The sequence below is a fragment of the Podarcis vaucheri genome (genome assembly GCF_965113315.1).
Source record: "Podarcis vaucheri genome assembly, chromosome: 12".
Lineage (NCBI taxonomy): Eukaryota > Metazoa > Chordata > Lepidosauria > Squamata > Lacertidae > Podarcis > Podarcis vaucheri.
In genome coordinates, this window is record NC_138750.1 from 28781636 (window position 1) to 28853724 (window position 72089).

General features: G+C 41.8%; 1 protein-coding gene and 1 long non-coding RNA gene across 14 annotated transcripts; one reads left to right on the forward strand and one right to left on the reverse strand.

The window, feature by feature from the left end:
- Positions 1–947: 947 nt before the first annotated feature.
- Positions 948–34237, reverse strand: PALS2 (protein associated with LIN7 2, MAGUK p55 family member). 12 transcript variants are annotated; one of them, XM_082193464.1, is made up of 13 exons: positions 34055–34209; positions 31574–31647; positions 16992–17092; positions 15257–15409; positions 14620–14772; positions 13804–14031; positions 11708–11839; positions 7500–7599; positions 5469–5537; positions 4458–4619; positions 3656–3858; positions 3046–3174; positions 948–1618 (listed from the first exon to the last, which is right to left on the reverse strand). In XM_082193464.1, the coding sequence occupies exons 3-13, from the start codon at positions 17088–17090 to the stop codon at positions 1442–1444; spliced, it is 1605 nt and encodes a 534-aa protein (XP_082049590.1). In that variant the 5' UTR covers positions 17091–17092; positions 31574–31647; positions 34055–34209; the 3' UTR covers positions 948–1441. The 12 variants fall into 12 exon arrangements, with proteins under 12 accessions (XP_082049590.1, XP_082049589.1, XP_082049593.1 ...); XM_082193463.1 differs by having other exon boundaries at positions 16992–17095; XM_082193467.1 differs by having other exon boundaries at positions 16974–17092; positions 34055–34208.
- A 188-nt stretch (positions 34238–34425) lies between these two features.
- LOC309515593 lies at positions 34426–37331 on the forward strand. Of its 2 annotated transcripts, none has more exons than XR_014212544.1 (2): positions 34426–34729; positions 36979–37331. It is a non-coding gene; the product is annotated as an uncharacterized lncRNA (long non-coding RNA). The 2 variants fall into 2 exon arrangements; XR_014212545.1 differs by lacking the exon at positions 34426–34729 and adding an exon at positions 35464–35558.
- Positions 37332–72089: the final 34758 nt, after the last annotated feature.

Sequence of the window (72089 nt, forward strand, 5' to 3'; positions counted from 1 at the left end):
CAAGCTTCTCCTTTGTTGGCATCCTATGTATGGAACTTTGGTGTTGAAAATAAAATCTGAAGCCAAGTGCCTGCCTTCACATGGAAAAAATAAATGAAATGGCAGATGACAACCAATTCAGGCACCTAGCATGTTAGTGATGAATGGGCGTATTTACAACAGCAAGCATAATATAAACTATGGTCACTAGACTAGTCTGTCTAAGTGACAATCTGCATTTATATTCATTAAACAGAATATACATCAGCAAAAGTATTTAAGTGAATATGAACCTAAGTTAGTAGATGAATTAATTTTGCCGAAAGAGAAGAGTTACTATGAACACTGGAAGAAAAAGAAACATGATTGTAAAACATAAATAAACCCACTTATAAATAACATTGATTTTTAGGAACTGACAATAATTTTAGGTTCACAAGCTATTTGGTGAATAACACAAGGTAACATGTAGCTCAGAAGTCCCATCACGTCATATTTCATAACACACATAATCACTCATAATATTCTGGCGTAAAATAAAAGCGCGTCACAGAACAATATAGAAATACAGAGCAAAGTCATTGTAAAGGAGCAGGTTCTGTTATTTTAAAGCAATGGTTTTTCACAAGTGAGAACAAACATCCTACATGCTGAGCCTCACTGCAAGGTTCTGTGTTGTAAGGCTCTCTTAGGCTATTTCACCATGATCCCAAACACAATGAATCACATTACATAACTCAGACAGTAATACTTGTTTCTAATGGGTAGAAATGTTGGCTCATCAGAGCAGCCTCCTAGGGAAAGTTTAAGGTATTGCTTTTACTTTCAGTAAAAAGATATACAGGGAAGTCTACAGTACATCTGCCTAAGACAAGACAACTGCAAAACATGTCTATAAACATTAAGCAAAAAGGTGTCAGTAACATGGCTCAGTGCTGGTTGCTTAAGTATTGAAAATTCTGATCACGTCAAGGAGAGATACATGTTTATTAGGATAAGGATTAGTGTCTTCTTCTAAATAAGAAAAAACCAGCCAGATAAAACACTTGATTTAAACAGAGTTTTACAAAAAAACAACAACATTTTTTCAAGTATTTTTCTCCTTATCACAGTGAAAATGTAAGACCAGATGTAGAAGTGAATGTTCCTTAGATGAGTAAAAGGCAAAGTAGTAAATCAAAACATTTATAAAAATGCTTCAACGCATTTCCTTCATGTGGTATGAATAGAAAGATTTGTAAAAAGTTAGAAAAATTAAAATAAATTACATATTAAGTACACTTTCCCTTCAATATATTGTATAAAAACTTGGAATAGCATACCATTATCTAAATATACACAGAATACAAATGCATCAGGTGCTGTTAGTGACTGGCACCTCTGTACAATGTGTTATCGGTATAATGTTTATGATGTGCAGAAAGCCTAGTTTGGTGCTTACACCAGTCTTCAAAAAGAACTGTCAGTATACCCAGCTAATTGGAACCCACTGTGGTTCCGTCCTCAGCTTCTCTGTAGCGGTTTGCAACTTTTCAAAGGCTTTGTCTAGATTGTCATTCACAATGATCAGATCAAAATAGTGGCTGTAAGCTCTCTGAATCCGTGCACTCTCATCAACTGTTTTCTTCAAATCAGTGTCCTGTTTGAAGATTGAAACAAATAAAAACATGATCTGAAAAGCAAACTATAAATTCTGCTTTTGTTTTACTTCAGTTAAGGTTTTAAAACTGGCAGCCAGATTTTAAACATAATTTATTCAGAAGACATTCTTGAGGATCTCAGTGGGAACTGCTTCCTAGCAAAACGTGGTAGAGCCAGGCTTAGAAATGCAATGATATCCTAAAGAGTACAAGTTTTATTCAATGCATGGAAATACTCTATTTGTTATATAAGGTCTAAAATCCTCGATGCCCATAATGACATATAAACACTCTAGAATAATATTAGCACATTAGTAAATTGACAATAGCTCTGCATCAGCCAACTCTGAAAATATTTTTTTCCAAGTAGCACTATTGTCTCCAGATCAGATTACAGCAATACAATGTACGTGAATTTGAAAAAGCCCTAGAAAACTTTAGTAATACAGTGAAGCAGCTGCATCCATACCAACATATCTCACCACTAACCCGAACCCTACAAATGATGCCAGTTTGTTGCCAAAGACATTTCAAAGAGCTAGTGATTATACATAAAGCTCTAAAAAGCCTGGGACCTGACTACCTGAAGGACAGCATTTTGCTAGGACCACGTTTTGCTAGGAAGCAGTTCTACCACACAAATCTGCTCAAATTCTGGGATCATCATCTAAGGCCCTCCTCTATCTGAAGTTATATATGAGTGGTGACTTGGGAGATGCCTCACCTGAGAAATACGCTTCCCAGGGAGACTTTACTCTTTAAGTTCTTTTTATGTAATTTCATCACCAGGGAAATGCCTTTTAATTTGCCTAGCTGTTTTTAACATGTAAAGCAAGTCATCCTGCTTATGGTTTTACTCACACTGGTGAATTTATTGGTTGCTTTCATTGTTCCTCCTGATGTTTCATTATGCAGCTTCTATATACTTTCTGCTTTCATTGTTTTAATGCATTCTACCCCAAGTAATTTTACTGAGGGATGGCAGGAAAAAAACCAGGTGCCATGCTATGATAAGTAGATAATATAATGCATCTTTAAGATCACAACCTTTCACAGAAACAAGGTGTATAGCCATCTTTCAGTTAAACAGCCACATTTCTTGGAAATGCCGCATTAACTTTACTTGCTGCATCATATCCACACACCCCAATCCTCATGCATTGGGAGGTAAAAAAAAAACCTATTATGAACATCACTTAGGAAAGCCATCTGCCTACCTAGACCTTCTGTAAGGCAGCAGTTATCAAGGGGAAGGAAAAGTACCACCTGCAGCAATGTATGGAAGAGTTCATGGTGTAAAAACCCAGGAAAGGTAAGAAACTTAGAGATTGAAGGTGGCCACCAAGTACACAAGGCACAGAAATGCTAGTGTTGATGCAATGAAGTTTGTTCATATATACATTTTTAAAAGTTAGATTTGCCTTACTGTAAGAAGTTTGGTTGTAATCCCCGCATCTACCACGGCTTTGTGCATGGCACGCAATGTCTCAAGTTCTGGAGCAGCAATGAACACTACGTAGGGCATAAACTCTGAAGTCCGTAATATTTTAAGTGCCTAGAGAAAGAGAGCATCACACAACATTCTGAGATTAATTAGAAAGAAGCATTATTGCAAACAACTTCATACACTAAAAGCAGGAAACTTTAAGAGGATGGCAGTGTGCAAAATATATAATCTCCACCTCCCCCATTTAAAATATTTAAAATATTAAAATTCAGCCCTGGACGATTCAAATAAATTAGCAAATAGTGAGAAGAAATTATGTAACGTCATAACTAAGTGTTACTTGCTTCTCTAATGATGACCAAAGGCTGCAGTCCTGGAGTAAAGTATCTTCAGCTGCACTTTTAATGAGAAGGGTTCTGCTATGCTTTGGCACCTGCAAATCATGTTCTCTTCACTGCTTAGTTAATGGGATTATAGTCACTATATGTAATGCAGAAGCTCTCTTAAGGTTAAAATTGCCTTCATATGGTCAGCTATACAATCTTTCCTTTCGATGCTTCTATTTGAATATAGTATTACTCCAGCATACCTGTGGATTTACATCCAAGATGCACGTCCTTCCAGTCTGAACCACTTCAAGGATAGAATCTATTTTGGTGCCATAAAGGTTTCCTTCATATTCTCCATGTTCCAAGTATCTTCCAGCTTTAACATCTGCCTCCATTTCAACTCGGGACACAAACCTGTAGGCTTGACCATCTTTTTCATCATCCCTTGGCTTTCGTGATGTAACTAGATAAGTTTGACAAATGCACAACACATCAAAAGTTAGATTGACATTGCCACTTGTGTATTCATGCAATTGGATCTTACAGGGCTCAGATCCAAAACGGGTCCCACATGAGCAGAATGGCATTTCAATCCAAGGGTGGGGTCCCAATTTTTACCAATTTGTATTCTCAAATGTTGGCACCAAAAACCTGAGAAGTTCCTGAACAGGAACATCAAATGTCACTCTTAAAATATAAACAAAATTGTCAAGGTATTTTTAAACCGGAACTGCAGACATTTTTACATAACATACAGCCCAATGTTGAATCAGAAATAAATCCAAGCTCCATGCAGCTTATTCTCCCCAAGCGAGTGTGTTTTGGTATGCAGTTTGCTGGCACTCAATTGCTGCTAGTCAGACAAAGCTACACCACCACCCCAAAAGCACTGTAAAAATGTTTACTTACAAAATATGAGCCAAATTTATTTCTAGTGTTTTAATCTGCAGTTACTCTAGCTTTCTTCTTGCATCACAATATATAATACCAGCCTGAATCTAACATCATCAGAGAGAAAGAAGGGAAAGATCAGAATCAAGGGTGACAGTACATACAACTTACATGGCACTGTGGTTCCAAACTTTGTGGGATTTAGTACAATAAACCTGTTTTTCAAACTTCTTCGGCCCACTCCCTGGGCTCCTATTAACACCAATGTCTTTCTTTGAAACGGAGGCATTTTGGCTACTTCCTCATATATCTGAATTTCATGGCGGTCAAATTCTGGACATATTTAACATAATAAAAACAAGACAGTGGAGCATTATACAGTTTCAACACTGTTCAGTGCTCTTTCTATACCTTAGGATACAGACAATTTCCTCCAGAACTTTCGCAAGGATGCTAACATCCTTGCTGGGCTTTTGGCGGTATACGGATGTTCTCTACATGCACATACTGAATCATAACATCCATGCATTGTGAAAGGGGTTCACTCCTTCACACAAATTGGGAATAATAATGACCCCATGGTTCCCAATAGAATGGAGGAACCTATGCACACGGGACTCCTTGCTCACTAGTGCTGAATACAGACACAGAGCAGAGCCAGTGGGTATACTCCCACTCCCTACATTTATTGCATATACATGGAGCTGCTTGCACACCACAACACTAAACAATATGGGGGAAACACTTTGGAGTTTATTATTTTTACTATGGGTTCTGCATTTACTTTGTTATGTCCTGTATTTTAATACTACATAGAAGCCACTGGGAAGACAGCTATCATAAAAAGCAACATATAAATATTGTAAATTTCAAGAATATAAAATATTCCAAATATGATTTGGAAAACATTACGTTAGATTGCAAGAATATACAAATGGAAATAGAGAAAAGCTAAATTTCACCAGGAGCCATTTTCTGGAGTGGTATGGATAAGAACAGGTGCTCAATATAGAAGTATCATAACAGGAGAAAATGAAGATAAAAGTGCTTTTTCAAATTAATATTCTCCTTGTGTTGAAAATTATAAATTAAGAAACAAAATACAAGTCAAGCACAATTCAAAATGTTCCTGCTGGGTTTGTTCTCTTGTGATGCAGTATTTAATGCTAAAAGTTCATATACCTGCATTTCTAGTTGTGAGATACATCATCTTTTTCTTCTTTTTACTACTTATTGTTCCACAAAAAGGACCTGAAAAATAAATGGGGAAAAGTAAAAATATACTCCATGGCAACTCAGGATAAACCTTCATCAAAGCTAGGAAAGATTGGAATGATCTTTTACAAGCAAAGGCTATGCTACCCTTGAGTAAACTGGGTTTATGCAAATACCTGTGTTTATAAAGTCAGTTTGCTTTCTACCGTATTTTTCGCACTATAGGACGCACTTTTTCCCCTCCAAAAATGAAGGGGAAATGTGTGTGCGTCCTATGGTGCGAATGCAGGCTTTTGCTGAAGCCTGGAGAGCGAGAGGGGTCCGTGCGCACCGACCCCTCTCGCTCTCCAGGCTTCAGGAAGCTATCCCAAGTCTTGCAAGCCCGGCGGGATGTCCCGCGGGCTCGCAAGGCTTGCGGGCAGCAGCCTGCACCCAAAAGCTGGGGACAGCGGGGAGGCGCAGAGCCGCCACCCCGCTATTCCCCGACCTGATCTGGAGGCTGGCGGGGGGAGAAGCAAGCCTGCTTCTCCCCCCCACCATCCCCACAACCTCCAGATCAGGTCGGGGAAAAGTGGGATGGCGGCGCTCCGCCATCCCGCTATTCCCCGACCTGATCTGGAGGCTGGGGGAGGGAGAAGCAAGCCTGCTTCTCCCCCCCACCATCCCCACAACCTCCAGATCAGGTCGGGGAAAAGCGGGATGGCGGCGCTCCGCCATCCCGCTATTCCCCGACCTGATCTGGAGGCTGGGGGAGGGAGAAGCAAGCCTGCTTCTCCCCCCCACCATCCCCACAACCTCCAGATCAGGTCGGGGAAAAGCGGGATGGCGGCGCTCCGCCATCCCGCTATTCCCCGACCTGATCTGGAGGCTGGGGGAGGGAGAAGCAAGCCTGCTTCTCCCCCCCACCATCCCCACAACCTCCAGATCAGGTCGGGGAAAAGCGGGATGGCGGCGCTCCGCCATCCCGCTATTCCCCGACCTGATCTGGAGGCTGGGGGAGGGAGAAGCAAGCCTGCTTCTCCCCCCCACCATCCCCACAATCTCCAGATCAGGTCGGGGAAAAGCGGGATGGCGGCGCTCCGCCATCCCGCTATTCCCCGACCTGATTTGGAGGCTGGGGGGGGGAGCCTCCAGGCTTCAGGAGAGCCCCACCGCCAGCCCCACAAGCTCGGGGGACAGCGGGAGAGGCACAGCGCGCCCTTCCCGCTGTCCCCCGACTTGTCTAGAAGGCTGGCGGGGGGAGAAGCCTGCTCCTCCCCGTCGCCAGCCCCGCAAACTCGGGGGACAGCGGGAGAGGCGCAGCGCGCCTTTGCCGCTGTCCCCCGACTTGTCTAGAAGACTGGCGGGGGGAGAAGCCTGCTCCTCCCCATCGCCAGCCCCGCAAACTCGGGGGACAGCGGGAGAGGCGCAGCGCGCCTTTGCCGCTGTCCCCCGACTTGTCTAGAAGACTGGTGGGGGGAGAAGCCTGCTCCTCCCCATCGCCAGCCCCGCAAACTCGGGGGACAGCGGGAGAGGCGCAGCGCGCCATCCCGCTGTCTCCCGACATGGTTTGGAGGCTGGCGGAAGGCTTCCTCCTCCCCCAGCCCCGCAAGTTCCCAGAGCGATGCCAAAGCTGCACGCAGCTTCGGCATGGCTCTGGGTCCCGTTCTGGGGGAGGGGGAAGCTCGGGCTTCCCCGCCCCAGCCCCGCGCCTGGCGGGGGGGGGATAAATTTTTTTTGCCTTTATTTCCCCCCCCCCCAAATCTTGGTGCGTCCTATGGACCGGTGCGTCCAATAGTCCGAAAAATACGGTACTTAATATTGCCTGTGTACCAGCAGGTGGCAGAAAGGCCTCAAATTTGCAAGGGAGTGAATATTTTAATTCTTGCTTTTTATTTTATCTCGGGTCAAATAATTTGTAATTGTCAAAATCACTGATGCACTTCCATTATTCATACCTTCTTGATCTTGCAGATTCAGAAGTGATGCAAAGAACTACACACAATTCAGGCTCCTTACCTGAATTGTCCCAATCCCGTCGAACAAATGCTTTCCTCTTTTCTTCCAAGAACTGGCTAGGAATAAGTCCTGCACTTCCTCCTTCTTTGACATGGCTAGCCTGGAATCAAATTAAACATGTTTTGGCACCAACCCATAGTAAAACAACAACTACTACTACTACTACTACTACTACTACTACTAATGTAACAAAGATATTATTTAATATGCTGCAGTTTAGCTACATCAACATGTTTGGATTTAAAGCAATACCACATACTGCTACTAGGTAATAACTAGAACATTTAGTTCAATGTGGGTGTCAGAATAGATGAGTCTTCTGAAACAGTGATTTGAATTTTCTCCCCCACACTCCACCCAAAAAACCCAACTACAACTTACTCTTCATTGAACATCCCCAGAGTGTAGTTTTGCTGGTTTATTACCAGTTAAACGTTTAAGCATTTGTTTCATAGTCTTATTTCTAGTATGAAATGTTGACTCAAGTGGTTCATAAACAATCTCAAACATTTTATAGCCAGATTTAGACTGAGGTCTACATGAATCTTCCAATTTCTTCAGAAATCTCCCAAGAACTTCATTTGTTGTTATTTTGCAAACTAAAATGTCATCCCAACACAAGGAAGAGCTTTGCAGAATCAGATCAAAGATCCATCTATTACAGCATCCTGCTTTTTGCTGTGACCCAGGAGATGCATTTGAAAGCCCACAAGCAAGAAATGAAAGCCATAGCCTTCTGCTGTCAAAATCAGCTGCTGTGGCATATTGTCTCTGATCCTGTAAATTGCATCATGCCCAGTACTCCATACTAGACTTATCCTCCATGAATTTGTCTATTCTCTAATAAACTAGAGACCATCTATCTAGAGGTCATCTCCAGAACTTGTGACAGCAAATTTCACAAATTAACTGAGCACTGTATGGAGTCCTTCCTTTTTTCTTGTCTCTCCTTTATCTCTTTTCAATCAGCTTCATTAAATTACTTCAGAGTACAAGTATCACGGGAGAGGGAGAGAATCCTTTGACCATTTTTTCCACCTTAGACATAATGTTCCTTTGTTCATCTCCCCCCTCCCCTTACTCACCCTTTTTCTAAACTAAAAAGCCTTTTCTTGCAAGTTGTAGCCTTTTCTTGCAAGTTACAGCCAATCCCTGTTCATTTTGACTAGCTTTTTCTACACCTTTTCCAGCTGTGGGGTATCCTTTTCTGAGGTGCAGCATCCAGAGCTGCACAAAATATTCCAAGTACAGATGGACCAACAGAGCACATCATCAATTTGTATAAAGGCACTACAATGCTGGAGGTTTTATTTTGGACCTCTTTCCTAATCATTCGTAGCATGGAATTCACTTTTTTCACAGCTGCTGCACACCACAGCTTCTTTAGGAGCTATCCACCATAACAAAAATGTCTTTCCCGATTAGCCACCACTAGTTCAGACCCTGATGTGAAGGAATGATTTTCTGCCTCGTGTGCATCGCAGGAGAGACAACACAAAAGCCTGCAGGATCTGATAGCATTACCCACAAGGAATCAGACAGTAATGGCCAGAGCCCCCTTCTACAGCCCCTTTGTGAACCACTGCAAAACCCTCTTAATGCCTATATCATAAAGCCTATACAGAAAGAAACCGTGGTCAAGTTTATCAAAAGCCACTGAGAGGTCTAGAATGGTTTGCTCGCCTTCTGTTTTTCTCCCAGCTAGGAAGGACAAAGCAGTCTCAATAGCCTGCCCATACTTCAAAAGCCAGACCTGAACCCTGACTGAAGAAGATCTAGAAACTCTGCCTGATCCATGTGCCTGGAGTTCTATAGCAACTTTGTGCTTGTATATTCGGCCCGGAACAGGAGTATCAGCAACAAAGCAATAATTAAGAACTTCTGGGCCCAGAGTAGGCTTATTCAGAAGTAGTCACGCCACTGTCACTTTTAAAAGTGGGCCACTTTGACTATCAAGCAGATGTTTAACACCTTCCTGGACACAGCTGATGAATCCCTTGCTGTTTGTAATGAATCAAGATGGGCAAGGGTTGAAAAGACACAAAGTGGGCTGTACTTGTCCAAGCAGCTAGTCCATATTCCTCAACCTCAAAAACTGAATCCAACTGAATCAAGACCACAGGATCAAGTAATGTTCTAATCACTTCATAGACTGACATGATTTGAATTGTTGCATCTGATAGACAGCAGACACAAGTGCCCTTATCATTGGAGTGCTTTGCATACAAGTCCCACTGGATTCCTTATCATCACCATATGGGCCAAATTGCAGACCTTGAACCACACAGAAAAGTTCCATTGGAAAACACCCTGAAGATAAAACATTGTTGAAAAAAGAACTGCTTCTTTACTGACATTCCAGCCATGGGTTAGGGTTTAATCTATAATGAGCTCCAACCAGTGATCAGATTCACTGGAAGTCTTCCACCCCCTCCACAAGTCTTCATAATTGCTTCACTGTCGTCAGCTCCCCTGAATACTAAGGAACTGAAGTAATTCTTAGTAGAAAAATGGAACAACTGTGCCAACTGCCTAATAACTCCACAGAGTGGCCAAGGTATTGACAGAAGAACTAAACATGCCAACCAGAAAATCCCAATGTTCTTTGGAATGCTGTAACTTCCAATGGCATGTGTTTCCCATTCATCTAGTGTGGAGAGTTCCATTTAAAGCTCTTCATTCTGCTTTTTTAAATATAATGCTAAGTAATTTTGTGTCATTTCTCACTTCACTGCCCACCCTTAGCTTGAGATCACTTACCAGCAACTTAAGAAGCATCAGTTCCAACAATGATCCCTGGAGAATCCTTCTTATTATCTCTCTATGGTAAACATTCAATTTATTTCTACTCTTCGCTTTCTGTGTTTAACCAGTTATGAATCTCTTATTCCATGAGTGCTAAAGTTTACTCAGGAGACACTGTTGAAGACTAAATCAAAGGCCTTTTGGAAATCCATGTACAGCACTGTCTACGTGATCACCCCTATCCACATGCTTGACACTTAGAACTATAAAAGTTTAGTGAATGACTCCCTTTGCAGAACCCATGCAGATTCATCTTTATAGTTCTTCTATATGCTTGACAAAATCATATTTAATAAAGCTTTCTACCAATTTATTTGGAACAGAAAGCAACACAAACCACAACTATTTCCTCTAATTTCAGTAGAATGTGTTCTTAGAAAGATAAACAAGCTTGACTTTTGTAACCCAACCATAAGTGTTGAAGATAGCAGGTGTCGTTCTTTCTCCTTATACTTATTCCTAATACTGGTGTATAAACGTAAATCCAGTTCAAATTCAAAAACTTGCATATGTTGCCAACAGCCCGTAAATAATGTAAGAAAATGCAAACCAATCTAATCCAATCAACTTGAATAAAATCACAATATTCACATGAAATTCATATTCTGGCAAGGGGTGAGAGAGTGAGGAAAAATGGAGCAAAAACAGAGCAAAGCTGCTTATAGTACTAAGCTATATGGAAATAAGGCAAATAATTCCATAGGAAGTGTTTCTTCCACCTCCATTTCTCTTGAAATATCTGTGTTGATCTCCACTTACACAGCAGGATCCCCAGTCAAGCTCTGGAAAGAAAACTAGAAAAAAACCTAGAATGCAGTGGACAGAATGCTAGGATGAACCACAACTTCTAGAGCATGGCCAGCCGTGAGCCTAGTGAAATAAGATGCTTTGAATCATAGAGCCAAGGTAATATCAAAGTTCTATCACATCCTTTTTTGCTCAGTAAATACACAAAATCTGCCAACCTTGCTAGCCTAAAGTTATATAAGAAACCTACCACCTCACACATTGTTCCTCACTAGGTTTTCTATAAAACATTCATGCTATATTCCGATTGAATCAAGCAGCCTCAGGTAACCTGGCTCCCTAGTAATCAGCAGTGGACCAATTTAAAACATTCCTGTCTCTCTCTCATTCCATTATTTTTCTTGATATAAAAATTCATTGCAACCATTTGGAATGAACTAATTCTGACCACGAGGGGATGTACATTAAAAATAGCTGCCTACAATTGAAGTTTGAAAGCAATCCCTTATGACACTGAATCATAGGCAGATCAGTCTGTCTATGTGCATTTGAATAGGAAGACTTTGCACAACGATAAAATATGCAACAAATAAATGAATAAAGCTGAGGAAATGACAAGTCTAGAGAAGATTGAATTAAACTTATTGTCTTCTAACCTGCCACCAGTTTGGGTCTTCACGATTCACAATTTGAAGAATTTCTCCTTTAGAAAACTTGAGCCCTGCTTCTTTGCATGGAATCAGGTTGTCGTTATATGGATTATAATCGAAGTGACACTTAACAAATACCTGTAACAAATAATGAAAGGGCTTAGCAAGTTCACATGATGCTTACTGCTTAACTCCAGACAATGCACATTTTTAAGAAGACAATTAAGTTTCTAGCAAGTATAAAAGCAGTTAGCCCAAATGGGCACAAATTACTGACACTGGTCTGCTTTTCACATCACACTTGCCCCGACCATGGCTAATCATGGCTTAGCCCAAATGAGTAAGCGTGTGGGCTCCCAGAGAGCAGAACACAACCAGCTTGGTCCTCCCTGGTTGTTTTGTTGTTGTGCTTTACTAAGCCATTGTTTTGCTGAACTTGTTGTCTGAACCCAAACTTACGCTTTAGCTCACTCCAAGCAAATCACAAGCTGTACACCATAGGGTAAACAGTGGTTAAAGATTGTGGCTTGTCTAGAGAGAGCTGACGCACAAGCCTGGGCTCAAACACACTAAGCCAAACCATGAACTTGTTTTAGCAAAGCACATTAATGAAACTGGAGCAGCACAGCAGCTACAATTTCCCCTCTGAGTGCCCACACATTCACTCATGCACATTTGACTTGTGTGATGTATGAATGAGGGCATTAAACTTAGTGGCTGCATAAACTATGTTTTAAAGTGTTTAAAATATTTCCCAAACATTAGCTAAGAATAATCATAGGAGGTGAGAGCAATGCTTAATTTTTAATTAAGAAGGGTGCAAGACTGAAACTTGTGTGGCAATCCCTGCTATCTACCATGAAAAGAAACCTGCTCCTTAGTTCCAAGTGCAGAAAGACTGCAGTTGACCAATGGAATGAGGGAATGTACTCTTTACATGCTCAGCTAATATGGCTTCCTTGCTTCTCCTACTACAACCACCTCAGTTATCAATGGAATAGTAAGCCTTAAGAGACTTATTTTTGAACGCATTTAAAGTTTAAATTTATGTGGTGTGCCTTATTCCAGTTTTTCTGCAGGTCAGCAGAGCATATATGGGTGGTTCTATACTTTATGCCGCATATTGCATTATTTATTTTTTTATAAAATGCAAACTGCCAAGAGCCTTTTTAGAGAAAATACTAGGGAAAAATCAAAACCAAAATGTAAACACTAGTCAGATACACATTACTGAAGAATTGAGAACACTTTGAATGTCTACCAACAACTTACATTTGATGACCAAACTAATACTTTCCAAACATTTCATCAGTATAGTTTGTTCTGTGCTTTTCAAAGAAAAATATCCCTTTTGACAGAACAAATTGATCCAGCAAATCCTTCTTCTGTAAAGATGGGCTCACTTCTTATGCAATGAGGTTTTCTTTTCTACTCTGCATATTTGAGAACTGGATCAGAGCCCAGCCAGCCAAATGTAGCTTCACAACATGTTAGTACTGTGTAGACTTAATTTTTCATAAACTTTTTAAATATAGAAAGTTGTAATCTTGAGCAAAAACAAAATGCTAACTTAAGAATTTATAAAAGAAGACTAAATGTAGCTCATTTTTTGTTTTAACTATAAACTGTATATAGTTTAAGCATATGTTGGACACAAAGGTATCAAAGTAAATGATATACTTTTTCTCATTTAAGAGGAATTCACAAAAACTTAACTCCTTCAGGAAAGTAATATAAAGCCCTTTTGTAGACAGTAAAGAGCAGCTTCAGAGGTGATCTCCTGCTCTGTTAATACACTGACAACGTATGTATTCTAAGTGAAAGAAAACCTTGTGCAATTATGTTAGATTATAATCTAACAAGAGAGTCATATTAATCCTGCATAGTATACACCCTACATAAGGATTTTATATTCCATCAAGTGGCCATTGGTGAGCCACTGACTGTAGACAACTGATTACTATAGTTATGAGAATACACACACACAAAAATATAAAGAAAAAATAAAACATATAACCCCTGCAATAGTTGATTTAATTAACATTAGAGTAAAGGAAAGGAAACAAATGAAGTCCCTTCAAGTGAAACATAGTACTACTCACCTGTTGGGGAATAATATTATCTCTGTAGCTAGGAAGAATCTTCAGAGTGACACTTCCACTAATACTTTTCAGAAGTTCTTGCAACTCTTTTGGATTGTTTCCAACTTCATGACCATTAACCTCTTTAATAATATCACCCACATGCAGAAGACCTTGTCGATCTATCATTCCTCCATGAAGGATTCTTGCAATTACCAGATCGTTATTCTCCACCCTAAATGTCACACCCTAAATGAACAGTGGGAGGGCATCAGAGTTTATCTCTGCAACATATATCCACATTTTAAAACTAGACTCTTAATACTGTGACTGTGTATCACATGAGAGTTGTTAAAACTTTTATGTTCCTGAAATCCAAAAAATGAAAAGTACTTCAAATAAGGAACTGACTAACAAAAATCTATTTGTCAGGCTTTCAGCTGACAGGAATGATTCCAGACAATTCTGAGTTCATTAAGATTTATTCCACGGTGTAGGTAGCAAGAATGTATGCTACCCAGTTAACATATATAAAATCAAGCTTGTAGTTACCAAGGCCCCTGAGGAGTTTCTGGTAAATGGCATTATTTTACCCAACATAGGTAAAGGTTTCAACAGCTCTTGAAAACTCTGAACTACTCAGATGCACTTAGGAAGTTTTCTCTTCCCTACTTCTGTTCCACCTTAGGCTATAGCTTCAGTTGAGAATGGATTTATCTTCTTACAACATAGGTTAAGAGAAGCAAGAAAGTCAATACACACAGACATGTCGAATATCCCTCCCCTCTGTATGTAGGGAAGGTGGGAAAACGGAATGTTCTTTCACAATTTACTTACCAGCGGCTCCCCTGCTCTTTTGTGAATGCCAAGTATACGGATGGCATCCACGGGCACTATCTGATTATTCACTGAAGAATTATTGATTTCTGGGCTAGAGGGAGGAGATTCATAACACTTTGATGCCACAATATCATGGGCTTCCAAGAGTGACTGCAAAAAACAAAACATACATACATACATATGTAATGGAGTGTAGCAGTGCAATTACTAAAGTTACAATTGTTTCTATCTAAGTGATAATTGCCCCAACAGTCAGAAAAGGAGAAATGTAATAACTCCTCAACATTTCTGTGAACAAGTGGACACTGCAAAAATTCATAAGCTCAATTTGCATGTCAAAAGAGCAAGACAGTAAGCTTCTAGTTAATCCTTTTTTACTAGTTTTCATTTTAAGGTAATTCTTCCTATGCATGTTCTGCAGTTTAGAAAGTGGTGCTTAAATCTCATTTAAACTAGAGCAACAAATTGTTTAAGATTAACAGAGGTTTCTTCCATTTCAGCAGGACACAAAACATAACTAACTCTCTGGATAAAGGACACAGTGTTTTATCTTTAATTAGATGAAAATTGATTTTCATACATTATAGTAAGTGAACAAAAGTATTTTTTATTGTTAAGAATGAAGTAATCTTACCAAAAAGTGTGGCTCCTTCAGTATACCAACCAACTCTGCAATGTTTTCATCTTTGTTTATTAATGGACTGATGTCTTCAAGAATCTCATTTACCAATTCCAGATTGTTGTCACTGACAGCCTCAAGCTTAGAATCTTCCAGTCGTTCATGAGCCTGTGAAGATTGGAAAACAGACCTTAGATTGACTGGAAAATTTTTGATTAACAACTCTGCTTCTCCAACTGCATTGCCTCTGGTTGCTTGTTCAGATAGTCTAGCATACAACTCTATCTTCTGAATAGTTATTTGGTTCCCCTACCTCTAGCAATACAAGCAAGATACTATGGCTAGCATACAGCTCTGTGGGAGCAATAAAATGTATCAGCCACAGAAACAAGGTTAGCAGGTTTTTTCCTCACCTTGGCAACTGTTATGGTGACTAGTGTTTACTTAATTCTGTGCACCATCACCATACATGCGAAACTGATTTCTTAAAGCATAAATAGACCAACAAAGTTGGCAGCTGTAGGTGATATATGGTTAGTGAAAGCACCTTTTACCCAGAATTATAGAGCTGGGACCCTGAGGATCATCTAGACCAACCCTCTGCAACGCAGGAGTATGCAGCTGTCTTATCTGGGGATCGAACCTGAGATCTTGGTGTTATCAGCACCATGCTCTACCCAACTGAGCTATCATAAATCCTCATTGGGAAGGGCTTTCTCTGGCCTTCCTGAATTGTGATGCTGCTATCTTGTATACTGTTTTGCTCACTGATCTATTTATGACACTTTATTACTTTAGTCTGCTCTTCATTGCTATGAGTGCCTTTGAGCTAAAAAACCAGCATACAAATAAATTGTAATCACAATCCTTGAGATCTTGATTCAAGGAAAGTGTTGCTAGCAAAGTGTAATCTGGATATCCAGATTTCCAGCATATACATATTTTATCTTTAAAAGTCTGTTAACAGTGCATTGAAGAATTCTGATATGGAAACTTTAAACTCATATATTTAGTTTCTCTCTTTAAGCAGCCATCAGATTCTCTACTCGATTCATTTTTTTTAATTTTTTTTTGGCACAAGTATAGATGTATCCTCAACCATTGTAAGTTTTAGAAAAACAGATCAGCGTTCCTTTACTGAAATTATGTATACAATTTTGTGATCCTAACTGTTTATAATATGGGAAACTGCCTTAAGTAATAGTTGCCAGTGAACTCAGTCACCCAAAACATATCTAGAGTGTCTGTGGGAAGAGTAGAACACCGGGTTGAAAGGAGCAGATAAAATCCCCCCAAAATGCTCAGGCCTTTCAAAAGGCTTATAATTATAGTTCATTTCATTTCTATATCACTTTGTATTATTAAGGAAAAATAATCTGAAATCGGTTTTCAACACATTAAAACATTAAATACTACAATCCAGTACTAAAACATTACAATCCCCTTTCTATGCTGGATGACATCACTTTGTACACAGGGACTTGAAGCATATTCAGCTGTGAGTGTGAGGCAAGTTCTTCACACTCATTCACACTCATTGCCCTGCAGAATCTTGCTAGTCCTTACCAAGAGGGTTATAGACACAGAAATCTAGACCCCACTGCACACATGATAAAGTCCAGCAACTCTCCATAAACTGAGCTCTTTCCAGCCCCACCTTCATGCTAAATTCTGAAGTTAATATTAATATATATATTAAATATATATTTATATATTTATACAACACTGTCACCTTAGCAAGCGATCTTACAATAGGGTTCTCCATAATTCCTTTCAAGAAAATAAGGTCTATTTCTTCAGCTCCTGCTGATGGAGGCAAGTCCGTAAGGTTGTCCAAAACTTGCTGCATTGCTGCTGAAAACAAAGATGAAAAGGGAGAAGTTCAGCAAGAGATCATTTTTTAAAAAGTTAGGCTTAATCAAATAAATTTAGCATGACGATTTTTCCTTTTAAACTGTCATTAAACTATTTAAGGCCCAAGCACAGTTTTCACATCATCTGATTATTTTTTAAAGAAGCATTTCAACAGTTTACATATAAGTGTGTAAAAAACTAAGTCATCATTAGTGCTTATGGCACAGTTCAAACCCAGTTACTGTGTATGTTGTTGTAAGTGGACCGATCTGTATGCTTAGAACAGAGATATAAAAGACATGGTCAGTAGTGCTGAACCTAAATGGATGTAATTACTGGCCCACAATTGTATTTGAAGACACAAGTATACACTCACAGTTGCATTAAATTTTAGCTGATCAAAATCCCACCACCATTAACCTTAAGTGCATAATATTGAGAAAAGGAGGTATGGCGGTATTCAGAAATAAGCTGAGAAGAAAAAGCAGCTACCCCTTTCAAAACCACAAAAACACAAGCAACTAGTCTGTTAAGAACACAAATCTCATTTGAGAAAATTCCAATAGATTCTGCACTGTTGTAATCCAGTTGCCTTTATTGTATAAGATGAACAGAAGACACTCTTAATAGCCCCTTCTTCAAAAAACTATTTTTCTAGCCAGTTGTACTAAGTACAATTTTTCAGCCATATAGTACCATTCTCAAAGTGAAATGGAGTTGGATTTAAGGAATAGCTGCTATACCCACACTTTCTAATAAATGCATCCCATTTCTTCCTAGCAAACAAGTTCTCACTGAAAGCATGTGTAGGAGGCTAATGACAGTCACATTATGCTTTCAGAAATTTTGACAGCAACGGGGATTTTTTTCTTTAGTGGATAAACCAGGGTTGTTGCCAATCACTCTTAAGGTTTCTGAAACATAATGCAGTTGTGCTAGTTAACATAAAGATTAGGGGGAGCAACGCAGGCATAGCAGAAAATTCAAGTTAATAATCCAGGCTGTTCTGGAACTTGAAGAAACAGATACTAACACCTAGCCATCTAAAATATTTTTCCAGTTCTGCCTAAAGAAACCAAGACAACCAGTGTAAGCTGCCACCTTGTTTAAACTCAAAGATCTTGAAAGATGCACAGAAATTTTTCTCACATCTAATATGTCTGTGTACACCCAAAGGTTTTCAACATGCTTGAGACAAATGTATAAGCTACATAGTGTTCAGTTTCAGTCTCTACATCTCAGAAAAAGGTATTATACATCTGGAAAAGGACAACCAAATGATCCACTTCCCTATGATGAAAGGTTACACTATCGGGAGCTTTTTAGTTTAGAAAACAAGAAAAAGGAAGGGGGAAGGACGTGACAGACGTTTGTAAAATTATGCATGGTGTGAACAAAAACAAACATACTAGAACAGGGGCCATCCAGTGAAGCTGAATATTGCAAGGACAGTTCAGGACAGACAAAAGAAAGTACTTCTTCACTGGGCACACAGCTAAAATGTCTCTTAATGGCTATATTTCACCAAGTACCTGAAGTTGCCATTGTCTTAGGGAGTCATGTGGTAGGGACAAATGATGTTTGTATAATACCTACTACTGGAACCAATTTGTATAATAATTGAGAATATACTGGGGGGGGGGGGCTAAAAATTCTACTTCACTAAACCCAAGGCTCACATCCTAATCAATATATATAGTAGCTCTTGAAAATTTATATTGTGCCAATTGTACAAAACACAATCAGTCTTGCTGTTGTAATTTATTTGATATGGGCCATTTCAGGTACACATCTTGCAACATGAGCCCACATTACAACTGTTAATTGTTATAAAAGCAAATGAATTATTATTTGAAAATGAATAATATGCTCTTTCATAAAATGTAACAAGGCTGCTTACAACATAATAGTAGCAATAAAATCAGTCTTTAATTATGTTTAATAGATACCTATAGACTGAATAAAGCATCAGTAGATACTGGTTGGTTTAAAGAAAAACTCATATTGTGAAAGCCTATCTAAACAGTTCGGTTTTTAGAAGATGTCTCAAAGTGGGCTGGGACAACTTCCTTCTAATAAATTTGGAAGCATGTGCATGACACCACCTCTCTATTCCAATTATTTAATCCAAACAACCCTGTAAGGTAGAAGCTATTCTGAGAAATGAGACTGGCCCAAGATGACCCAATTAATTCCATGGCTAGAACATAACCTATTACAGTGTGACTGGCAGTGAATCACCACGGCTTCTTTTCCCAACATCCCATCCGATCCCATCTCAGGGACAGATCCACAAATTCTGCACATTCATACCACTACCACCAGGCTTGCTCATATCTTGCCTCATATCCTCGCCACTCCACTGGAAGTCTGAGGAGCAACAGCTTCTCATTTCAGCTCTGTCCAGTTGCTATAGCTGGAACAAGGAAAGACACCATGGTATCTCTAGAGTTATTTTGACTTTCTCTGCTGTGTGTAGATTGGCTGGCTCTTCAAAACTCATTTGCTCAACAGACATTTGTCCTTTATTTTAACACACTGTCATTTGGATTATATAAAAGAATAATTTAGTGTGTGGATAGGTCTGCAATTTTAATGAATGTTGATTCCATTTATTCAAAATCCAGAGATAGATGGCAACCAGCCCAATCCATTATGTTCATGTCCACCATTCTAAAAAACAACTTCATATTAGACTTCTATCAACAGTTGTTCATATAAAGCTCCACATACAGGCAATTAAGACTATCTCAACCATTTTCAAGCAGTGGCAGTGTATCCAACAATACTATCAGTCTTGTATAAATTATATTACTCTATACTATTAAAATGCAGTGGCTGACATTTATCTTTGTGAGGAAGCACAGACTTCCTCAGCAGGATATAAATGATCCTAACAGGTTAGGTTAATGTCCGTCCAGCCCAGAATGTAATATTCAACTGTGGTGGCCAGTATACTAATTTCTTTCTAAGGACATGTATTACAAGAAAAGTTATATGGAACCGTAATTCCCTCTAAGCTTAAGGAAGACAATGTTTTAATGGCATCATACAAATGAGCTTCATCATACTGGTTAATAGCTATAAGTCAGGACTACCAGTTTAGATATGTCTAATCTTTTTCTGAACCCAGTCATGCTATTGGCCATGATAATATCCTTCAGCAATTAATCAATAGCTCCTTACTACCATGCATGAAGGCCTTTTCTTTAAAGTAAACATACAAATTATACAATTCTCTTGAAACAAGTTATCTTTAAAGAAACCAAATACTTATCATCATGAATTATGCCCATCATATTCCACATGAACACCAATTCACATTTATCAAGGTTATAAACCCTAAGCCTTTACATGTGATTGCATGTGATATCATAACGTCTAATCTGAAAGCTACACACGTCTTAGGAAAACGGCCCTGGTCTATCTATCTCAATACTGACTGGCAGCAGCTCGCCAGGATTTCAGAGAGGAGTCTTTCCCATTCCTACCTGGATATGCCAGGAATTGAACCTGGAATTTACAGCATTCAAAGCAGACGTGGTACCACTGAGGTATGGCCCTTCCCCACATATTTTAGAGGCACAGCAAAACATAGGATATTTCAAACATTCTTCATCTTAAGGTACAATGTAAAAGGTTGAAGGCAACTGTTTCTCATTTCAGGGTCTCTCTCTCTCTCTCTCTCTCTCTCTCTCTCTCTCTCACACACACACACACACACACACACACACTCTATTACTCTACAATTTTGAAGGAAATGATACATTTTTTCCATCAAGAGTAGCTTCAGTTCAATGCTTCCAGCAGAAGCCGTGTAAAGAACGGTGGATATATGAAAGTCTTAAATATTGTTTCTTACGCATTAATACAAGTATGGCCAATGCCATTCGTTTAAAAAATGCTTTCCAAAATTAGGCCACTCCTTTGCTTATTCCAAGCTCACATAGTTACCTATTCATAATCCACAGCAGCTATGGAGTGTCAAAATTCCCAATGCAATCCCAGGCATGCTTACTCCAAAATCCCGCTGAGTATAATGAGACTTGCTTCTAAGTAAGTGCACTTAGGAATGAAGCTTTAAACAGATTACATCTTTCTATTTTCCCACCCTAGCTACAAAACTATGTTCTATATAGATTAGGACTCCATGATATTTAGAATATGCTTGCCATTAGTAATCTGCCCGTACTATTTATCATGTATGTAGTTCTCCCAACAGTTGTTATCACAGCCACAATTCTACATCAACTGTGACATTTATGGCTTTTGTAGGCTACTGGAGAAAACTGAACATCTGAAGGACAGAAAACAATCTTATAATTCAATACAAGCAGTGACTCCCATCAGAAAGTGACACAGATGCGGTAACATTATTTGTTATCTGCTAGATTTCCAATTGGGTCCCTAACTGGGTTACAACAGCTCCTATCATACAAATACAAGCCTTCAGTTTGAAAATGTCACAAATGTTAGAATGGTCTTCCAGGCTTGTTCCCACCCACCACGCTGTTTCACAGCAGTTCACACATTAGTGTGGCATGCAAACATGTTAATGTGCCACATCAGGTTTGACAGGCAGAAAAGTGGGCAAATAAGTTGACTGAGCATATGTATACACAGAATAAATCCACATCTGGAGAGTAGGGCACATCTGACTTGTTCCTGGCACCCTACCATGAACATAGAGCACATGCTGCGCCAGAGTGCAAGCTGACCCTTGATCTGCATGCAAGAGTCACAGTTTATTGATCATTCAAAACCAGGGCTTCGGTCTAAGTGGAATCAACTCAAGTATTATAGTTTGATTCAGTTAAGGAAGAACACAGGAAGTTGCCTTATACCAAGTTGCCACGCGCCAATCTATTTCAGTGTTTGCACTGACTGGCATCAGCTCTCCAGGGTTTCAGACTTTGCTTTCCTATAGGTCAGCCTTTTCCAGCCCTCTCTATAGTACATGAGTGCTATTGCATTCATTTTCTGTTTGTGGGCTTCCCATAGGCATTTGGTTGGCCACTGTGGGAACAGAATACTGGACCTTTGGTCTGACCCAGCAGGTCTCTTTATGTTCTTAGCCTTGAGATGCCAGGTTGCACCTAGGACCTTTTCATGCCAAGAATGTGTTCTACGACTCAGCTATATTGATTCTCCTAAGGCAGGGATTACCAACATAGTGCCTGCAGGGTCCTCTCCCCACATTATAAGCTTGAAAGCAGCATCCTATTGTAGCCAACATAGATTATGTGTTACCCACAACTATTTCTCTATTTTGCAATTGTACCCAAGAGGACTGGGTGAGTTAAGGTTTAGTTCCCTATATTTCAGATAATGTTACATCGTGGTTAGAGCCTCTAGTAATTTTGAGGAATATATAGCAGCTATGTGGAGATCCTAGGGATGAATATATGGATACAAACAACCACCACAGGGGTCTTTTTTCCATGAAAGATGCAAAGCTGATACTAGCTGATGCCTTTTGGGGGTTACAAAAATGTTAAGTGATTGCCTCAAGTGTTTTAGATGACTCCTGTGAACATTTAATGAGTCTTCTGGCACCTTCAAGAGCAACAGATTTGTGGTAACATAAGGTTTCATGGATTAGAGCCGACTCTGTCAGATGCATGCCATGAAGTGTTCTCAGGACGCACATGTATGTGCACACATGGGTACAAAGGGGTGTGTGTGCAAAGAGTAGAGCTAAAAGGACCTGTCATGCAAGAAAAATCATTGTCGGAGACAGAAATGATCAGCTTATAGAGAATGCAAACTGGGGCCCTCCCCAAGCAAACTGCTTACTGTCTAGGGAACCCCTTATCCATGCTATCATTATGAAAGGCTCTGGAATGAAGTGTGTATGTCCAACTAAGTGTGTGCGTTCCTTATTAAGTGTGCGTATTCCTTATTTGACACATTCACAAGCTGAGCAATTGCTAAAAATCCATGACATTTTAAAGTTTTCTGAATTGTCCTCCGAGGAAAAATTTAAGCCTTGCTTTCAGTGTTTAAATGGCCGTTTTTACAATTTAACTTTCAGCATCTGCTTTGCCATCACCTACTGCTGTAGTTTTTCTTTCCTCCTGCTTCTAAGACTATTGATTTAATGCATGCTCCAATAATACATTAAAGTGTTAAAAACTGCCTGAAGCTGTAAAAGTTTTTCTATGGCTTATGAAATGGAAGGGGCATGATCACAGCAATAGGAGTAATCAAAGGGCCATAGGCGATTACTATCGCTATATAGCTGCATGTATAAGATGAAATGACCGCAGAAGTAGGCTGCACTGCTACTAGAACTCTACCTTTAGTCATTTGAAGCCAAATCTACTGAAAGTTGCTAAAAAGATATCAAAGCTGTACCACTATCCCAAAAGAAATCTAACAGGGCAACAAGTTCAGTAAGTTCTAAATAATTCAATAAACATAACTAGAAAAATATTAGTTTGCACTCTGGTTGCATGTGTGCCTTATTAGCAACTGATATGGAGCGCACAATTACAGTGACAGGAGAGGAAATAAAGCTGCATCTGGGCTTCTTGAGTGATTTTACTCTCATGATAAAGAGCCTAAATAACAAAGATTGAGAATCCCAAGGCTACATCATATAAAGAAGCTTATTATGGATGGAAAACAAGGAGAAGGAAGAGAACACACAATGACAATGGAAGCCATGTCCTGTTTCTGACTTTAATTATGCTGGTTGGGTTGGTGGAGTCACTGATTATGCAGTAAGATTCAGACCTATTGAAAATCCATGCTGATAAACAGAGAGAAGATCTGAGCTGCAAAAAGCCTATAGTTACAGCGGAAAATAAAGGAAATGAAATATTACAATGCCTGAAAAGGAGCATCAGCCTCAAGAGTTTCAATTCTAGTAATAAGAGCACTGACAGATTGACACTTGACTGATTCCTCCCAGAAGCTTTACAAACCATGATGCAGTTCACACAGAAGTCTCTCTTCCCTAAAGCAAACATAAGACTCAGTGGTAGCCAAGATGCAGGGACATTGTGACCTGTGCCACTAATATCCCAGTTAGGCAGTCCAGAAAGATAAGATACTGATAGGTTAAAAAAGAAAAAAGAAAATAGGGTCATGTTCCTCCTGCTCATCTCCTAGCACTGATAATCTGCAAGGGCAACTAAGGCAATTTCAGTTTCAAAGTAAGTGCAAAAAACAGATTTCAAGATCTAAATGAGTTTCCTCACAAAACCTGGAGTGGGGTTTTCACCACTTAAAATACACTCTTCCAATGCTAAATCTAAAACACTGAACAACAAAGCTTCCTATTAGGGCAGAGGAAATGCGTCATCTAATACTAAGAATCACCCTTGTTCAATTCACCTGATCCAAGACCCACATGCCAAATTGGTTCTTGCTGAAAACACCAACAATGTTCTATAATCCATTTGAACATTATCCAGAAGACTGTAAACCCTTTGTTAGGAATGATAGTTAATCTTTTGCCAAAAATTATGCAGCTCATCAAGAATAAATCAAGGTATATAAAAGATTGCATCAATGTATTCAAGTCTAATTTCAGCACCCTGTCAAAAAACCTTTGAACACTGTATTGTTTTTAATTGATACTTTCTAACCACACTTATTATAGTTGCATAGTCAGAAGACTGTACAAGAAGACAAATTTATTCTAATCTTAGGTACAAAAGTACCTATGCAGGAAACAATTCTGTGTGTATATATATATTAATATATATTAATGGCCAGACTTTCTGATTTAACAGCCAAAACTTTAACAATATTCCTGATTATGTTGTGTGTGACTAAGTAACTGCTAATGTCTGAAGGAAAAGATGGGTCCAACCAAAAATGTGACTACAATCTTTCATATGAGCAGAACAACAGATTTTCAATCTGTACAGCTGTAAGTGGTATGTCATCATCAGTGGCTAAATTTAGATGTCTAAAAACTTGGCTATCTCCATCCTTTTTCAGGGGGAAAACTTTTTTCCTTCCAAATTTCAAACTGAGAGCTGCAAATGCATGTACTATTTTGATTATTAAATAAATTTTATTGGAAAGAACAATAGCAGTGCTTGCTTCCAAGAGACTGCCAACTGAGGAAGTGAACATACTAAAGAAAGTTGAAGTGCTTCTGAAAAGGAAAATTTTTAACAATTTTTCAATGAATCCACATTCCTTTAAAATTAATTTTCTCATCTCAATCTACCACTGTAAGAAGTGGGGTTCATGTCTTTTGTTGTCTCAGTATGATACATAATGGGACATCAGACATGAGTATTTTAAAAACAAAACAAAACATGCTGTTTCTTGTATTTAGCCACATCAATTAACTTACAATCGTCAAAAACTGCTGATGAGGGAAGTGGTCTAAAGTTTACTATTTAAATCAAACTGTTTGGGCTTTTTCAGTATTAAAATGTGATTACAGTCATACCCAGGGTTACAGAGGCTTCAGGTTGCATTTTTTCTGGTTACAGAATCGCCGAAATCTGGAAGAATGGGTTACTTCCTGGTTTCAGCAGTTGTGCATGCACAGAAGCGCTAAATCACACTTTGCACATACACAGAAGCGCCGAATCACAACCCGTGTGTGCACAGACGTGCTGCTGTGGATTGTGAACGCTGTGGGTTGCGAACTTGCATCCCGCATGGATCACGTTCGCAACCCGAGCATCCACTGTAAAGCTCCCCTGTGCTGGAAAACAGATATCCACATTTAGTTTGTTAAAACAATTATCTGAAAGGCAGATTAGAGTGTGTCAGACAATTTGTACATTTAATTTGTATCAAACTCAGATTTCTCAGGTGGTGGAAAACAGCCAGTCTTACCTGGCATAGTCATCAGTTTAGCTGTAGGAATCCCAAAAATGAACCACTGTTCAGCTAAGAAGCTCAATTAATACACTGGACAAGTCTGGCTTAAACACTGTCGTAAGCTCCTCAGAGGAAAGAATCCAGCAAGAGCTATAGCTGAAGCTTGTGTCATCCAACATAGGATGGCTTTTCTGCCAAACCCTGCCTACACAGGTTGATGAAAGTGTGTCATGTGGCAACTGTTGACTGAGCTACTATGTAAGACTGATTAGCAGCATCCTGTTTTGTGTTAGTTCAGTCTTAAATATTTTCATATTTCTTGTCTAATTACATTCCAAACAATCTAAAGCTGCATTCCTAACCCCAATTACCTGGTAGCCTCATTAACTCAATAGGACTTACGAGTAAACAATGTCATTCATACAAAGCCATTAAATAAGTAGGAGCCCTTGGTTGATTTCCTGCATTCTCCCTAGTTCTGTTCCAGGCTTTCTGCCTTCACTCTAGCAGTTAAGTCTGCTTGCTTAAATCACTTGCTTTTCAAGCATCTTCTAGAAACTGGTGTCTTGCTCACTCATACTTGTGGGGCAGCTTGGAACCTAGACCAATTTTTTGACAAGAGTACCTGATGTAGTTGAGGTCTGAACAAGGAGCACACACCACACAAATGTAAACCTTTATTGTACCTTCAAATGGTTTGGGCTCTCATTTCCAGAACCAGGCAGAAGTAAAATACATGGCTGCCCAGACCCCATTAACCAAGAAAATTATGTGAATGAACTGAAAAGGAAGTTAAGGGAATCATGCCAAGGGTTTAGAGAAGATGATATTCTGGACATATTTCAAAAGGGAAGTATGCTAGTGTAGAAGAAGAAAGTTAAGGGAACTTCAGAGGCTGGGTCATTTGGAACAGGAGGAGACAATTTTGTATCATAAACAGAAAGATCTGGCTACAATCTTGTAACCAATTCAGTCATATGGTTATAGTGAACTGAAATGGAACAAATCAGAAATGCTACACAAACAAGAGAGTAACTTAACACATTCATATGGCAACTCATGATAGGCACAAATAGAAAGTCAACCAAACCAGAAAAAACTCAAATAGTGCCGAGAATCTGCTAACAGTCCAATCCTAATCATGTTTGCTCAGAAATATTTCAATGGTACTTACTTCAAAAGAAGCAAGTAAGTTTAGGATTGCAGCTTAAGTCTCCTAGCAACAACAATAATACTATTTAGTTCAACATGTATGTGGGCAGGGTATCAGTCATTCAATTTCAAGGAGAACAGCACCAGAAAGAAAGAGAATTGGCTTAAAAAAAAACAACCTAAATATGTACAGTTGAGAATCCGATTACAGCAGAGAGCATGGGAATTACTAAAGGATTAAATAGGAGGCACTTCTTCATGTGTCTTCTCCATGAGAGGTGTGGAGGTGGCAATGTGAAAAAAGGCCTTTTCTGCAGTGGCTTTCCATTTGTGCAATGCTCTCCCCAGGGAGGTTCAGCTAGCACTTTCATTATATAGCTCTTCAACCATAAAATGATTAACATCTTATGCCCTTTTAAATGTGTTTGCGGGAGGGGGGTTACTGGTTTGTTTTGTGCTTGTTATTATGTATTATATATTTTATCTTGTATTTTTATGTTGTGAACCGCCTCAAGATCAACAGATGAAGGGCGGTATACAAATTTAATAAATAAATAATAAAACTGAAGATTGATGCAAAGGAAAAGAAATACATGTATCCAATCAAATTATGAAGATCCATATTCACTTGATAGACCAGGTAACCCAGGCAAACCTGCATCTGTATCACTGGTGCAAATATCATGCATTCTGGAAAATCAAGACCTCAGTTGACGAAGGACAAATGCCAGAAAATACCAATATACCGGTAATTAAACAGAGCCAAGGAAGAGCTACAAAGCAAAGGAAGACTTTATAGAAGGAAAAACCTTCTCCAAATTGATGAAACGGAAGAACACAACTCTAGCAAGGTAACTATATTTTAAAGGGCACCAAGATGTCTGTTTAAGAACACTCAGTAGCAGCACTAACTCAGAACACAGAAAGGATTAGATGAAGGTCATAAAAGCAACCCTGAAAAACCTTAATTTAAAAATTATATTTGCTTCATCACAGACACTACTGAAGAAAAATAACCACATAAGCTACAATTTTGTCAATACAACAGAATCATACATTCATGTAGAGGGAATAAAGGGAAAGGGAAATCAATTAAACTGTAAGAAAGCATAAGAATCAGGTGTCACTTTAAATCTGAAATGGCAAGGCAATTTAACTTTTAACAAAATCTTAGCCCCTATCAGACAATAGAAGGTAGCCAGCACAAAACTTTCAAAAAGAACCCAGGGAGCTATCAGTACACAGGACATCAACCAAACATTTGACAAGCATTATGGGGGAAACCACCAAGGCAAGAATTGTTCAAAATAGATGTACATGCCATGTATAGAAGTGTCAGCACAGCTTCAGCAAAGTAAGTAACATCCCACCAAACTATCTAAATTCTCCAAGGGTTTCAGCAAAATGAACTCCATATACTGGGTTTTTCAGAATATTTTTTTATGAAAAGTCCTTCTAACAAACAATTTCCAGTGCAGTTTGGGTGTAGCTAAAAGCATTTTAATCCACAACCCTTAACATTTTACTCTAACATTGTTTTTTCTGCATGTTTTGGAGGCTTTGTACAGTTCCTTTGTTCACAATACATGCATAACTCCTCTAAGTTTGACTGAATTATTATTTGCATTTGGGGAATATGTGAGCCCCATTAGATGCTGCTGACTCTGCTTGGTATGCAAAATAATTAAGAGGAAGAGAAAACTAAAACAGAGGCCAAGAGCCAAATACCACTTATGGGTGTAGTTTTCCAGCACCTTATCTTCCAATGGCATATAGTTCACCCCTGAAAGCTGCTCCTGAAGGTTTTGCATCCTCCACAGCAAGATTTAACATGATGATAGGAAAAACTGATATCCCCCATGCCAAGTGCAATAAAGTTCTTTCAACCAAAACAATGCAGAGCAAAGGTCATCACTCCTGCTTCTAATAGTAGTTTCTAGGTCATTGTGCTAGGCAATAAGTCAGCTCCTAGTAATCAAGATCTTCTGTAAGACAACTCAGTACATTTGTTTCTCTGAGATACATTTTGACCAAACTTCCCTTTGCATTACAAGACTGATCTGTGGTACGAACCACTGAATAAGGTTGGTATTCTATGCAAGCTTTTTTGCCAGCTCTTACATCAAAGGCTCTCTTATATAAACTGCGCCTTGATATCATCTGATGTATTCATTCATGAAAAGCCTCTCACCAAAGAACCAGCAGCCATCTGATATATATATATATATATATATATATATATATATATATATATATATATGCAGGTTTTGGTGTCTTCGGGTGTCTTCCCGTGTAAGAGTCGGGGTGTCTGTGCACCCGAAGACACCAAAACCTGCATTCCTGTACCCGTGAAAATCTACGAAAGCAATATATATATATATATATATATATATATATATATATATATATATATATGAGAGAGATTATCTGAGTCAGCCATATCTATATAAGATCTGTCTAACAATTAAAGGCATGTCCTAAGTAGGTTTGTTAACTGCTGTTACTTTCATCATTTGGACTGACTGGGTGTATGGAGTGCCTTAAATTAGCAGAATCTTGGCTGACTGAACATTTGTAAGGGTTGTCAGTAACTAGTGTTTGGATAACCCCAGAGTAACATGTAGCCCAGCCTTCTCCAGGTGATCTCCAGTTGTAGTCCAGCAACATCTGGAGGAACACAGGTTCACAGTGCCTGGCAAGTAAGGTGGGTTTATAAGAGTCTTACTGAATTAGCTAAAGTCAGTTTTTAGTTTCCTTTATTATTTGGAATGCTGAAACTACTTCAATGCTACACTACTTGCTACTGTAATAGGAAAGGCTGTCAAGCTAATTATTGCCATCCAGAATATCTTTAGATCAGGACTTCCCAAACTTGGGTCTCCAGCTGCTTTTGGATTATAATTTCCATCATCCCTGACCACTGTTCATGCTAGCTAGGGCTGATGGGAATTGTAGTCCAACAACAACTGGAGGCCCAAATTTGGGAAACCCTGCTTTAGATGTATAGTCACTTAGCATGGCTGTGAAAACAACTTCTGGTCTAACCCAATCTAGGTGGGCAATGTCAAGTTACAACTGCCTTTTCTAACCCTCCAAAAGTATTTCACTGCTTTAAAGAAGGGAAGGGGACCCCCCCCTGGTGACTGCCAGATAGCTGGACTGTAACTCCCATCATTGCTGGTGCTGGGTGGAAATGATGTGAGTTATAGTTCAGCAACATCTGGAAGTCGCCCAGTTCCCAATCCTTGCTTTAAACTGATGATTAACACACAGATAATGTCAACTTAAGATTTAATTTCAGGATATGCACCAAAGGACACATAAGAAGTTCCAGTGAAACACACTTATTTCAAGTACAGTATTTAAAGTTAATATTTTTTAAATTGATACAAAACATTTGATGAAATTTTGTGACTTTATTATTGTATCTATTCCATTTCATTTATTAACATCAGCATTCCAATGAAATGTTTTTCAAGAGCCCTATTGATTGTCTACTATGTATAGATTCAGGCCATTGTATTACCATGTGTGTACAAAACTCACAGGCCAGTGACATAAGAGAATGACTTATTCAATTGGATTTTGTGTGACAAAAGACAATGAGACAAACACATCACACATTTGACAAAGATATACGATTGGCAAACACACCACAGGGCATTGTATCAATGCAGTGCCAATTTGCAGAACTACTAGTCTTTACTAACACCCACTTTCATAAGCAGTATATTGCACTATGGCTCCAGCTTTCAAGTTTAAGAAAGGAACACCATCATAAGGCAATGATTCTGGGGATTGCAACATGTTCTGGTAGCATTTCAATCCCCCCAACACACTATTACCACACAAGTCAATATATCATTTGTCAGTTTACAACATTTAAAAGTGTTCATACCCTTGAGACCCCCCACTAGATCCCACTATGCCTTTTTCTCAAAACTCGAAACTATGACACCGAACGGATATCATATTCCATATTTACATGTTTTTACTTATCGTACATACACAGTGCACCCTCCCCAAGTAGGCTAAAAATGATTGAGAAAGCAAACAAGACACAAGAAGAAGTCTAAGGTCTAAAATCGGCTTATCCAACAGCCCCCTAGATACTTCAAATTCCATATTCATGCTATCTGAAAATACTTTCTCTCCAAACATAATATTCACTTGTCCTTTTTGCAGCAATCAACAGCTGCATACTAATAATGTGCTATGATCTACAAGTTGCTTTGATAATTTAAATCTTATCCAAATGTGCCTGAGCATGCACTGAAACCTGGAAATCATTGTGAAAATAAAATTCATCCCTAGATGCACAGCTTTCCACATATGTCATTTATTTATTTCAACAGTATTTATATACAGCATAATTTTTTTCAACCCTCTAAGCAGTTTGCATAAAACGACTTCTTCTTATCAATGTTTTCTGACAAGGAATTATTTTCAATGAGCTGTTAAATAATATCAAAAAATTATATATGAATACATATCTAACACTGCAATTCATTAATAAAGCTTGCAACACACCTGCTTAGACACGTCTTCATCAGGATTTTAGGCTAATACGTGAGACATCATTTTTTCTTCCACACAGCCATTCCCTTTAATGAAAGGGAATAGGAAGTTAATTAATACATGATACAAATTTATTGCCATTTGTAAATACAGCTGCTTCATTTAGAAGAAACACTATTGTACCAATTTTACAAGAGCTATTCAGGCTTTTCATAAAGATTTTTGGCTTGCAAAATTTGTCCCAGTACAGCAGACAGTCACTTCTTCAGGGTTCTGTCAGTCTCCATATTAAATTATTGACAACATAAATATGGTCAGAATAACGATCCAAGAGTAAAACTCTAGATATGATCAAGGCTCAGATGAGACAGTGTACATACAGTGAAATATTGAGATGTCACTGTAATATTAATATACAAAAGACAGTTACTAAAAGGAACATTTAACAAAATTAAGTGGCCTATATATCCAAAAACAAACTCCATTATCATTCAGGGCACAATGCCCTGCTGCAATAAACATCTAGCTCTAATTAATAATTTCCAAGTAGTCCACAAACAGCAAAAAGGAGATGGTTGAACCGTCTACCATTTTATCAGCTTATATATCAAGTACAAGATTATTAGAATGACAGAGAACAGTAGCTAGCCTTTTAGAAACAACCCCTCACTGACATGATAGAAGCCATCAGCCATAATAAGAACATTATGACAGTCATCCAATAAACAGATACTAGTGGTTCAAATACAATATACCAGAATTTGCTCAAAGCTTCCTCTAGTCCAAAGGTCTATTTATAGTTACCCTGCCTATGTTCAGTTTCCAAAGGCCCCTCCTCTTCCCAAAGCCAATAAAATGAAGTTTAATGGATGGATGTAATCCTGAGCTCTGTGCAGCAGAATTGGAAAGAAGCTCTGCAGCACCAGTCATCCAGATCGCTGCACCTAGCTCAAACAGGTGAAAAGGAACCACATAACCAGATCACCACCACTGATTCTACCACGAGCCAAACGTGATTATCTTATACTGCTGTGTCGTCAGAGCATTAATTTAAATGACGCCCGCCCTTCCTTCTGTCAGCAATAGCCACAACCAATTGGCGGAAAGCCAGAAGCAAGTCCACTCCATTCAGAGCCCAGCCCAATTTACAACATCCATGCAGGGTTTTTTCCCCCCATTCACATTTTGTGCCTTAAGTAAAACTATTTCAACTGCTGTGGCGTGAGAGGCACCCAAGAGTTAAAATCCCAAAAAATTGGGGGGGGGCGGGGGTGGGTTAGTGGGTGGGAGAAAGCTTCGCTCTACAGTTTCGTAAGGACGAAGCCGATCACACCAAGAAAGCATGATCAAGCCAAAGAACCGACTGGCTCCCTTCCGCTCCCCCCCCCCCCGTATAGCAACACCCTGGGCACTCAAGAATTGCTACCGTGGGAGGGGGGGGGCGCCGGCACGTTGCCACCCGCAACCCCCCACCTCGCTGCATTTGTGGCGGATTGCAACACTTACCTACCTTCTTTCCCCCCCCCCGCAGCCTCCCTTCCCCCGCGGCCAATCCACGCGCTCGCCCTGCCTCCCGCCCTCCTGAGCTCCAAATCCAGCGAGGTGACAGCACCGCCGTGGCAATCGCAGCCCACCCACCACCCTTTTTCTCTCCCTTTCCACCTTCAGTTTCAATGCGGATCGCAGCCACCGGTTTCCCCACCACCACCACCAACCCAAAAAATAAATTAATAACTAACAGCCCAACAAAATACGTGCCTTTCACCTGGTGGAAGAAGCCAAGATTTTTGGGGAAGGGAAAGAAGAGCGCGCGGGAGCGACTCTTGGGTGGGTGGGATTTGTCCCCACGCCGCCCCGAGGATTTGCTGGAGGAGGCGGGGTGAGCGAGGGAAGGGGGGGAGAGGGAGGGAGGGCGGACAGGATAATCCCGCAGAGGGCGGGGAGATAATCCCGGGCGGGAGGGAAAAGATTATCTCCCCTCCCTCCCCCCCCCCGGCAAGTATTTTCTCCTCCTCCGCCACCACCGGGGATAATCCAGGGGAGCGCTAGGAGAGGAAGGGGCCATATACGAGGCCCGACAAAAAGGCGGGGGGGGGGGCAAAAGAGAGGCGCCAGGAGCCCCTATGGCACAACGGGGAGGAGGGGGAGGAAAGGATCGTCTCTCTACCTGAGGGAGCCCCTCTCAGCACAAGGCTGGCGAGGCGAGGAGGCCGCCCCATGGCTCCCTTCGCGCGGAGAGGAGAGTCACGGGGCAGCTGCCGGCTCCTCCTCCTCCTAGTCCCACACGAGCCTCTCTTTCCTCAGCCCGAATAGTAGAGAAACTCCCGGCTCCACACACACAAACACCCACCCACACCCGGCGGGGGGGGGGGGAGCAACAGGACCGCCGCACCGCCCCTCCGCGTGGAGAGGCGCAGGCGCCCGCCCGCCCAGCCCCCGGCACAGCTCGCGCCGGACTGTTGAGAAGGCAGTTGCTGCCGTTGGGGCAGTTACCGGCGAGGCGGCCGTTGGTTGGTTGGTTGGTTCGTTGGTTCGAACGTTGGTCGGCCGGCTGCCTTGGCCTCGTCTCCCTCGCGCGCGCGCGCGCGCGCGCACCCTCCTCCTGCTCCTCAGTGGGCGCCGCTCTGCCTCAGCCCCATCTATAACGCTCTGGAAGTCTCCAGCCAGGAGCCCGCGAAACCGCCACCGCCACTACCACCGCCGGCAGCAGCAGCAGCAGCAGGGCGCACGCGCGCGCGCGTAGAGCGCTCCCTGCCTCTTGAGAGAGGCACCGTATCTGTCGCGTGTGTGGGCTCTGTGAGAGCGCGAGCGAGCGCGCGCACTCCCCACAATACACGCACAGAGGAGAAAGCGGGAAGCCCTCTCGCGCTCTCTCTCGCGCGCGCCCCGATGGAGACGCGCGCGCGAAAGTTTTCCCTCCCGTTCGGCTCGCCAATTGATCTTGCTGGGAGCGAGCGAGCGAGCGCGCGGGAAGGACGGGGGAAACCCCACCCCTTTTCTTCTAAGGCTCCTCCCCCCTTTTAACCCCTCATTTATTTATTTTTTAACAACTCGTCTTGGTGTGGGTTGGATCCAGCCTCGCTTCTCTTGGGAGCAAAGGGTTGCCTGATTGAAGAAGTAAAGCGCTGCCGCTTTTAATATCTAAGTAAACGTCGCAAGAATTTCACTGTAAATATGCCTTCTTATCAGAGCTCCCCCCCCCCACTGCAGGGCGCGATGTGGGGGAAAGGTAGCTCGGGTTTATGTAGGCTGCGGGCACACCGTGCATTTAAAGCGCATGGCTTCTCCCAAGGAATGCTGGGAGTCGTAGTTTGTGCCCCCCCTCACAGAACTACAGTTCCCAACACCTTTAAACTACAGTTCCCAGGATGCTAAAGGGAGAGACTGTGCTTTAAATGCATGGTGCATAGGCAGCTTAACCTCCCTCACAGAGTTGCTGTGAGAATAAAAGGAGGAAGAGGGAACCACCTTGAACCTGTTGTTAGGACATAAATGGTGTAATACTAAAAATAAAATGAAAAATTAAAATGATCGTTTCTTCTTTTTATCTGAGCTAAGTGAGAATGTGCTCCTGTTGTTCATGCAGTACTTTTTTTTACACCCAAGACCGAACGTATACTCTTGACAATAAGCTCTATTGATTTCCATACAGTTCACCTTCAAATGGGTTATCACTTGTTCATAGTTTGTGTGGATGATCTTGCAATACAGCTTGTTTGTTTGTTTATTAATAATAATAATAATAATAATAATAATAATAATAATAATTAATAATAGCAATATTAGCATTAATAGCCATGATAATAACAATGTGTTATAATGTTACTGTATAACAAACAAAATCCAAATGGAAAACCCTAGGCTACATGAATTATGAATAACAAATATGAGGCTTTGTTTCCCACGTTTAAAGATCCAGGAGGATTTTCATAATCTATGGAAATGGTATTAAAAGCAGGGAAAGAGGCCGTTTTTAAAATCAGGAAACAACCATGAGGTAGCAGAGTACTTTTTCTGTTTTAGTACAGTATAGCTATACTTCCTGTTCCTATATCATTGTATACTACAGACTGGCTTCAACATGTTTTCTGACTGAACAGTCACAAATACATTGTTCTCCCCCTTTTTTCTTGTTCAGTGAGGTCCACGCCCCAGGCCTGTGTGCCAATCTCAGATTGACACTTCTACTAAAATGGCAGACAGGTGTGCTTAGTTATTGATCTGGGGGCCCAATATGTGTGTTTTAGTGCATATCTTAACCTGATAACCTCAACAGAAATCTTGAGGGAAACAAAGTTAAGGGCTTAGAGGGAAATTTGATGAAAAGCTCTTGTGCTGTGAGCCTCTGTGCATTTCTATGTACTGAAGAAAGGGTTTGGCAGCCTACTACAATTGATTTCAATGTGGCTTTTTCCTGAGTGTGTGCAGGCATACACTCCTGAGTGTGTGCATGGCATAAGGCTCATTCAAGAAACAGAATTTATTTATTTCCAAAATGCATGTAACAATCTCATCAATAAATATCCCCATAGCAACTTATGAGCAAGGCAATGTTAAAAATACAATACACGGTAATTCCCAAACAACAATAAAAGACAAAAACAAAATGTTCCTTGTAACAGATACAGTTTGCAACCCAGATTTAAAGCAGATGAGAGGGTGGCTGCTGTACACTATCCAAAACAATTAGCTCTGTCTCTCGGTGTGCATAGGACCAGAGACATGGAGGGCAAGGGAGCTGCTGCAGTGACCTGTAACACTGTTGCCATGTTTGCCATTCTGTCAGAGAACAAGCAACAGTACACTTGTAGCAAGTGCAAGATGGTTGTCTTGCTGGAAGAGAAGGTGTAGCAACGTGAGACCCGCCTAGCCACACCTCAATCAACAGTATAAGTAGATAAATAGGTACTGCTGCAGCGGGGAAGTAAACAGTGTTTCTGTGCGCTCTGGTTTCCATCACGGTGTCCCGTTGCTCCAGAAGTGGTTTAGTCATGCTGGCCACATGACCCAGAAAGCTGTCTGTGGACAAATGCCGGCTCCCTCGGCCTGAAAGCGACATGAGCACCACAACCCCATAGTCACCTTTGACTGGACTCAACTGTCCAGGGGTCCTTTACCTTTTACCTTTTTTTACCTGGTTTAGTGCTGTGCCTTCCTGACACAGAGATTTGGAGTCTTAATCCTACCCAGTGGGCACAAGTTAGTTTGCTGAAATTAACAAAACCGATCTTCCTACTTTTGCCTTTGGGAATGGCCATACTGAGAGTCATTTCTATTATATAATATTTTAGCAAAATGTTTTGAGATACTAAAATGCCCATTGCATAGATGAAGTTTTTAGAAAGAACTGAGACTCAAGGACTTTTGTTGTTGTTGTTATGCACTCATTGTGGTATTCATTATATTTGCCTTAATAGGACTACTCTGCAACAATTAGATTATGGACTGCAGCCAAGTGCACTCATTTGCCTTTTACTCTCTTGCATTTCTCTGCAAAATTTGGCGGCATTTGAGAATAACCAAGCGCAAGTGTGTGCCCTACCGCATCGTTTATGCTGACACTAACAGCAGTATCAACACACTGTACTAGAGAAAAGGCAGAACCAGTGACCAACAGTAATGGTACCAAGGAAAGTATCCAAGCAGAAGAAAGGAGCTAATCATCCAAACAAATGGCCACAGCGCAGCATTCATGGCTTGGGAACGAGTTTGATCCATCAAGAGAAAATCTAAACTGTCAAGTGAGCAAAAATAAAATCAGATGTTGTTTCATGTTTCTATTTCCATGCCAAAACGCCACTGTTGTTGGCTCTTGTGATGGCATTTAGGAATGCACATAGACATGATAATGAACTTTATTGAGAGAACGAGATCACAGTGAACATATGGGGCTAAATGCACCCAAATGTAAGCAGTTTGAACAACTCTCATTAATTTTGATAGCTGAGTTAATAAAAAACACACCTGCATGTTCTCCCACCAAAATCTATGAGCCTATGGCTGTAGTCCTAACCTTGTTTACCAGGAAGTAAGCCCCCTTAGGACCTATTTCGGAGCCAAAGAGGTGAGGATTGTGCTGTTAAATGAGCTGAACTTGAATGCATCCTTACTTAGCCTTCATATTGCAGTCAAAGAGGATGATACATATTGACAGACTGGAACTCAGAAAGTGTGGCAGGGGGAGAATAATGAGGTGCAGGAACACAGCCATTCGGGATTAAAGTTCACTTGCAAACAAAATTTATTACATATTGATTTTAATTTGCTAGGCAGCAGTAGCCCTTTCCACCTGACAACAAACAAGCTGAATTTCACATACCTGGAGTCTCAAAAGGTACAGATTTGCATTTGACCTATCAGAAGAAATTGAAACGGTAAACAACCCTTAACAACCCTTTTGTAGATTCGAAAACCAGGAAAATAAAGCCTTGCTGCACGTGAGTGAGGCCTGTATCAAGGGACTGAAATATTAGATGCCTCTGTGGCAATTGCTTGAATTACAGTAGCAACTGTGGCTCCGTGATCTGTGCTCTGATACTGTGACTGTACCAAATCCACTGGAAGGCTCTGCCAGCCCAGAACATCAGGGGAAACGAGGAGCAGGGGATGCAGACAAGGAAAAACAATGATTTTCTAGTAAAACAAGCAACATTCTTTTAACCATATTTTTGTAAAAAGAAATCAAGCGTGAGTTGCTTTTTAAAAGAAATATCAAACAACTTTTCAAACATCAATTATTTAGGGGCTTGAATCGCCAAGGGATTTTTGCCAAAAATCGTGGACGACTCTGGGGTTGTGGTGCTCATCTCGCTTTACTGGCTGAGGGAGCCGGCTTACAGCTTCCGGGTCATGTGGCCAGCACGACTAAGCCGCTTCTGGTAAACCAGGGCAGTGCACGAAAACACCGTTTACCTTCCAACTGGAGCAGTACCTATTTATCTATTTTCACTGCCTGTAAGTACATAGCAAACATTCCCATTAAAGCAGCGGTGGGCAACCTCCAGACCAAATCAAGCCCACCAGACATTCCCCCACCAACCATGCTCACCTATTGCTACACATGATGTTATATGTGTGGGGCAGGTAAAGACACTGAGGCAAAGAAACCATTGGGAGTCTTAAGGGAGTCCTTGGCAAGCAGTCCACAACAACACTCGGGAAACCATTTACCTTTCTGGTGGCTTCTCAGAACGGATATTGTAGAGCTGGAAAAGGTGCTGAATAGAGCAACCAAAATGTTCAAGCTCCTCTCTGAGAAAAGGTTACAACACTGGAGCTTTTTAGCTTTGAAAAAGAGTCAACAGAGAACCCGAAAACTGTCTATAAGGCTATGCATGTTGTGGGGAAAGTGGATAAAGAGAAGCTTTCCCCCCTTCCCTCACACAGGGAAGATTTGTGACAGAAGAAATAACGTTCTTTTCACACAGTGCATGGTTAAGCCACAGAATTTACTCTCACTAGTTGTTGTGATGCATGCCAACTTGGATGGCTTTAAAAGGGTAATTAAGCATATTTATGGAGGATTAAGCTACCAAGGACCACTAGTCATAATGGCTGTACATACAAAAATACTATCCCCACAAGTGGCGATAGTGCTATTGTGCTCGCGTCCTGCTTACAGGCTTAATAATAATTTTATTATTTATATACTGCCCATCTGACTGGGTTGCCCCAGCCACCCTGGGCAGCTTCCAGCAAAATATAAAAACCACAATAAAACATCAGACATTATAAACTTCCCTATACAGGGCTGCCTTCAGATGCCTTCTCAAAGTCAGATAGTTATTTATCTGTTTAACATCAGATGGGAGGGCACAGGCGCCACTACTGAGAAGGCTCTCTGCCTGGTTCCCTGTAACTTTTTCTTCTTGCAGTGAATTTCCCTTTAGCATTTGGTTGGCTACTGTGAGAACAGGATACTGACCCAGATGTTATTATCTAATAGGATTCCTCCTATGTTCTTACGCACCAGGCATATCAACAGGATTAAGTTAACCATGACAAACATCATAAAACACATCTACAGTGGTACCTCGGGTTAAGAACTTAATTCTTTCCGGAGGTCCGTTCTTAACCTGAAACTGTTCTTAACCTGAGGTACCACTTTAGCTAATGGGGCCTCCTGCCGCCACCGCATGATTTCTGTTCTCATCCTGAAGCAAAGTTCTTAATCCAAGGTACTATTTCTGGGTTAGCGGAGTCTGTAACCTGAAGCGTCTGTAACTCGAGGTACCACTGTATTTCTCATCTTCCTTTGTATCTCAAGACAGTATACATGAAGTTCCAAGGCAGTCACCCATCTAGGTACTGACTGGAACAAGATCTGTTTGGTTTCATCAAGGCTGCTGTATCACGGGTCTTCAGAGCATGTTCTGGGACCATGGGAATATGCCAGTGCAAACAAGAAAAAAGAAATTCAGACAAGTCTGATAAAGAAATTGGGGACTGGGATAAGATGCAATACTTCATAATGCAAGCCTGCCCAGTTGACTCAGAAGTAAAACTATTGAGTTCGATAGAAGTTACAGCCAGGTAAGTCTGTACAGGATTGCAGCCTTGATCTCTTTAATAACACCTCCATGTTTTCCCCTTTGAGAACAGTTTACATGGAAGCCAATAATTTCATAAAGGCCAGTTCAGAAAATACACACAAGGGTCCCTTGCTAGGATCTAAATCTGAATGAAATTGTATAAGTGTTATGAGCCAACAGGAGTGTCTCTGAACAGTAATCCTGTGCATATACCAAAGAAAGCTTTCACAAACCCTGCTATTCATGGTTTTATAACTGTGTGGTGAGCTAAACGCCTTTCACTCATTGGGTGTGAGTCAGATATTGCCACACACAACCTAAAATGGTATTTTATCCATTGAACACCCTGCACCAAGGCGAGCTGCACATATGAGGGGCCTTTACAAAATAAAAAATACACACACAAAAATCCTATGATAGAGATTTTTGTAGGCATCCTGTCAAGTATTCATGCTTCACATGTCTCAAACTAACAGCACAGAAACCAGATTTTTCTTTCACACTCGGGCATTAAGATCCTGGTAGTTTGGTTTGATTTGGTTATTTTGCATTCCCCCTCCCATACAAAGCCCAGGGAATTAAGCTTTGCCATCTATAGAAAACTTTCATTTCTGTGTCAGGAAGAGTCGTACTGAGGCTGATGGGAATTGCAGCCTAAATCATCCGGAGAGCACCACTTTCACAGGAAAATTTCACAGCAGCGTAGTGGGAATTTCCCCCAATCAACACTTTCCCCATGCAGTTTGGCTAATATACGCATTTTTTTCAAGCAATTTCCCCATGCAATATTTTTTTAAAAAAACAATATTTTCCTGAATGCATTCATTTTTATGCACGCTTTCTCCAATTGCATCACAAAATTTGGAGAAGTGCAAACTTCGACGGCCAGCTGTGTTTCAGTTCTCACATTGGGGTGAGAATGAGGCTGTTGTTTCTCGTTAAAGTGCAAACAAAACTGACTTTCTCCCCCATCCTTACCGCTGACCCAAATGTAGCACGTCAGCAACGTGCAGCAGCGGCTTGAGAAAAGTCCAGCTTTTGGTGCCTGCATGGGGTAATCGAAAGAGGGAGGGGGGCTGTTGAGCGCTCACCATACATGGCTGAAAGGCTGCACATGAAGCATCACATAGGGTTGGACCTCATCAGTGGCAGCCTCTCCTCCTCCTTGCTAGCTCTCCAGCAGCCCAAGGGTAGCATCCAGCAGTGGCCATGGAGAGGCCATGGGAAGCTGCCTCACAACCACCACTGGTGCTGCAGCTTAGGACAAGCGCCAGGTCCTCCTCCCTGAGCGCTGTGGTGCTGGCACTGGCAGTGGGGGGACATTCCGGGATCAAAGCAGAAGCTGGGATACGTTCTTAATTCAAGGACTGTCCCTGGAAAATAGGGACACTTGGAGGGCATACAAATAAATCTGCTCTTTGTTTTTAGATGCAAGGTTGATTGAAGGGAGTGTACTTGCAGGACTGGCCCTTGGCCAAATGGTACAGCACATGATGAACAAGCCTTCTTCTCTCTTTTTTTATTTTCCATTTCCTGAATTTGATGCACAATTTATTCCTGTCACCATTGTTGTTATTGTTTAGTCATGTCCGACTCTTTGTGACCCATGGACCAGCGTACGGCAGGCACTCCTGTCCTCCACTGCCTCCCGCAGTTTGGTCAAACTCAAGCTGGTAGCTTCGAGAACACTGTCCAACCATCTCGTCCTCTGTCGTCCCCTTCTCCTTGTGCCCTCCATCTTTCCCAACATCAGGGTCTTTTCCAGGGAGTTTTCTCTTCTCATGAGGTGGCCAAAGTATTGGAGCCTCAGCTTTAGGATCTTCCAGTGAGCACTCAGGGCTGATTTCCATAAGAATGGATTGGTTTGATCTTCAGAATGGATAGGTTTGATCAGTCCATGGGACTCTCAAGAGTCTCCTCCAGCACCATAATTCAAAAGCATCAATTCTTCAGCGATCAGCCTTCTTTATGGTCCAGCTCTTCACTTCCATACATCACCATATAAGACGATAAATGTCCATGCGTGGATCTGATCACAATTGTTCACATGCACACTCTTCGTTGAACTGTGAATTTTCTCATGAATAAAGGGGGAGGGGAACCCTACTGCTAACACAGCACAAGCGTTGGCAGTTTTACAAAGGAAGATGAACTGTTGGTGCTATTTGTTTCAGCAGTTGAATAGGTAGTTGAGGAGTTCCTTTGTGGTCGGCACACCACTAAGACTGATGCTTCTTCAAGACCTGCACAGCATGCGTTCACCTCCCTGCAATCCCAATCCTGCACACTTTGGACTTAGGCCATGCCAAAGATAATAAGATCATTGCGTTTGGAGGGATTTCAAAGGCTATTTCATCCAACTCTCTGATCATGCAGGAAGTCCATTAGTAATTCTCCCCTTGGTAGAAGTGACAATCTAGCTGCTGCCTGAAACCTCCTAAAGAATGAGATTCCACCACCTGCCAGGGCAGTCTGCTACACTTCAGGATAGGAGATAAATCCAGTTTGGATCACTAATTTGACTTTACAAAAAATTACACAAATCGAAACATGGCCATCCTTCAAAATTTGCAATTATCTGAATTTTGCAGTGATGTTCTCCAGCCAAGTAATGTGTGCAAAAATGCAGAAGCTAGAGTAGCGTGGCATAAAAAACACAAATATTAGTAGAAGTAATGTTCAGAGATGCATTATTCAAGGGCCAATTGCAGAAATATGTATATTAGGCAAAAATGCATGCAAATTTCATATTAAAATGCTGCTGAAATATCACGGGGACTTTTAAAAAATGAAAACTGATGCAGATGTGGAAAATCAAACTTATGACTGGAAAAATGAGAAAACAAAATTGGTATAGTTCCTCATCTCTAGTTCCACTGCCAAAAAGCTTGCAGCGTATCAGGAAGTTCATTCCAATGTTTAGTTGTTGGTTCATGTCCCACCCTCTGTTGTGGTAGAAAACTAATTTGCTCCATCTTCTGTGTGTCGGTCCTTAAAACATTTGGCAATCATATCCACTCTTAATTACCTCTTCTCCAGGCTAAACATACCCAGCTCCTTCAACCTGCCTTCACATGAATGACTCTCAAGGACAGGACAGTGCTTTTTTAAAAGAAAAAAAAGAAAATGTACCGGTACTGCATATATATATATATATATATAGAGAGAGAGAGAGAGAGAGAGAGGTTTTACCTAATTTTATGCATTCTAACTTTAACCATTTCAAACATTAAAATGAAAGGTTCCTTTGAACCTTTGGACCTCCCTCCCTCCCTCGATGGTTTCCATATTTAAAATAAAGTTTTCTGCATCTTTTACCATTATCCATCTGTTATATATCCATAGTTACTATAGTTAGTTCCACATTACAAGTGACATTACATCCCTGCCAGTGATTTTAACTGTTTACAGTCTTTTAAATAAATTAAATATTTACTCCAGTCTTTTAAGAATACTTGATCTTCCTGGTTTCTGATCTTCACCATCTCTGCATAGTCCATCAGTTTTGTCTGCCACTCTTCTCTTGTTGGTACTTCTCCTTCCCTCCATCTCTGGGCTAGAAGCATTCTCGCCACTGTCATTGCACAAATAAAAAGTCTTTTATCCTCTTTTGGTATCTCTTCACCTGTTATACCTAACAGAAAAGCTTCTCGGTATTGCATACTCTTGAGTACCCCCAGAAAAAAAGCACTGCCAGGGCCCGTATGACTAACTTCCCACACAGAGAGCATTTCCATTTGGAATTTCCATGCAGGTCATCATGTGTGTTGTAGGATGAATACTGTATGCCGCAAAGCACATTTGAAGGACGTGTCTTCCCACCCAGAATCCCGGGAGCTGCCATTTGTTAAGAGCGCTTGGAATTGTAGCCCTGCGAGGAATAAACAGCAGACCCCAGGATTCTTTGGGAGAAGTTTCATGCTTAAAATGCACTATAAATGGATGGTGTGTGAACAGCCTTATCAGTCCCAGGGCAACTGGCAGAGAGGGGGAAGCAAACACCCTCCAGCAACAGCTTCGTTGCTGCCAAATGTTCTTCCTGGGAAGCCGCGTGCAACCTGCCAACAGGCCCTTGATCTCCTTGCCTGGTCCAAAACGTGCTCACTTGTGCTTGCCAGTCTCTGTTAGAAACACTGAGGATGCTTTCAAATGATTAGAGCAAAACGACAGGATTCCTTTTTGAATGTTCATTCTCGTCCCCCCCTCTTTTTTTTCCTTTTTGGCCTGTCACATAATTTCTTTCCTTACCTTTTTTCCATTTCCCTAATCATGGAGACACACACACACACACACACACACACACACACACACACAGAGTAATTTTTTAAAAAACAGAAATGTTAAAATGCATTTTACCAACAACCGAGGCACTTTGAAACCTTTGGGTGAAACATAAAAGGCAACTTGTGAGAGGTGTTTAAAGCTTAAGGGTCTGGTTTCTTTTTGGAAAATAAAAAAGCAGGAAAGTTGCCAACTAGAGTCAAGGTAGGGGAATATTGTCTGAAAGCCACAGTTGACCTCCTACCTTCAAAAGGTAGGATGAAAGTCTTTTTTATATATATAAAGAGAAAGAAAGAGAGACTGCCGGTGGCTTTTTAGCTGTGTGCCATTCATCTGAGGCTGTGTCAAGCAGGATTTTTATTCTTGCTGGAGACGAGCTACTGTAAATCTATCAAATTAAACACTTCTTTAATTGAATGGTTTTTCGCAAGGAACTGAAAGTGAACAGCAGTGCCTTGTTATAAGCGACCCAAAAGCTAAGCCAGATCATGCGAATAATGACTCACAACATGGAAGGAGTTCATTGTGTGTATCATAGTAGACAAGAGTCTCTGAATCAGGAGAAATATATATGCATGAGAAGCTCAAATGGATCAGACAGAATTCCTAATTGGGCCAGCATCCTGTTTCTCTTATGGGGAGCCCGCAGGCAGGACCTAAGCACAACAGCACTCACAATTCCCAGCAACTGGTATTCAGAGGCAAATTGCCTTCAACACTGGCAGTGCACAACCATCGGGGTGGTAACCTCCTCCTACATGAATTTGCCGAATCTCCCTTCGAATCCTTTGAGTTGGATGCCATCACTACATCCCAAGGAAGCAGGTTGACCAGATCCTCCAAGTGTTTCGATTTTCCAGGGACAGTCTTGGCTATACAGGAGCCGCCCTGGTTTCTGATTTCATAGAACTGTCGAGTTGGAAGGGACCCCAATGATCATCTTTCTAGCAATGCAAGAATCTCAGCTAAAACAAACATGGCAGATGGTCATCCAACCTCTGCTTAAAAACCTCCAAGGAAGGAGAGTCCACAACCTCCTTCCCAGGATTTGATCCTGGAATGTCCCACTTTTCCTTAGGATGTCCCTATATTCATCAGAGAAATGTTGGAGGGTATGGAGTTACGTGACCCACGAGCCAAGGAGATAAGTAACCACAGAACCTTTAGAAGACATCTGAAGGCTGCCCTTAGGGGGAAGGTTTTCTTAATGTTTAATGTTTTATTATCTTTTTACATATGTTGGAAGCTGCCCAGAGTGACTGGGGCAGCCCAGTCAGATGGGCAGGGTATAAATAACAAAATTGTTGTCGTTGGTATGGAATGGGACATTCCTATTTTCATCGGAGAAATGTTGGAGGGTATGAGGTTCCACAGTTAGCTGAGGATTTAATTTGGTCCTTAATCTTGCAACATTCAGTTTCATTGGATGGCCCTAAATTCTAGCTTTGTAAAAGAGGGAGAAGAACTACGGCCTCGGCCCAGTATACCTGAAGGAACATCTCCACCCCCATCGTTCAGCCCAGACACTGAGGTCCAGCTCCAAGGGCCTTCTGGCAGTTCCCTCATTGCGAGAAGTGAGGTTACAGGGAACCAGGCAGAGGGCGAGCTCCCTCCCATTAGATGTCAAGGAAATAAACAACTATCCGACTTTTAGAAGACATCTGAAGGCAGCCCTGTTTTAATGTTTGTTGTTTTATCATGTTTTTAATATTCTGTTGGGAGCAGCCCAGAGTGGCTGGGGAAACACAGCCAGATGGGCAGGGTATAAATAATAATAATTATTATTATAAATAAATATATTATTATTACTACTACTACTGCTACCCATTTTCTTCACATCCATTTTATACCCCTCTTACTCACTTAAAAAAAAATAAACTAAAATTTCCCAAACTCAGCCTTTCTTCAGAGGGGAGTTGCTTCACTCCCTTGATGATTTCGATTGTTCTTTCCCTCAACTCTTCCATCTCTGCAATATTCTTTTTGAGGTACACGGTATTTTGAGTGCAGTTGAATAACTGCAGGAAACTCTGCATTCGCAGATCTTCTCTTAGTCCTCTAGAGAGTTCTAAAAGTATGAGTAACTTACTCTGAAATAGTGTCATACCATCTAACACAAGCTATCCCCAGAGTGCTTCTACATTAGGAAGTCATTGTGGGAACTATCTGCTTATTTTTCTATGTGGGCTCGATTTTTGGTCTAAGGAATGCGCCTGCAGACACACGAGCCGTGGAAAGTTTAAAAATAACAAACGCAGCAGCATTCATATTACAATTATTTCTGATGGCAACTGGTGTGTGCGAGAGAGAAATCGATACTTTTTCTTACCGTTGGTAACAAGTTAACTGTGACTGCACCTTCTGTATCCACCATTCTGGTGTGGCAGGAAACAGAAGTAGCAGGTTATTATTAGGTTTATTTTGATAAAGTTTCATCAGAATATACAACAAGCAGTTTAAATTAAGTTTAAATGAGCTACATGGAAAGGAGGAGGGAATGCATATAAACACATTCCTCAGTCATGTTTTTGTTATATTCATATTTAATTACAAAAAGAGGAAAACAATCCTACTTCACTACCAGGTCCATAAATGGGCATACTCTGGAAAAGGACCACTTCCACTGCTACATTTAGTAAAATCCAAGCAGGTTCTAACAAAAATATATTGTTAACTTTGGCCATTTTAATATTTTCATTTTGTTGATAATTTTTTTTCTTGAAGCGCTACCTGTTAGACCTTTGGAAACAAGATTTCAACGTAGTAATGCTGATGTTCTTCATAAGTCTGGCAACAACAGCCGTTTCTGCAAGAAGTGGTTTCAAAATCAGCATATTGTTCCAAAAAAAAAGAGTTCAATAATGCCCATTGTGGAGAGGGCAAGATTGATAGTTTCACAATTCATCCAATTTCTCTGAATACTAGTTCCCATAAACTTTGCACTTTGCCCCATTCCCACCATAATCATATATCAACCAATAAGATGACATCCTCTCTAGTCTAGTGGGGACTCAGGAACCACCAGAGGCATTTTACGAGATATGAGGTACCACTTATGAGTGATCTGTAAATACAATTCTGTGGTGTTGGCGGACATAACCTAAAAAAGAGGCTTGGGCCAGACTGGAATCATAAAACTGCAGAGTTGGAAGTCACCCTGACTTGACTGTGAGCAACGCAGTACATCCACCCCATAACTTTCGCGGGATACCATCATCGCTGGCACAAATAATCATGAATGCACAATAATAATAATAAGATGCCTGAAAGGACCCTATTTGCGAATCGTTCCAGGATCAAATCAGAAACTTGGACGGCTTCTGTAAATCCTGCAAAATAGGATCTGTGAGAAGCGGGCAGATCAAAGTTTAAAAATGAGAGACAGAAAAAGTCATGTGTTTTCTTTATTTACTAGTTTACATACCCCTTCTGAAACTGGTGTTTGCCCTAATAGCAAAAACATATATGATAACAGCATCTGCTTTGCAGAGATCCTTGGCCTAGAGCAGGGGTTGGCAACGTGCGGCCCATGGGCCACATGCGGCCCACGAAGACCATTTTACCAGCCCACGAGCCGCCCCCAAACTGAGCCACCTGCTCACTGAGTGGCGCCAAAAATCGCGCCTGCGCAGGTGCGATTTTCGGCATCGGGGCATGCACAGAAGCGATTTCCGGCGCTGCAGACATATGCAGACACAATTTCTGGCATCACGCTGCACCAGTCCAGCCCACGGACGATCTCCATGGGAATAATCTGGCCCATGGCTGGTAAACCTTGCTGACCCCTGGCCTAGAGACAGCAGGAGCGGAGAGTTTCTATCTAGAGGTTACTGAAACTCAGGGCGGAACTTTGGGGAGGTTGCACAAATTGCTCCTGGGAGACCTGCTGCTTGTTTTTATCAGTCTGTTTGCTTTGAGTGGGCTCTGTATGCATCTTTGTAAATAAGGCAACAATAGCAAAAAGCACTATAAGTTTTCAGTACTCCCCTCCCCCCTTAATCCAAAGAATACTAAGTGTTGCAACAGCCATCCTGGAACTTCTCGCTGTTCACAGAAGTGGGGCAATGTGTATAATCCATCCTTTTTTCTTACTATCATTATTTTGCTGAGAGCGTTCACTGCTAAAACCTCTTAGCAACACTCTGCTGGTAATTTCTTCTCTATCCCATTTTACACAGAGGCAGAGAGACCCATACAAATGAAAACTTTTTCCTTTCTTTCTGAAAAGCACTCAAGACTTTGCAAACTCTAAAGGGAAAATCCATTTGGGGGATATTTCCATTTCCATTTACAGCTGAAACCTCTGGAGCCACAGTAGGTGCAACATCTGAGTCCTATCATGAAATGTATGTTCAGCTGAGGCTAGGAATGAATTATTTATTTGTTTGTTGAACAAAATGTATATGCCTCTAAATTTTAAAAAATGTAAGCAGTTGACATAAGATCGTGTAGAATATTCATTAAAAATAGCAATAAAAGCAGACTTTCAACACAGTAGGCATAATACAAATGATTTTAAAAATCAATAAAATTAACAGTTTGGGTTTTTTTTAAAATGTGCAAAATAAAATAACAGTGGTACCTCTGGTTACGTACTTAATTCGTTCCGGAGGTCCGTTCTTAACATGAAACTGTTCTTAACTTGAAGCACCACTTTAGCTAATGGGGCCTCCTGCTGCCGTTGTGCCACCGGAGCCATATTTCTGTTCTCATCCTGAAGCAAAGTTCTTAACCTGAGGTACTATTTCTGGGTTAGTGGAGTCTGTAACCTGAAGCGTATGTAACCTGAAGCGTATGTAACCCGAAGTACCACTGTATTTATACCCCATCCATCTGGCTGGGCCTCCCCAGCCACTCAGGAGGCTCCCAACAGAATATTTAAAAAGTGATAAAATATCAAACATTAAAACAGGGCTGCCTTCAGATGTTTTCTAAAGTCAGGTATTTGTTTATTTCCTTGACATCTGATGGGAGGGCGTTCCACAGGTTGGACGCCACTTCCGAGAAGGCCCTCTGTCTGGTTCCCTGTAACCTCATTTCTCGCAGTGAGGGAATCGCCAGAAGGCCCTCGGAGTGGGATCTCAGTGTCCGGGCTGAACGATGGGGGTGGAGACACTCCTTCAGGTCTACTGGGCCGAGGCCATTTAGGGCTTTAAAGGTCAGCAACAACACTTTGAATTGTGCTCAGAAACGTACTGGGAAACGTATTTTATATACCACCCTTCATCATAAGATCCCAGGGTTGTTCACAGAATAAAATACAGGATAAAAACAAAGTAAAATGAAACAGCAAAAACAATAATCTCTCCCTTCCCACAGACACATTTAATAGGCTGTAGAATATTAATCAGGGACGTGGGTGGCGCTGTGGGTAAAACCTCAGAGCCTAGGACTTGCTGATCGCATGGTTGGTGGTTCGAATCCCCGCGGCGGGGTGCACTCCTGTCGTTCGGTCCCAGCACCTGCCAACCTAGAAGTTCAAAAGCACCCTCTGGTGCAAGTAGATAAATAGGGACTGCTTACCAGCGGGAAGGTAAACGGCGTTTCCGTGTGCTGCGCTGGCTCGCCAGATGCAGCTTTGTCACGCTGGCCACGTGACCTGGAAGTGTCTGCGGACAGCACTGGCTCCCGGCCTATAGAGTGAGATGAGCGCACAACCCTAGAGTCTGTCAAGACTGGCCCTTACGGGCAGGGGTACCTTTACCTTTACCTTTTAGAATATTAATCAGCCAAAGACCTGGTTGAAAAGGAAAGTTTTCACCTGGCACCTAAAATATATATAATGAAGGTGCCAGGTGAACCTATCTGGGCAGACCATTTCACAAATGATATAGATGTATCTGCGCACACATTACATTAAACAGTTTCACATGCAAGCCCTGATCAGCAACATGGGTGTGACTCCTGCCGCTGTCCTGATGACCACCGAGAAGTCTCTCTTCCTGGTTCCCTGTAACCTCACTTCTTGCAGTGAGGAAACCTCCATTTACAGCTTTAAAGGTCAGCACCAACACTAAACTGTGCTCGAAAATGTACTAGGAGCCAATGAAGATCTTTCAGAACCAGTGTAATATGGTCTTGGCGGCCACTCCCAGTCACCAGTCTGGCTGCCACATTGTGGATTAGTTGTAGTTTCCAGGTCACCTTTGTAGAATTCATACACCTGGAACCTATTGCACCTCTGCCTATGAACATAGGATTGAGCTTGAGGTATCACTTGGTTTGCTCCCTAAATGGTCTCGGCACATTTTTCAGTACATTACTTCTGCCTTGAAGCTCAACAGGACATACATTAATGGCCTATTAACATGCGATTTCTGTGTGCAGAGTACATAGCTTCAGTCCTCTGAGTGGTGTACTAATTGCCTATTTGCATAAGCCCAGCCGTGCTATGAAAATTCAGGCCCTTTTACATCCCCCCAAAAATGTCAATGCTGACTTTAGCAAATTGTACGTATCCTTTGGTTGCCCTTTCAGTATGAGGAATCCATGTTAAGAAGTGGGATTTTATTTACCTGTTGGGACAGTGATTTAAATTAGACAGCTTTGCATATCCTTCTGAGTCATGCCTTCTTGCTAGCTCAGTATTCAAACAAATTCCACCCCCCACTCCCCAGTTGATATACAAGCTCATAGAGCCATGCAAAGCAAAACGGAAGATGGCAAGGGTTTTTAACACACACAGGCTACAGTTGATTGTTTCACTGTCAACAGGAAAGGACAGCGGGTGCATAGATGGATGTGTGTCAAGCCACATGCTTTTCTTAGCCGCTCCAAATGGAAGAGAAGAAACTGCTGATCCAGACAAGGGAATAGATGCTGGCAGGCTGAGGGAGGGGAGCACGAGAAAGGGATGCTAGCAGGAGAGCTCAGCCACTGCAGTGTTACAGGTGCGCTTTTCCAACATTGTCAGCATTAATTTATACCAGTTCCACCTTAGTGGAGTGACAACCTGCCTCTCCTCAGTAGGGTTTCAAGGACAGCAGCAGGTAGACAACAATTGGTTCTGCTTACTTTGCAGTATGGAAGACAGGCACCTCCATCGACTACACTGGATATTGACAGAGTTTTCCAAGCCAGCCCTCCCACACACTCTCCTAGGTAAGAATTAGAAATCCCATAGACCAGCGGTTCTCAACCTGTGGGTCTCCAGATGTTGTGGGACTACAACTCCCATCATCCCTGAGCTCTGGCCTTGCTAGCTAGAGGTGATGGGAGTGGTAGTTCAACAACATCTGAGGACCCACAGGTTGAGAAAGGATGCCATAAACCCTCCAAGTGTCTCCCAGGGACAGTCCCAGATTTACAGAAGCCGTCCCAGTTTCTGATTTGATCCCGGAATGTCCCGCTTTTCCTTAGGATGTCCCTATTTTCATCGGAGAAATGTTGGAGGGTATGGAGTTCTGCGACCCCCTGAGCCAAGGAGTCCAGTAGATATACAAACTTTAGAAGGCACCTGAAGGCAGCCCTGTATAGGGAAGGCTTTAATGTTAAATGTTCTATTGTGTTTTTATATATGTTGGAAGCTGCCCAGAGTGGCTGGGGCAACTCAGTCAGGTGGGCGGGGTATTATTATTATTATTAATATTATCAGTATATTTTCTTTTAATTGTCAAATAATTCTGTGTACATTGCGGCAGCCTTTGGCTATGTGCAATAAAACTGACTGAGACTGAGACTATTAATATTATCATGAAATAGAACGTCCCCATTTTCATCGGGGAAATGTTGGAAGGTATGTAGACACACCCATGAGACATTCATTTCAGACCCCGCCCTTGCAGCTGGAATGCCCGGAGGAAGTCATCCACAGGCATTGAGAAAGATTAACATTGCTTAGTCAAGTCCGTGACTACTGATTCACAGGAATCAAGAGTACAGAACGAGTCAGAGCACTCTTTTCCTTCTAACAAACCTCCCGCTTCTTTGCAGCATTGCCGACTTGGCGCTACGTCCCAGTCCTAGTCTGTAGACTCCATTGTGTTGCCCCTGGCAGACATTTCAGCCCGTTTACGGTCCTCAGAATAGCTATGCTTTCCCATTGTAATTTTGGCTCTCCTCAGAAAGTAAGACGGAGGCCAGAGATAAGGTGATTCATGCTTAGGCATGAACCTGAGGTCATTTTGATTCTTAGAATTGCTATTTCTGCTCCATGACATCGCCCTGAGCTTCCACGGCTCCTTGAGCAATGCTTTGATTATCTTGTTTAGCTGGGAGTGATGCTCCACCCTCTTTCGTTGAAGGGTCAGGTGTGACAGCAAGATACAAAAAGGAGTCCATAGCATCATTCAGCCACAGCTTAGTATTGCCCTTGAGCTGTTTTTCAATGCCGGGGGGAAAGCTGAGGACATTGCTATAAGAAACTGAATGCCCTTGGACATCTTAGAACTCAACCTAGTATGCCAATCATCTTCCATTTTTATTGTTACTTCCATTCTGTTGTTTCTATTGCACTTAAGTTATACTGTGGCTGTTTCTAAAAGCTGGCGCAATGAGCTCATTGTAGAGACTTTCTTTTGCAATGTAAGGTTGGGGAGCTTAAGATTTGTAGGGTCAGAAACAGAGGGCAGGTATAACCAGTGCTTCTTTTCTGGGTGTAAATAATAATAATAATAATAATAATAATAATAATAATAATAATAATAATAAATTACTTATAACCTGCCCATCTGGCTGAGTTTCCCCAGCCACTCTGGGCAGCTCCCAACAGAATATCAATAATGATGATGATGATGGTAATGATGATGATAATAATAATAATAATAATAATAATAATAATAATAATAATAATAAAGCGATAAAATATCAAACATTAAAAACTTTCCTAAGTTTTTGGTGCAGTACTGGCACCTCATTTTTCTAGAAGTAAAGTACTGATTTAAAACTGTGGCACTTACTGTAGCAACTTTATAGTGAGTACTGGCACATTTCTTTTCTAGAAAGGAAACATTGTGGCTGAGGAACAGCATCTGTGCTGCCTAAGATTTAGGAAGCAGAGGTGGGGTGGGGGGCTGTGGTCCATCAATTGCTGGTGAACTCCAACTCCCATCACCCTTTATGGAGGTGAATTTCAGCATCTTTTGTACTTCACAGTCAGTATTTCAAAACACTGATAGCCTGTCTCTCTTCTTACTCTATTTATTTCTATTGCATAAAGAGGGAACTATTGCAGTTCCCTTATGGATGTGGTACTATCCATATATTCTCTTGCATCGTGACACAAGAAAACATACTTAAAACATATTTCAAAGGTACTGAATTAAAATACAGTCAATGTGTGATTTGTTAGATGTATTCATATTTTCTTTAAAAAATCTTTATTCTATCTATCTATCTATCTATATGATTTTTTATCTATCTATATGAATTTTTAAAGACTTTGACGTGCTTTCGAACTGCTAGGTGGGCAGGAGCAGAGACTGAGCAACGGGAGCTCACCCCATCGTGGGGATTCGAACCGCAGACCTTCTGATCGGCAGGTCCTAGGCTCTGTGGTTTAACCCACAGCACCACCCACGTCCCTTTGGATCAGACTGTAGAACTGGTCAAAATGAAATCAGCCTTCAAGTTCCTACTCAATCGCATTGAGAGAGTTGTCTTCCACAACATCAGCCTGGACTGATTCTGCCAGCCAAGATTCCAGTGACGGAGAATCACCTGTGGTCCAGTCAGATGAGGAAGATGTGCAAGTAGGCACTGCCCTTGTTGCTATAAATGCAGAAGTGAAAGGCGCTTCTGATGTTAGTGAGGCGAGTGATTTGCAAACAAATTGAGGTATTATGCTCTAAAGGAAACAGGACCCTAGAATGAACGAACGAACAAATGAATGAACAAATGAATGAATGAGTAAAGAAGTGTTTGAGCTTGCTTTCGTTACTCTGAATTATTATTATTTTTGAATTGGTTTCTATTGAGGCTTTTCTTGAGCAATAAGCAAACAAATAAACAAAGAAAAGTAAAAATAAAAATAAATCAGAAATATTTGATTTCAGTGTGACTTACTTGAAGGATATAACAGGACAGACTTGGGCTATACAAGGGGCAAAGCAGCAGATATTCCTTGCTAATCCCCTAGTCTGGTTCAACAAGAATCAATAAAACAAACAGAATCTGCAAACTGGGAGCTTTCAGTCAGCTTTAGAAAGGATCTTTGCTCAATGGAATTTACACGCATTCTTGAAGGATCTTGACTGTTGAGATAATTCAGTGCTTTGTAGAAGCTCTAATTCCACTTTCAGTTAATTGCAGAAAGACAGTAACCTGGTGCTTAACAGTGCAATCCTATGTCTTTCTACTTCTACTCAGAAGTAAATCTTACTGAGTTCAATGGGACCTACTCTCAGATAAATTTAGATCGGAAGCCTAGATCTGAATCAACGAGACTGAAAAGTGCTCAACTTTGGGTGGATCTTGCCCTGCAATCCCCACCCCCATTAAGTGATTAATGTTTTAAAATTTGCCCACAAGGCAAAGTGACAGCATGGTCGCTGACCTGCAAGATCAGAGGACATACTCAGCAGCCCATCAAATTGGAATATAATTTCCATTGCTGTGCTTTCACATTTGTATGTATAACAGTTGGAGTAGCCTGGAGTGAGCAATGTGTCTCTATGGGACTTCTAATGTTTTTCAAAGGCAATACAACCTACATTTCTCTGAACCAAGTATTCTGATTTTAGCAGTATCCTTCCTGCTGCACACAGTATTTCGGGTCCTCTGAAGAAACGAGAAAACGTCTTTCAAAATGCAATCATTCATAAAGAAACATTTCTCATGGAAGGTGTGAGAAGCATAACCAATTCTATTAACGTCCAATTCATAAGCTAAAGGGTACTTGTTGGCATGCTGTACAGTTAACCCTGTGCTACTTCAGGTTGTAGGTAGAAGGCGACATATTTTTGAATGTGGCCTTGCAATAGAACACTTTCTCCCTATTATATCAAGGAGTAAAAGGTAAAGGGACCCCTGACCATTAGGTCCAGTCGTGGCCGACTCTGGGGTTGCGGCGCTCATCTCGCTTTATTGGCCGAGGGAGCCGGCGTACAGCTTCCGGGTCACGTGGCCAGCATGACTAAGCCGCTTCTGGTGAACCAGAGCAGCACACTGAAACGCCGTTTACCTTCCCGCCTGAGCAGTACCTATTTATCTACTTGCACTTTGATGTGCTTTTGAACTGCTAGGTTGGCAGGAGCAGGGACCAAGCAATGGGAGCTCACCCCATCACGGGGATGTGAACCGCCGACCTTCAGATCCCCGAGTCCTAGGTTCTGTGGTTTAATCCACAGTGCCACCCGCGTCCCTATCAAGGAGAGGGCTATGCTAAACTTCTCTCTTTAATATATCAGTTTGTGACATGGATGCATCAAATTTATATATTATGAAGCGTTGAAAAATGAAAAACAAACCTAGAACCTGAAGTGGTACAATACAGTCCTGGGTCATAACCACACCATACATTTTAAGCACATGGGGTGTTCCAAAGAATTCTGGGAACTGTCATTTGTTAAGAGTGCTGCGAATTGTAGCCCTGGGGAGGGTTAACTACAGTTGCTAAGATTCTTTGTATGGTATGGATGTGACTTGTGTAAGATGCTGGTCATCTCTTTAATCTATTGTGCTTCAGTAGAGCCCAGTGGTTTTAGGCAATAAAAGTTGGGAAAAATTTAATTTAGGAACGGTCTCCTATGCAGTGTATGATAAACTATGATAAAATCCCTAATTCCTGCATCTTCTCCCTGTCTTTGGAATATCCTTGCCTCTTGGTTCTCAAAATCCAAGAGGCAAGGATATTCCAAAGGCAGGGAGAAAATGCAGGGATTAGGGATTTTATCATAGTCCATAGGCTACAGTTGACTCCATCTAAGCAATCTAATGGACAAAGATGCCCTAGATAATGAACTTAACTTAAAAAACCAGAGCCCCTTTAATAGGCTATAAAGATTTAATTCAACGATATTAATCATCATCATTATTCTTAGACTTCTACCCTTGAGCTTAAAAATTGTCTCTGCCAGAGCCTTTAACTGTCTCTTCTCCCACAAAATTTGCAGAGGTTGTTAATTCCTCAGATTGCACTCTGATCATATTTTATAGTGCCAGGAACTAGCCTTTAAGAAAATTAAATGGATCTCTAGTGCTTACCAGGGCCAGATTTAGATGAAGAGAGGCCCCAGGCTACTCCACTTGTGAGGCCCCTCCCCATCCCGATGTTAGGATTCTTTTCCCGTGTTGCAGTCATGAGATTGTTTATATCACATGACGGTGTATGTTTTCATTCCACATTGTGGGAAGCCATGAATTAAAAAAAGAGGTGCTGGTGAGTACAGTGGTACCTCTGGTTATGAACTTAATTCGTTCTGGAGGTCCGTTCTTAACCTGAAACTCTTCTTAACCTGAGGTATCACTTTAGCTAATGGGGCCTCCTGCTGCCGCCGCACGATTCCCCCTAGATTTAGAGGCCCTGGGCTTCAAACTACTTAGCCTATACATAAATCCAGCACTGGGGCTGACTTACAAGGCTCTTCCTGTGGTAGCACCAGGAGGGAGAAAAGCACAAGGCATTTCTGAAGAGGGACAAGCTATGCCCCATTTGGTTTCTGTAAGCAGGTGGAGAAACAGGAACATAGGAAGTGGCTTGTGCTTATTCACGCTATTGGTTCATCTAACTGCATTGTACACAGTGGTGTAGTAGCAAATTCAGAAGGATAGGGTCTCTTCACGATAGTCACAACCATGCCCCCTCATAGCCATGCCACTTCTAAAAGCCATGTCACTTCTAAGATTATACAATAATCTTCTACTGGTAAGGGACACATAATGCTCCTTCTGGGGTTGTTTGCCCACCTTTGGTCCCCACCCTGCACTCAGCTCTCACCTGTGGTAAAATATGGACTGGACAAGGTAACTGTTAGGTGGATTTGTATCTGGTTGACTGACTGAATCCAATGAGTGCTCATTAATGGTTCCTTATTATCCTGGGATAATTGACCACTGGAGTGCTACAGGGTTCTACTTGGGCCCACTGTTGTTCAGTGTGTTTCTAAATGACTTGAAGGAATTGAGGGGATGCTTGTCAAATCTGCAGATGATGCCAAACTGGGAAGGGTGGTTAATGTTGCAGAAGACAGAATCAGGACTCTCCTTCATTGGAGGTTTTTAAGCAGAGGTTGGATGGCCATCGGTCATGAATGCTTTCGTTGCAATACATGCGTTGCGGGGGTGGTTGTGGTTTGGACTCTGTGTTGGACTGATGTCAGCAAAGATCAGATTTCTGCAGAGGAAGGATAGTTACAGGGTGCACAAGTCATTTCTTTTGTTGTCATGGCGTTTGAAAATAATTACTTGACTACCCCAGGCTCTGTAATTCATATATCTCTCATATTTTACATGATTTAATTTACTTTTTAAAAATGTAATCTAGGTACACCGGGAAGCCTTCTCAGAACTATTCAGATGGGCACAATGCAACAAAAATGTATCATTATCCTCATTAAACACATAATCTCCCTTGGTTCATCTGCGAAAGAGGCTGTTGTTTGCCAAAGGCATTCCTGGCAGTCGCTGAGTGCTGAAATTCCTTAGAATGAACCTCTCCAGGACAGAGCGGAGGTGTTGCTTCCAATTTTTATTTACAAGAGTTTGAGCAATAACATAATGGATTTCGCATGCAGAAATGTGTGCTTCATTTGCAGAAAAGTTTGACTTTTTACTTAAATTATATAGCGATGCTAAGCCATGTTTTAAATGCCGCATTACGACCCTGCACCGCAGGCAGATGTATTTTGGAAAGCATATAAGGCAAGGTAGAATCTTTTGGTGCAGCAATTTTACCTACCGTATTTTTCGCCCCATAGGGCGCACCGGCCCATAAGACGCACCTAGTTTTTTGGGGGGGAAATAAAGAAAAAAATTAATCCCCCCCAGGTGCTAGGCTGGGGCGGGGGAAGCCCGAGCTTCCCCCAACCCCAGCTCCCAGAACAGGCTGCTCTCCGCAAGCCCCTGCGGCTTGCGCAGAGCTACCCGATGCCCCGGTGTGACTGCTCAGCGCGCCAGGGCTTCGGGGTGCAGGCAGCACTGCACAAGCCAAGGGAGCCCGGGGGGAACTCCAGCGGGCTCCCACGGCTTGCGGATAGCTTCCTGAAGCCTGGAGAGTGAGAGGGGTCGGTGCGCACCGACCCCTCTCGCTCTCCAGGCTTCAGCGAAAGCCTGCATTCGCCCCATAGGACACACACACATTTCCCCTTCATTTTTGGAGGGGAAAAAGTGCGTCCTATAGGGCAAAAAATACGGTACTCCCCTGTCCTGCATGTTCATCAAACTATTGGAGCTTCCATTGGGTTTCTGAAAACAGACACTGAAATCTGTGGTTATGCATTATCCACATAATGGTAACCATAGTTTAACATTATATGGATGAGATGAGGAAGTGCGGGGAGGCACTCTGAAATTAATTTCCTCCCTTCCATTTTCTCCTGTGGGTTGGATTTATTTACACCTGCCCTTTTGAATGGCCTTTTGGAAGTCCTGCCAGGTTCTGAGGAAGCAGTAACTACTTGGCAAGATTTGGCTGTGGAAGATCAGTGCCTACTAGCTTTGACCATGCCCACTCCCAACCCTCAGTAACCCCATTTGTAGGATTCCAGCCTCATGTTTGAATCTAATTAGTGCACGAAGGGGTTAAGCCATAGAGTAGGTTGTCCTGCCAGGCTTCGCCTATGTCACCGTTTCCCACCTTGAGAAGAAATGAGTCATCAAGTCTTTGATCTCTCTCTCTCTCTCTCTCTCTCTCTCTCTCTCTCTCTCTCTGTGTGTGTGTGTGTGTGGATTTCAATATGTAAGGAGCTCTGAGCATGGCTTTAACCAGCCTCTTTGGTTAAGACCAGAACAGAGTCCAGAACGAGTAGGGGTTTTTTTCTATACCAATAGTCGGGCATTTTTACATTTTGTAACTAAGCAAATTTTGACTGCCTGTGCAACTTTTCTGACTGCTGTATGGAAAAACCCATGAATCTGACCTTTGAAGAGTTTTGTAGGTATTTTACCGCCAAACATGTGATCTCTTTCTACGCTAGAGAAGTGGGGTAGCTTGGAAAGAGACTTTAAAGGGGGATATTTTGAGACTCAAGGGAAGGACATATTTAAAAGGTTTTACAGCCTATATTTCTACATTTTTCTTTGCTGCGTGTTTTGCAATGTTAAATCTCTGCTGGGGTTCTCTCACCAAAGCATACTTGGATCTTGGCATCCAAGATTCAGCACTATTTTTGACCTTTCCGTTGATGTGGCTCCCACTAGGCAAAACTTCCACACACAAAACTTCCCTTGGTGGGCAGATATGATTCCATTGGTGTGTGGGTTTTCTGTCAGCATGATCTCTCCATCAGATGTGTGAGTGATCCACCACATCATCACCTCTCTCAGCCTGTGGATCTGGTGGTTTGAATTGCTCTGTTATCCCATGTTTGATGAGGAGAAATGAAAATAACTCTTTTAATGCGTTTATGGCTTCTCACTGTGGCTAAACAAATCTGTCAGTTTTGGTTCTCCAAGTTTCTCCTTATTTCCAATCTTGAATTTATTTCCCTTTACAGTATTTCTGCAACAATATGCAAGTTGTTGTAGTTATTTTATAAAATGCTGGTGAAAATTCACCAGCATTTTAGTGCAAATTTCTTCTCTGTATGCAATTTTGACTAATATACATATTTTTTGAAAGTAATTCTCCCTTATAAAACGTATTTTTGTATTTCATATGTTATTTTTACCAGTACATGCATTTTAATGCACTTATCAGATGTATTTTTGTACACATGACTTGACTGGAGAACTGCAATGCAAAATTCTCAAAAGTGCGAATTTTGGAGAATGGTTTTGCTTTGCTTTGTGCATTGTTTCAAAAAGTGTGAATTTGGTAGATTCACCTTTAAATGCAAACTGAATCTAATTTCTCCCCCCTCTCTACTATTTTAGCACCTCTTTTTAACAAAATGTTTTAATAATAAAACGCTGCATTCAGCTTCCCCACAGTTTTTTCTGCTTAACTTCATTTCAACAAAGAAACATTGTAAAAATGTGATATTAAAAAGAGGGAATGCAGATCTGTAAGCAGTCAGCAGAAAAAGAGTCGCTCATTCTTATTATTCATTGTTGTGGGGAGTTATTCTTGGTTTGACAATATAATTATAAACACTTCTTTAGTCTATTCCAGAAACTTTCTAATTTTTTCTCTGCACATGTCTTTTTTCTGCTCACATTTATGCCAGTCTATTTTATGCTATTATTAATTTCTAAAAACCATGAATGTTGCTTAAATTGAATCCTATGATTCCCCCACTTATTTTTATTGCCTCTATATCTTCCTGCCTTTGGAAGGAATGAAGTATATGAACACCCTGGTTATTTTTTTAAATAAAAAAATACAATTTCCCCCGCACCTTCTAAACAGCTGGGTGCTCCTTTTCTTCCACAAAGTAGTTCCTCCCCCCCTCACACACAGGATTTCAATTTTAGCAGACACATTTACATTTCTCCTTCTTGTTTAAGCTCCTATAATTTATTTCCCAACTTTTTATAATTGCTTCTTTCCTAACATGGATATCTTATCTATGGTTTTCTAACTGCCAGGCCCTTGTGTTTCCATATCTATTTCTTTCTATAATTTTGCTAGCTTTCTCTTTCTCTGCGTGTAATTTTTTCATTCTCTATGGAGTGTTATCTGTCTTATATCATTGTGCTATATTATTTCCTCCAGGGTGTGTGGGGTGTTAAGAGAGGGGTAGTACTTCTGGGGGAGAAGAAACACATCATATTCCTTCTGGAGTAGTTTGTCCACCTTTGGTCCCCAACCTGCCCTCTGCTCCCACCTGTAGCTCCTAGAAGCTGTCAGCATGAGACAGCGGGGTTGCACCCCGGAAACGACTTCCATTGGTCGGTCAAACCAGGTGAGGGCAGCTGACGGATCTCAACCCCTCAGTGAGTTAGGGACTCCCCTTGCATGTGAAGATAGGCTCTGGAGGATTGAGCGGACAAGACCAATAGTGGGTCCAATGGTCAAGAAGGCGGTTTCTGCACAGACTGTAGAGAGAAGTGTGGGGCAGATGGGGCTATCATGTATATATGTGTGTGTGTGTGTGTGTGTGTGTGTGTGTGTGTGTGTGTGTGTAGGGGTTTCGATAATTTTATACATATAAAACATTACCATTTCAAACATTAAAATACAAGGTTCTTTTGGACCTCCTTGCCTCCCTCCATGGGTTCCATATTTAAGTTTAAATTTGCTACATCTCTTACCATTATCCATCTGTTATATAACCATAATTATCATAAATAATTGCACATTACAAGCTTCATTACATCCCTGCCAAAGATTTTAACTGTTACAGTGGTCTTTTAAATAAGTTACATATTCAGTTTTTAGAAAATACTTGATCTTCCTGGCTTTGGGTTTGCCTCATCAGTTTCTCCATCTCCACGTACTCCATCAGTTTCATCTGCCATTCTTCTTTTGTTGGTACTTCTCCTTCTTTCCATCTCTGGGCTAGTTGCATTCTCGCTGCCATTGTTGCATACATAAAAAGTCTTTTGTCTTCTCTTGGTAGTTCTTCTCCTATTATACAGTACCTAGTAAAAAGGCTTCTGTTTTTTTAACAAAAGTATTCTAGAAAATTTTCTTTAATTCATTATATATCATTTCCCAGAAAGCCTTTACCAATGTACATGTCCACCACATATGATAAAAAGTACCCTCCTTCTCTTTACATTTCCAACACAATTTTGAACTTGTTTTTCTACATTTTAGCAATTTTACTTGGTGTTAGATACCAACGGTACATCACAGTTGGGGCTCGTCAACCTGGGAAGGTAGCCCATCTAGGGGGAAAGAAAACTCTGATCCTAAACCTCTGCTGCCTTGTGCGATCTCTTCGGAAGAAGAAAAGGCTAAGGAGTAAATACTACACAAATCTAGAGTGGAGGCCCCAAGACAGCGTCTTGTATGCCTCCTTCCAGCAACTCCTGCAGCCAAGCTGGTGTCAAACACGTTGCTCTGCTTTCCTTTGCCCAAACCCTCTGCTATTGTTTTTCTTTCTTGTGTGTACTCCTATTTCCCTTTGCTATTCCTAATAGGGCAACTTCATTTATCCCTCTGCCCATGCTCAGAAGTTCCCACACTCCCAATGTTCTGCTAATACTGTCTGTTTTGCTGTCTGCCTTGAACTCTTTTTCGATCTTTTCTAAACTGGTTATACTCTTTTGGTTTAATTGTATTCAACTGTCTAAGAAGCAGCTGGTTCTTCTTATTCAGTGTCTTTGACACAGTCGATCATTCTTTTCTCCTTTTTTGTATACTCTAGTTTTAGTACTCCTGTGAAATTCTTATTCTCACACCATATTTCTACCATAGTTACCATGCTTTCCCACCATCAATAATTCATTCTCCTTTTCCTTTCTTCTGTCCGTCAGGGCTCCTCGACGGTCAGCTTCTAGGCTTTTCATTCTCTAATCCTTTAGATCAGGGGTGACCCACTGTCTGGATCAGGTCCTGCAAGCCGTTTGAAGTAGTTCCTCTGCCCCCCATCTTCTTCCCCCCAACTGCGTTGCCTGAGACGAAAGTGCTACTAATGTGTCTTCAAATCTGAACGGAACTGAATCCTCACCTCCCTCCAATTTCCCCACATCTCTACCTGGGAGCAATTGCTCTTTGAACATGGTGGGATTTCCTTCTGAGTTGGCACATATAGGATTGCATGGCCTGTGCAATCTTGCACTCAGCAAGATGTCTTTGGGACCATGGGGGTGATGGAAAGGCATGGTTAGGACAGCTTGAGCTAACACAAGTCCATCCTGTTATTGCTAATCACAACACCGAGATGCCAACAAGCACTTCCAGTCAAGGGTTAACAGCAAAGGTGTGTCAGTTTGCATTTCCTAGGGCAGAAAGTATTGATCTGATGTGTAGAGATCTTTCCTATTCTACTCAATTCAAGAGGGTTCTGGAAGCTTCTGGAAGCTTCTCTGTGTGAAAGAAGAAAGCAGAAGGTTCATGATTGGGTTATAGCTTCAGAGAAGCTGAATACAGCTGGTTTAAACCAGTTCTGTTATCTCTTTCTGTCAAGGTCATGCTGACTATAAAAGTAAGGCCAGAAGGAGTCTGGGTTTCACTCTTTCTTTTTCTATCTCTTTTCCTTCTGCTGAGGTGTTCTGTATATAGTGTTGAGATTTAGACTTATTATAAGGTATTGAAAGTTTAAGTGAAGTCTGCCGCAACTGGATTTCTTATGGGCAGTGCCAATCCTGATTGTATTGGATTTGTGACCATTATGTTCATTTGCCTTCAGTAGCAGTAAAGCTCTGCTGGTTGAAATACAATTGCCTCTGGTCTATTTTTTGGGGAATACTGCAATGTGTTTTAAGTTTTTACTCTGCTAACTATACATTAAAATCTACTCTGGATCAATATTGAGTAGACTTTCAGTGACAAGGTGGGGGGAGGATTGTCATCAGGACAGCGGCAGGAATCACACACATGATGCTGATCAGGGCTTGCATGTGAAACTGTTTAATGTCATGTGTGTGCAGATACATCTACAGTGGTACCTCGGGTTACATACGCTTCAGGTCACAGACTCTGCTAACCCAGAAATAGTACCTCGGGTTAAGAACTTTGCTTCAGGATGAGAACAGAAATCGTACTCCGGCAGCACAGTGGCAGCAGGAGGCCCCATTAGCTAAAGTGGTGCTTCAGGTTAAGAACAGTTTCAGGTTAAGAACGGACCTCTGGAACGAATTAAATACTTAACCCAGGGTACCACTGTACATCATTTGTGAAATGGTCTCCCCAGAAAGGTTCACCTGGCACCTTCATTATATATTTTTAGGTGCCAGGTGAAAACATTCCTTTTCAACCAGGTCTTTGGCTAATTAATATTCTACAGCCTATTAAATTTGTCTGTGGGAAAGGGAGGTTATTGTTTTGCTGTTTCGTTTTACTTTGTTTTTATCCTGTATTTCTGAGAACAACCCTGGGATCTTATGATGAAGGTTTCCGAGCACAATTCAAAGTGTTGGTGCTGACCTTTAAAGTCCTCAACGGCCCTGGCCCAGTATACCTGAAGGAGCGTCTCCACCACCATCTTTCAGCCCGGACACTGAGGTCCAGCTCCGAGCGCCTTCTGGCAGTTCCCTCACTGCAAGAAGTGAGGTTACAGGGAACGAGGCAGAGAGCCTTCTCAGTGGTGGCACCCCCCTGTGGAACGCCCTCCCATCAGATGTCAAGGAAATAAACAACGATCTGACTTTTAGAAGACAGTCCTGTTTAGGGAAGTTTTTAATGTTTGATTTTATTTTTAATATTCTGTTGGGAGCTGCCCAGAGTGGTTGGGGAGGCCTGACCAGATGGACGGGGTTTAAGTAAATAATAATAATAATAATAATAATAATAATAATAATAATAATAATAATAATAAATCAAATAAATTATATACATATGTGTGTGTGCGCGCACACACACACACCTGCAGCACTTGCTACAATAGGTTTAACATCCTATGCCATTTGTCCTTGAACTAACTTATTTAGTTATTTGAAAACTTATATACCGCTTTGTCAATCTGGAGACCTCTAAGCATTTTGCAAAAAGACCATCTAAAACATTCTTTTAAAATTGCCAATAAAAGCATGCATTTTTTTTAAGTTACACAAATCGTCAATATACTGTATGGAATAAAATCGGTAATTTTAAAACAATGACCGCTCCTCACACCAAATGCGGGGCGCCTTTTGCGTGGACGTGCGTAACCCCCTGGATCCTATGCATCTCCCGGCCATATAGCCTGGCTTTGCCCTCCCCAGGCAGGATATCTGGAGGTCTCCGCCTACTTCAAGCAGTTACCCAATCCCACATGGGGAGGCGTTGCCAGGGGACCTGGACAGGTATGGGGAGGGACTGCCATACCCACACAATGGAGGGTGCATCTTACCTGGGAATCGTCAGTTGGCTCCAGAGCTTCTCCCACCCTGCCCTCCCTCAGTTAAGCCTTCCTTTGCAGGTTAACTTCTTCTCCACAGGTACGTGGGCGCTGCTATGTCATGGTTGCTGTTGCAGGGCTGGAAAGGAATTCACCTGCATTGGCAGGTTTTGCCTTCCCTATAGCAAAACGTCACAACTTTGGCGGTTTCAGGCATTGGGCGGAATCCTTTGAGAGCCAGTGTGGTGTAGTGGTTAAGAGCGGCAGACTCGTAATCTGGGGAACTGGGTTCGTGTCTCCGCTCCTCCACATGCAGTTGCTGGGTGACCTTGGGCCAGTCACACTTCTCTGAAGTCTCTCAGCCCCACTCATCTCAGAGCGTTTGTTGTGGGAGAGGAAGGGAAAGGAGAATGTTAGCCACTTTGAGATGCCTTTGGTTAGTGATAAAGCGGGATATCAAATCCAAACTTCTTCTTTAGTCTATCTTCTCTTAATGGGGGGTGGGGGTGGTGTGAAGCGGTGACCTACATCCCCCTTGCGGCGGAGATCCCAGGGTTCCCCGTTAAAGGTGCTGTTTTGAGGGGAGGCACTGGCCATACGCCGAGAGGTTGTCATTGCTCTCCCCTGCGATGGCGGCGAACTGCGGGGCAGCTCTCTGCTTGAACATATGTTCTCCAGAGCCAGCCCTTTCCACTCATTCTGGATAACCCTGATGTTCTCCAGATCCCCGGCTGGGGACTGGGAAGGATGAACGCCCAATGCCTAAGCCAGGGTCTAACTACATCTGAAACTTTAATAAAGTTGTGGCCAATTTTAATCCTATAGCACATCGTCTTAATAATACAGTGGTGCCCCACAAGACGAATGCCTCGCAAGACGAAAAACCCGCTAGACGAAAGGGTTTTCCGTTTTTCGATGCGCTTCGCAAGACGAATTTCCCTATGGGCTTGCTTTGCAAGACGAAAACGTCTTGCAAGTCTTGCGATTTTTTCGCTCCCCCCCTTTTTCTAAGCCGCAAAGCCGCTAATAGCCGCTAAGCCTTTAATAGCCGCTAAACCGCTAATAGCGCTAATCCGCTAATAGGGTTGCTTCGCAAGACGAAAAAACCGCTAGACGAAGAGACTCGCGGAATGGATTATTTTCGTCTTGCGAGGCACCACTGTAATAATAATAATAAATTTTATTTATATCCCGCCCTCCCCAGCCGAAGCCGGGCTCAGGGCGGCTAACAACAATAAAACAGTACAACAGTACAACACAACACTCTAAAATAATTCATTATAAAATTAATTCAAAACAAACCACTGGCAACCATTGGGCCAGAGCTCCGCGAAGATTGCCGAAGGAGGGAGTCAGGCTGTGCCCTGGCCAAAGGCCTGGTGGAACAGCTCTGTCTTGCAGGCCCTGCGGAAAAATGTCAAGTCCTGCAGGGCCCTAGTCTCTTGTGACAGAATGTTCCACCAGATCGGAGCGACAGCAGAAAAAGCCCTGGCTCTAGTTGAGGCCAGCCTAATCTCTCTGTGGCCTGGGACCTTCAAGATGTTTTTATTTGAAGACCATAAGTTTCTCTGTGGGACATGCCAGGAGAGGCGGTCCCATAGGTCTTGAGTCGTTATTCCATTCGGGAGTTGCCTGGAGTTGGAGGGACTCCGTCTGTCCATACAATTATCCTTACTACAGATCACAGATTAAAAAGGTATGCTGTCATGGGTGGTTTCTGCTCCATCAGCATGATTTAGCTGGAAGAGGAGGAGGAAGGAAGAGCAGATGGGCTGGAAGGCTGGCACTCAGGGATGGAGAGCAGCCCCTTGTGGCTCTGGATTTCAGAGAGGGGGGAGCAGATTGGCCGGTTCTCTCCAACGCCCCTTCTGTGGAGTGTAGAGCCTCATCTGGGGGCAACACATTGTGGCCGGGCCAGCTCTGTTCCTGAACGACTGCCAGAGCCTGTCGAGTGGCTGCCATCCATCATTCCTCCAAAGGATTTAGTATGCCAGGCAGATAGGCAAGATAAAGAAAATGTATTATTATAGTCATCCATATCATAGCTATGAAAGCAGAGGAGCAATAGGATGAAAATCTGTCATGATGATTGCCTTCCACGAGTGTTCAGCAGTTCTTGAAAAAACAGGCCAGGAAGGCACCGTTATTTTTATTCCTTTGACTTGTAGGTGTTTCACTCAAGGAGTCTCTTCTGCCATCTGAACCAATAATTTTCAGGTGAGGCGAAGCTGTGTACACACTACATTTTAAAGTGAGTTCAATGCAGTTTGTGTGTTGTTGTTTTTACTATCGTCAACCCAGAGATATCCCAAAGTTTCTTCTGATTTTAATGTGCTGACTCGCGTTTTAATGCGAAAAGAAAAGTATGATTAATTTGTATTAATTAATTAATTTGCAGTGTGGTCATTTGAAAACACCCAGTTTTGCATCTGAACCTGCCCTTGAGGTTGTCAGTGGACATAGACCTACGTTAAGTTACCCCCCCTTCTTTTGTGTGTGTGTTCCTGTTCAGACTGCCATTCATTTTTATTTCTGGTACCCTCAGATACCAGTCTGACAGACAGAGCAATGCAAAGTATAGGAAGTTAGTGGAACTTAACACTAGCTTATGTTAAGCCCGTTTAAGTTACCCCTATTCTGAACTCCATTCAGGAGCAGGGCTGCTGCCGGCTGAGCCAGCCTGTGTGGCAGAGGGAAAACAAACCTTTGAAACAGAGCTAGGCTTACGCCATCCGTTTTGCTAGTGTAGGTTCTGCAGGTCTGCCGGGTCATAAGTCCCTCCTTGACCCCTTTTGCTCCTGCCATACACCTCAGATGCCCCCTTTCTTGAGACTTAGGCCAGGGTAAGCCCCCCGGCATAGCCCTGGCTAAGCCAGGTTGAAGGAGTTATGCTGTCTTAGCCAAGACAGCCCACTCGCTCATCCTCCCTGATGCTCTTGGATTTTGATCAGGTAACAGACGAACCTGCATCCCTTTCTAATTACTGTTTACCAAACCTCAAAGCAACCCCAGGGTAGGGGGAGGGAACTCTAAAACATGCCTCTTGCATAATAAAACCAAACTCACGGCACAATCCGTCTTTCTGTACCCCATCTCTACATGCTCTGCCTACAGTACGTTGAAAATTCGATGCTTCTGACAGTGTGAAAGAAACACGTTAATGCCCACAGCATTTAATAAGCAAAGCCAAAGTTGTTTTAATTTTCTGCTGGCAACTGCAGTAGTTCCATCAGACTGCACACCTGAGTTGAATCCAGAACAGGACGCCTTCCTCGCTCTAGTTAGGGGAGTTTTTAACGCTTTAACAGCATACGGGAAAGGAAGACCCAGAGCTGCACAGTACATGACGCTGAATGATATTCACCTCACATCCAGCAGACTTTCTCAAGTCAAGGACAGCCTGTATTTCATGTAATGCAAATATAAGCTACCTGGGCACATTTATTACCCAAAGTCTATCTCTGTGGCAGAAAACTGTCTTTTTAAATGATTCCAAACAAGAGGCATATCTTCCCAGCTTCCCAGCGTAGTTCTGGCTTTATGAAACCACATGCCAATAAAGAAACCAAGATCATCACAGACAAATAATGTGGTTTTGACTGAGCATCTCCCTACCCATATGACTGATTGATTGATTTGTACCCTGAAGGTAGATATTTAAGGCAGTGTGCCAATAGCCTGGGCTCATTAAATCATTCAACCTGTTATTCTAGCCATCAATTCACCTTGAATTGGCATTTTAAAAAACGAGTTAATGCCAAGCATAGCTATCTAATCTGCTTCCTTTCTCTCTCTCGTGTCTTCCAGGACTCATGTGCCTTTAATAACTGCATAATGCATAGAAATTCAGCATGCGGCTTTCCCCAGCATGGAAATGAACTGAATGAGAAAATAAACTGCCCGAGTTAAATTTGTGCCTGTTGTGCAGGCAGGGCAACTCAGCAGTTCCAGATGTCAAACTCCCCCCTTCCCCACATTCACTTTCTCCTTGCTTGGTTTGGATTGATTTTGTTTATAAGCTGACCAGACGTTTTATGAACAGCTGAGCTTTTCATTTCTTTTTCATACCAACCTATTAGGGTTGTCGGTGCCTAAAGGATATATAGCCAAACAGGGCTGGTTGTTATCTTTTGACAGGACTGTCATGAGAGAGGCTCTATCCGAGCACATTCGTCGACAGTTGTGGCAGCCATCGCAGTTGGCCTGAGCTCTTCTTCGGCCTCTAGAGATCTGCTGGGAAGCAATTTGGAGTCGATTGCACAGGTTGACAAAACACCCTTGCCTCAGCTCGCTGGCATCAACAACAGCTTCTAATTCCAGCTAGGCTTAGAGTCAAATCAAACCTGCCAGCACTTAACTTAAGTGGCGTGGTCCTCTCAGTCACCCTGGAAGACCTGTGAGGATGACTTGTCTCCAGGAAGCTCCAAGTGTAAAATATTGCTTGGAATGCAAAGGCTGGAAAGCGAGTTCAACCTCTTAGAAGGAGACCATGGGATGGTACTTTCCACACGGACCGTGACATCAAGACACTTTCAAATCTGTTATCTCCTTTATGCAATATACTGCAAGGTGATACTGGTCTGTGAGGACTGCACCACGTGTTCTTCAAAAACGTTTTAATTGGTCCAGAAGACGTCTTCCTGATGTGTGTGATTTCTACCAAAAAAAGGAAATAAATCCCCCCCCACCTGGATTCTGGGGTGATAGAGTAGATTAAGAAGTCTCTATATCTGTTGACTACAGACGCTGATCTATTTTTCAGATTCAGAATATGAATTGGGCACTCCTGTAATGCACATTTATGTTCTGAATAGAGAATATGTCTTCCATAGTTCTTCTCTGGCTTGGATTATAATATAAACCAGAGAAGAATTAAGGGGAAGAATGAGTTGTTCTTCCCTCCAGCCGTTACCCACTGACTGTGGCTGTTTACTACAGAAACAGCAAACACAGCCATGAGGTAAGTTTCCCTTTCCCCTCCCTTGCTCTCTTCCCCTCCACTCCCATTTCTTTCCCTGGCACCAGGACTAGGACCCCTGGGAAAATCACATTTCCCTGATCCCCTGGCATTTGGAGCACTGTATTTGCAGTGGGAGAAGTGATATGAGAGAGATATAATCTGAGGGGTAATGTCGCTGCACTTAGGTCCTTGTGGTTATCTAACCTACAGTGAGCCCCCCCCCCATCATGGTTTGGTTACGCATTGTGTACAAACCATTTCCGCACTGCAGTGTTTGCTGCCATGTGTCCTTTAAGCTCTGGGGAGCTTGAGGCAAAGCGGCTCAAGATCTACGGTGGCAATTTTCCTCAAGATTGCTGTGGGAGGCTGACTCGTTCCCTGGCCGGCCTGTATATTCAGCTCCATTTATGTTTCTCTCACACACTTAATCTCCACAGAGGCATCTCCTCACAAAGATGGACCCTCATCATGAAGACACCTGCTTTCTCCATTTTATTTGACATTTCTGTTCCAGGTAGGACGTGGCACCTACATTTTGTTGCTGTCATTTTTATTGACCTCTCTTTACGCTTTCCTACCCCTCCACCCAAAAACAACCACAACCCACGAAACACTTATGCCTGATTGGAATACTTATTGTCCTGCTTTTGCCCTGCTTTTCATTCACCGTGATCTCATTTTGTAACCGGCAACGCTCCACACTGCTGGTTTACTGCACGTCACAAACCAAAGATCCGCAACCGAGAAAGACAAATTGTGCAGTTTCGCCGCATGCGGAGTAAATGAGAAAAATGACATCAATTATGCAAATGTTATTGAGGGTCTAATATAATTACTCAGGCTTGATTTATGAGACACAGCATATGAAGGTGCATTATCCTGAGTCAGATGATTGGTTTTTCTGGTCTAGCGTTGTCTACTTTGACTTACAAAAGCTTCCTAAGATATCAGGCGGAGGTCTTCCCCACTGAAGACTAAGCATGGGACCTGCATACAAAAAAAAGATGTGCTCTGCCACTGAGCTACAAACTCCATTAAAATTATCTGTTGTTGTAGGAGCTGATGAGACGCTTTCATATAGGCTGGGTGCTCTGGTTTCATTGCAAAAAAAGAGGAGCAAAACCAGAATACTTGTCAAGAGAGTTTCCATGTCACAGACTTCCCCTTGTACTTGCCACCTTCACTGAGTGTGTAAACCAGCTTTCTCCAAAACACAGCCCTTCAGATCTTTTGGACCACAACTCTCATCATCACTGGCCATTGATCACGCTGGCTGGGGTTTATGGGAGTTGTAGTCCAAAAACATCAGGCTACATCAAGTCGGAAGAGACTTGAGCATGGAGGAGGAGGAGAGGTCAGGTTGGGGTGGAGGAAGGGGCCAAGCGGTGGCAGATCTGCACCATGCTAGATTGGTGGGCAGTGGCTGAGGAGGAGCACCAGCGAGAGGGAAGGAGGGAAGGGGTGAGAGAGACAGAGGAGGTCGTTCCTTCCTTCTTCTCTCTATGGTCGCTTGCTTTGGGCCAGGTTCCTCATCAGCCGCAGCAACAGCGATGCAACCGCCATTTTGGGCAGGCCGAGCTCAAATACGGGAAGAAGTCCAAACGAGACAGGGGACACTTTTGCCCAAAAACAGGGAGATCCCATTTTTCTAAGGATGGAGGGCAACCTTAGATGGTTATGCAGTCCAAACCAAACTCTCAAATCCTAAAAAATGTTCATTAACAGCACTTTGCTATCCTTAGTAGCCTGCTTCCTAGCCAAACATTAATTTTGTCATTTTGCGGGGAACGGAA

Bases quoted from the DNA above. Each gene is read 5' to 3' on its own strand.
- PALS2 (XM_082193471.1), bottom strand. From the start codon at position 17,090: ATGCAGCAAGTTTTGGACAACCTTACGGACTTGCCTCCATCAGCAGGA. The intron at 14,032-14,619 runs GTAAGTAAATTG...CTGTTCATTTAG, and splicing joins AAAGAGCAGGGGAGCCGCTG to GGTGTGACATTTAGGGTGGA. The intron at 1,619-3,045 runs GTAAGGCAAATC...ATCTTCAAACAG, and splicing joins TTACAACCAAACTTCTTACA to GACACTGATTTGAAGAAAAC.